The sequence below is a fragment of the Chelmon rostratus genome, chromosome 8 (assembly GCF_017976325.1).
Source record: "Chelmon rostratus isolate fCheRos1 chromosome 8, fCheRos1.pri, whole genome shotgun sequence".
Lineage (NCBI taxonomy): Eukaryota > Metazoa > Chordata > Actinopteri > Chaetodontiformes > Chaetodontidae > Chelmon > Chelmon rostratus.
This window is the reverse complement of record NC_055665.1, coordinates 3,850,090-3,913,939: the sequence shown is the minus strand read 5'-3', so window position 1 is coordinate 3,913,939 and position 63,850 is coordinate 3,850,090. Positions and strand designations below refer to the sequence as shown.

At 41.2% G+C, this 63,850-nt stretch overlaps 4 protein-coding genes across 5 annotated transcripts; 2 read left to right on the top strand and 2 right to left on the bottom strand.

The window, feature by feature from the left end:
- Positions 1-9,426: 9,426 nt before the first annotated feature.
- On the bottom strand, positions 9,427-18,008 carry ankmy2a (ankyrin repeat and MYND domain containing 2a). The gene is made up of 10 exons (XM_041942968.1): positions 17,836-18,008; positions 17,302-17,366; positions 15,999-16,137; positions 15,760-15,858; positions 14,974-15,134; positions 13,122-13,336; positions 11,641-11,776; positions 11,345-11,473; positions 11,084-11,213; positions 9,427-10,389 (listed from the first exon to the last, which is right to left on the bottom strand). Exons 1-10 carry the CDS (start codon positions 17,900-17,902, stop codon positions 10,256-10,258), a joined length of 1,275 nt encoding a protein of 424 aa, XP_041798902.1. The 5' UTR covers positions 17,903-18,008; the 3' UTR covers positions 9,427-10,255.
- Positions 18,009-19,119: 1,111 nt separating this feature from the next.
- pkdc (protein kinase-like domain containing) lies at positions 19,120-23,027 on the top strand. Of its 2 annotated transcripts, XM_041943253.1 has the most exons (4): positions 19,120-19,153; positions 19,250-19,338; positions 20,297-20,679; positions 21,586-23,027. In XM_041943253.1, exons 3-4 carry the CDS (start codon positions 20,309-20,311, stop codon positions 22,175-22,177), a joined length of 963 nt encoding a protein of 320 aa, XP_041799187.1. In that variant the 5' UTR covers positions 19,120-19,153; positions 19,250-19,338; positions 20,297-20,308; the 3' UTR covers positions 22,178-23,027. The 2 variants fall into 2 exon arrangements, with proteins under 2 accessions (XP_041799187.1, XP_041799186.1); XM_041943252.1 differs by having other exon boundaries at positions 19,127-19,338.
- A 666-nt stretch (positions 23,028-23,693) lies between these two features.
- Positions 23,694-33,192, top strand: herpud2 (HERPUD family member 2). Its single transcript, XM_041942693.1, has 9 exons — positions 23,694-23,802; positions 25,191-25,592; positions 27,122-27,199; positions 28,300-28,407; positions 29,824-29,984; positions 30,178-30,303; positions 31,020-31,355; positions 31,568-31,679; positions 32,297-33,192. Exons 2-9 carry the CDS (start codon positions 25,446-25,448, stop codon positions 32,483-32,485), a joined length of 1,257 nt encoding a protein of 418 aa, XP_041798627.1. The 5' UTR covers positions 23,694-23,802; positions 25,191-25,445; the 3' UTR covers positions 32,486-33,192.
- Positions 33,193-44,754: 11,562 nt separating this feature from the next.
- On the bottom strand, positions 44,755-56,774 carry tbx20 (T-box transcription factor 20). Its single transcript, XM_041943207.1, has 8 exons — positions 56,645-56,774; positions 55,333-55,570; positions 53,853-54,017; positions 52,198-52,306; positions 49,446-49,604; positions 47,616-47,692; positions 45,638-45,750; positions 44,755-45,083 (listed from the first exon to the last, which is right to left on the bottom strand). The coding sequence occupies exons 1-8, from the start codon at positions 56,772-56,774 to the stop codon at positions 44,755-44,757; spliced, it is 1,320 nt and encodes a 439-aa protein (XP_041799141.1).
- Positions 56,775-63,850: the final 7,076 nt, after the last annotated feature.

Below are 63,850 nucleotides of genomic sequence, written 5' to 3'. Positions count from 1 at the left end.
TATTGAAAGAACTCCACTTTCCAAAGTCAAGGAGCTCAACTTCAGTTTGCAGCTGCGTCTACATTTTAAATGAGACAGAAAGAGGTTTTTTTGCAGACACAGATAAAATCAGATTGTTGTCTACAGAAAAAAATAGCTTGTAGCCTAAAAAACCTGCTTCTGAATAACCCTCTTTGTTTTACAATAACAACCGAGATCTGGATCTACATTTATGCAGATGTGGCAGGTGAACGCTGGCATCCTACTCTGTCCTAAATCAGATTTTCATAGTTTTTAAAGTACTAGGTTGGAAGTAGTATTTGCTGTTGTTGTGATGCTGAGTTTGGTTTGTGCTGCTGCAGCTTCTAACTCTTCTCATCCTCCGTGGTTTCATATAAAACCCTCAGGAGTCCATCGTGGCAGTAGCTGAGTTGTCAGTGTGGTGTTGTTCAACACACCTGCAGCACTCTGAAAACCAGAAAGAAGGCTGATAAACCTTTTCTACCTGCTGTTTGGGACCCTGATGATCATCATTTTTAATTTCAGAAAGAACTTTGGTATGCCGACCTCTCTGATCACAAGCAACCGAGCGCAAATACCGTGTGGCTAAATATTCAAGTTGTGTGGTGGAGCGTCTCTGTCAGGTGAACACAGTGAACCTCCAGGTTGGTCTTAAGGTGTGTTCTGAACAGATGAACTGTGAGGAAAGAAGGTCAGAAGAAAGGAAGTAGAGAAAGGAAGAAATGAAAAGACAGAAAACGCTCGATTTGCCTCATATGTCTCCATCCATATGCTGTTTCTCAAACAGCAGAGAGCAATAAGTGCTCTGTTTGTCTATAGACAGCTGGACTTTGTAAAGTTTGAACTGCTTATTATGCACGGACATTCTACAAACATGATATGATTAAGACAAATATTGCAAAATTAATGTGGTTTTAACCTTTGCACCTTGAATAATATCATACGCACCGTCTGATTCTCTGCTTTTACGACTCAGTTGTACAGTTTTTAGTTATTGGTTTCCAAATATGTTCTGACAGACACTGAGTGGCCGTCTCCCTTTTGATAGAAGCAGCTAGATTGTGAAAACGCTGCAATAGAAATAGGTCTTTGACGTTACTGCTGTACTTTATTAGACTGTTACTTAGTTTCAATAAACCAAATCAGCCCAGCCAAAAACCAGCTGCAGATCAGCCATCAATTATTGGGCCATTTTTTGCTGACTTTCCTCGGAAACGGTTAAAAGTCTGACGTCTCTCACATCTGTTGTGTTGTCCTGTGTGTCAGACAACTCATAGAAATTATTGCAAACATTATTTGACCCCGATCCAGCCCGCAGCTGCTCATTATTAACCCCCGTCTTCGGCAGGGATGGAGCATTAATCACGCATGTGTACGCAGCTGATGATTTAAGACACCAGCTCATGTTTTACCTTCTGGTTAGTTTCTCGTGCTGGATGTTCTCCGCGTTGCGACTTGCCTCTCTCAGGCACACGTTTAATTCGAGGATGAAAGCTGATATTGTCTGTGTGTAATTTGCTGTCTGTCTGTGCCGTCCTCCCTCTGCCTGCCTCTCAATCCCTGTCAGTGACACGTCTAATGACTGGAGTGCCCAGACTAACTGGAGTCTTTGTGTGTCCGCCGTGCACAACACGGAGAGATATAATTACTTTTGTGGGAACATTCAATCCCGGCTTGTCTTACCGATTTGAAAAGAGGCGTCGTGCAGAGACACTAATTGTTGCTCACGTGAGTGAAAGCTGATACGCAGATCACTTGTTGGTGTGGAGTCGACCTGAGGAGGTGTCCTTCTTCTCCTGAGTGAAAGTTTACCGTTTTCATCAGAGGTGGAGGGAATGCTTAGATATAGCAATATTTCAGTGTTAATAAGAACAATTAAAAATAAGAGTTTAGGGGGAAAAAGTATGCAATCGCAAAAAAATTTATAAAATTGAGTTTTGCAGTCAGTTAAAAATATCATAAACCAATTTTGGTTATTTTCTAGACTTCAGAAGAGGAAGAAAAGAAAAAATAATTTTGGAAATAAGGGAAGAAATAAAGAAAACATGAAGGTAGGAAGAGATAAAGGAGGGATGATTAAAAAGAGAGGAAATAAATAAAGAAAAAAGGAAGATTAATAAAAATATGGAAAGAAGGAAATATAAAGAGGGAAGGTAGAAATAAAGGGCAAAATAAATTTGTGATGCACGATGGCCAAAACTTTGTGGACATCAGCCCATCAACTTACATCGTGTGCATTTAGTTTGGGGCCATTTTTCATGGTTTGGGGCTTTTAGTTTTTGGGAAATCTTAATGCTGCGGCATAAAATGATATTTTAGACAATGGTGTTCAACATTTGTGTTTGGCATCCATTCACAAAGCCAGGTCCTTAAGTACATGGTTCTTCCAGTTCGGTGTGGAAGAACTTGACCACAACCACATCCAGCACCTTTGGGATGAAATGGATCGCCAACGAGAAGTCAGCCAACACCTGTAGGCTGCCCGACCTCGCTAATGCTCTTGTGGCTGAATGGGAGCAAATCCTTGGACTCAGGGTCCACAAGCTTGAAGAAAACCTAGAACTAGAAGAATGGAAGCTGTTAGTGCTGAAATGAGATGTTCAATAATCTCATTCTGGGCTATGTAGCGTACTTTATGAGCTTGTATTGACTGAACAGTAACTGTTAGCTAGCCTACCAGTCTCAGTTATTGTTGCTATGCCGGTCAACCTTTCTGTTCTCACGTGGCACAAATGCATATTAGCATGAAGTATATCTACCACCAGTGATTCATTTTAATTGACATTAATATTATTTTTAATTAATAATTTTGAATAATGTCTTTCGGAGAGAGGTCTGCTTAGAAATTACAGCTCTGTGACTGGCAGATTTCATTGATTATAGCTAGCTACATGTTTAAGCCAACATAAGCTTAATGAGCTGGTTGAAAACATTGTTCCCAGCTGACCTATCTATAAAAAGCATCTTAACTTCATTGAGGCTAAAGCTACAAAAACATTGAGGCTAAAGCTACATATGCTAGCTTCCTTGTTGTTGTACAGCAGGGTAGAGTTAATATGGCAAGGAAAAATCAGACTTGTTTTTTCAAATAGTATGATTTCACTTTTAATGTTATAAAAGGTTAATGAGGATGTGTTTGACAAATATGACGCGAAATACAAGACAGAGCCCCTAAAATTACCCTAAAGTTTAAGCATCAAGCATCCATGACTTCCACTGCCGTAGAAATACAACAATGTTCGTGTGCGCCTCGAAAACATTTTTTTTGTATTATTTAATCATAAACAATTATGATAATTATATAAGTAATTATACTCATAAGTCTAAAAAACTATTGTAGTTATTTAATGACATCTGGCCTGGAAAGTTTGGTTACTGTTAGGATAAGCTAGTTAGCCCAACATGCTAGCAATTGCAGCTCATGCTAAGGTTTGCAAGTTGTTCCAATGTTTTTTTTAATATATATATTTTAGATATTCAAAACTGAAACTTTATAAATGCAGAAAACAGCGACGCACAGTCCAAAGCTGTGAGGCTGCTCTGCCTACGGTTGCTAAGCCATGATTGGACAAGCGCTGTTCAACGGCGGGGTTTAGCACATTATTCTGTTTATGATTCTGGTTTAGTGAAGTAATGAGTAACAACAGTCATCAGGGAAATGTGCAGTAATAGAAATACTCTGTACCAAAGCCTTAAAATTACTCCTCAGCAGGTGAAGCCGGTCTGTCATTAAAGCTCACACTCAGTTTGTGTTATTGTTTCCTCTCTTCTTTGTTCCTCTTCCAACAAGAGCACCAGAGGCTCATTCAGTCCACTTCCGAGAGAGAATAAAGGACAACATGGCCGGCTCTTCTCACAAGACTATTTACACTTCGACGCCCCTGTGAGCGTCTTATGGGACCGGGCTAAGTGAATGCTGCAAAGTGAATATGATAGGCCCCGGCTTTTGTGCTCCCACCATGTAAAGAAACAGAAAGCTGAGAGCTGACTCCCTCTCGCTGCAACGCGGATCAGCGGTGAAACTCGGCGGCAGGAATCCGGCTGCCCCTCACCCTCATGGGAAATGAAAGGTTGCTGGGTTAATAGCGTATTGACAAGCAGCATGGCAGGAGTGTGTGCATGATCAGGAAGCGCCCACATGCAGCAATGGGAGGTGTGGCGAGGGCGACCGGAGGTGAACAACAGGAATGCACAACACCTGGAACAAAGCCAGGAAAGAAAGGTCACCGTGGCAGCAGAGTTTGGCAAAGATCCAAACTAGAGACATACGATGGATGGAGGGATGTGTCTGATTCACTCCAGTTATCCCCTGACATTCATCCTATATGACAATCAATGCTTAGGGGCAATTTAAGGTACTTGTATGATTATATTTTATCGTATTTATTGTTAATGTATCGTACATTTCTCGTCCACTACTTTTCAGAACAGGGTCAGAACAAAATATCATCAACTAATAAAATATAATATATAATGTATTATAGATCAAGATACTGTACAGCAGTATATAAAGTTATTAACATTAACCCCACTGTTTCATCTGCAGCATTAAAGTGATATGCACATTTAATAAATCACAGATTATAATCCAGTACACATTGTTCTGAACTGGCCATTCTACATAATGAGTACTTTTACTTTTATTTTACATTTACATTTACATGATGGGCATACCGACATCCTTACAGCATGTGTGATAAAATAATCTCAACTCAAAGTCCTCTTATGAGCTTTTTCAGGAGCTTTCAGGCAAGCCAAGTTTTCAGGCAACGACCACTTAGTAAAAACTTCCAAAAAGGCCAGTAAGCAGACCCTGAGCTGGGGTTATTTTGGAACAATTGCATGGTCAAGACAAAGTACTGTACCATGCTGGAATAAAGTAGATTTGTATAGAATAGAATACTGTATATTTTATATATTTGAATAAAGGTTTTTAGATGAGGAGAAACTTTTGAATCTAATTTCTAAAAGTCATGTTTTTAAATTTCCTCAGAAGCTGATATTTCAGAAATAAATTTTTGTCGTGATGTGTCATGAGCATTTTGGAAAATACAGCTTATTTGCTCTATTTCTGAGAGTTAGATGAGGAGTGATACGTCTGTGCACTAGGTCTGGAGTGATAGAAGGCTTTCCTGTTCACAAACAGCCATGGCAGGTGAATGTGCTTGCAGCCCGCTCTCCTTTTCAGGGAAGCCCTGATCACTTTCACACGGTTACACATTCACACCTGGAAGCTGCTCGGTCTGACCCGTTGGAGCGGTTGGTGTTAAGGGCTGCTTACTACATGCGACACTCTGATGGACATCTGCTGGTTCTGGCCTGCTAACAGGACACACACAGTGAGAAAAGGCAGTAAGGAGCAGTGACAACACTAACACAGACTACATGAAGTTCGCTCAACAGGTAGTGAAGCATGACCTGTGTGTGACCCAAACCTTCACCTGGAGGCACAGGTTAGAAGCACAGAGCCCCTCTGCAACAAAGTAGCATTAGCATCAAATTCCTGTTGAACGGTGCACAAATTAAGAGCACAGACTCATTCTGGATATTTATTAGGTTAGCATGTGAGTAAATCTTCAGTGTGAAAATATGCCAGAAACTTGATATGTGCCAGATGTGTTTTGTTTTCATATATTAGAGATGGCTGCAGTGTCAACAGGCAAAGATTCAATCACAAGTAACTCAAGTCAATTCAGGATGGAGGCTAATAAATGTTAATTAATTAATTAATTAATGAGGCTTGAATTTTTTTTCCTCTAAAAATTAAAAGTGAAACAAATAACAAAATTTCCTTCCAAAGAGCAAGGAGACAATTAGCCTAGCTTAGCATAAATACTGAAGGCAGAAATATGCTGACCAGCACTTCCAAAGCTTAATCAACACATTGTATTTCCTTCGTAATGTGCACACAAACAGGCATGTAAAAATGTCAATTAGCTGTTTTACAGGGAATCGTGTGCTTCAGCCACAGTTGCTGCACAGATGTGCTGGTGTATGGACAAACTGTGGTTCATCAGGAAATTGTTACAGGACATAACTCCCTCTGAAACCACAAACTGTTATTTTTACATCTCTGTTTGTCTACAGATTTAACAATCACGATACAACATGTTTATTAGTGAAGCGGCTTGTTTGAACGTTGGAAAACGTCATAATAGCTGTGTCGACCTGGTTCCAGGCTCCTTCCCTCCCTGTTCCAGCTCCTTACGTATACAGACGTGGTATCTCCTTATCTCACTGTGGAAAGAATGAAATAATGTTTATTCCCCAAAATGCTGAACTATTTTAATCGGCTATGTACGTAGGTTTAAGTAACTATGGCTGTTACCAATATGTCAGGGTACAAAAAGTAGCCATTTTCCCCCCAAATAAAAGTAGAAACGCCTCAAAATGCTCAAATCGGCAACTCAAGTTACAGAATATACAGTAATTAGTGTGCATCAAGTTACTTTCCACCACTGGAAGCTTCACCAATGTGACACTGACAGAGATCGCTGGTTTGTTCTGGAGGGATTCATTTCAAAGAATCACTGCACCAACTGGTCTCAGGTGTGTGTCAGTGACATCAGCTGTTTGACCTGAGGGCAAAGAGAATTGCTTTTTGGCCTCCAGTGCAACAAGGAATTAAAAATGTGAAGAAAGCTGAAAACTAAAATGAAATTTTGGTGAGATGTTGCCCTCTGCTGGAGACTTGTCTCCACTACAGATGAATGATGCAGCTATTTAATTGCTAATCTGTACCAAATTTAACAGAAAAATACCCTAAATCTAGCACAATCTGAGCATGAAAGAGAAAACAAAATAAAACAGATTTATTTTTTAATACATGAGAAGAATTCTTTTTTGTTTGTTTTTACAGTCTCCTGGCAACAGGTGTGTCTGAACTGAAAATCCACAGGTGACAGAGAATGGAGGTGGCCCAGGTAGACAGCTTTATCTCGAATGCTGACACCTTTAAAAGGTCAGACTGTAAAGACATGTGAATGCCACTTTCATTATCTGGATTTTCTTCTTCTCTCACCTAAAATGCAGCTCATCCAGGACTCTCTTCAGAAGAGTGGAATCAGGAGGGACGTTGATGTTTGCCAGCTCAGCCTTGCCACAAAGTAAGACAAACCTTTTCTTGTATTTAAAACACATTTCTCTGTAGTTCTCACTGCAGCTGCTGGAAGAACTAAGATTCATACTGCTGCATAGTCACAAATTTAGACACAGACTATAATTTTTGCTATTTTGCTGAACAGAAAACTCACCAGCGTCCCCAATTTATCAAGATTTCACTTTCTGAGGGAGCTGTGGCTGAATAACAACAAGGTGAAAGTGTATTTTAGCCACAGGATGATTTTTAAAGTTTGAAATATGTGGGAGAAGAACGCGTTTTTATTTTGAATCTTTCAGGTCAGAGAGCTCAGCTGTCGCTCCCTCAACTGCTGCTTGACTGAACTTTACCTCCACAATAACAACATCAAGTCTATTTCTGGTGATTTCTTTTCAATCTCTCCTCTGAATTATGTGAAAATGTAATGATAAAAGCCAAATAAAAGCCATGCTCCTCTAACCTTGATCATAAGACGCCCTGAAAACAACTATAAAAGGCTTAAAATGTATGAATGAACCTCTGAATTCATCCTGCACGGTCTCTCATGCAGGGGCCCTAAATCATCTGACCTGCCTCCGAATTCTTCTTCTCCACAACAACCAGATCAGAGGGCTGGAGGACACGATGCACGAGCTCAGGAGGATGCAGCAGCTCCAAACGGCAAGTGAGTGATGAAACTCAGGGCACAGCTGCCATATCAACCATGAAGAGCACAGATATTCACACCGTAGATTCAGAATATGTCTGGAATTTGTTGGATTCTCCTGAAAGCGAGGGCTTCTTTGCAGCTTTTTTCCTCAATCCCATCTCCCACGAACCTGGGTACCGCCACTATGTGATCCACTGCCTGCCTTCCGTCCAGGTTTTAGATAGAAAAGGTAAGACACTGAGAAGGACCTGCGAGGCCTCGAGCCTCTCAAACATCATCACAAAATGCCGCTTGTGTGTGGCTTGTACTTTAATTTCAGTGTCCATCTGTTGTCAGAGGTGAAGCCAGCGGAGAGGAGGAGATCCTTCCAGATGTACAGCCAGGAGCGTCATCGTGTCCTGCAGTCTGTGGCCTTCTGCAGGCGGGCAACGTGGTCCACAAGCTGAGAGGATGCTTCTTATTACCTTGGCGAACAGTCCAGTTATTACACAGTTCAAACATGTGCTTGCAGTAATAACTCTGTGGTCGGCTCAAAATGTTTAGAAAGATCAGTCAAAACACATTACAGGAACTTTTACTGTCCCGCCTTCTCAAAGCAGTCCGTATAAAGACGACCTCCAATGATTTTCACACCAAACTCTGTTTACAAGTCTTGAGGAAGTTCAGCTGCAGATGTGGAATAAGTTGTACGAAGCTCCAGAGGGAGCTGCGTAAATCTGATCTGAAGTCTCAAAGTAAAAATTATCTGAGGGTGTGGAGTTTGAAAGAAGTGACACTAGCAGACGTCTGCAGTCGCTGCTCAGCTCTGCTGCAGGCTCTCTTCATATACAACAAGAGAATGTTAGTAAAACTTGCTCATCCAGAGGTTTTCAAACTGAGAGGCACAGGGGGAGACGTGAGGCGAAGATACTGACTGGGGTGAGACAGACAGGTGCATGCTGCTGTTCTAAAAAACAGGCAGTTAGTTACTATAGCCTGGTTCATTTATCTGCATGGAGGTGCAGCAACAGCTGACACACATGCAGCACCTGCAGCATTCATCTTCCTTCTCAGGCATAACTCAAACACGATACACACATCTTTAGATTCTGCATGCATCACGTTTCCCAAAGATATTATTATATCCGATGTCCATCGCCCATAAATCTGCTTAGAAACAGAATTTCCCTGAGAATCATCACAAGTTTTAAAGTTTTATTCAGTATCGAGGTCACCCAGTGATAACTGTCTCGACATCTATGAGCACATTGCAAACAGGAACTGTTAACAGCTACTTCAGCACACTTCAAATGTTGATAATCTGCAAACAAATACTGGCTAACAAAGAGGCCCAATTTGAATTCCACAGATAACTCACTGACTCCATGGCAACATTATACTTCCTGTCTCCTGTATAGATCCAAAACTAAAAGCATAATTACCCCCAAACTGAAGTAAGACAAAGAATAATAATAGGAGTTACACAATCCATTAACATCGGGGAGGACTGAACATTACAGGCTTCACAAAGGAGACTTGTTTCAGGTATCGTGTATTAGGTTGCAATAAATTGTACACGTGTACCTAATAAACAGGTAACTCTGCTGCTTTAGTCACGTCACATCATCACTCTAACTCAGAGAGAATAAAGATTTGAGATATGTTAGAAAAATGAAGAGCCTGAAAACAGAATCAGAAATATGAATGGGCACTTTGATGAAGTTGGTCTTTATTTAACTTGTTCACGCTCAAGTTATCTGACATGTTGGAAATGATCAGGACATCAGGTGTTCAGGACAAACAAAGGCTGGCCGGACCTGCTTGACTTGACGTCTCTGCACAATAAATGAAAGAATAAAAACCAAACTACTTCCATTTTTGTTCTTCTTGTCCTGGTGTTCTTGTGCTGTGTACAACAAAAGATCCTTTCATCTTGTTTCAGCTTTGAAAATCCTGAGCGTTAACATGATCTTTCACGACACACTAAAAATAAACTCACGTTTATGTTGTTTGTATTTAAAAATATACATTTTTGGTCAATATTGTGCAGCCGTGCTTCCCACTCACCATCTGCCATGAGAATATCAGTACAAAACAAACGCCCCAATAACAAACCAAGCATGTGACACACACAAATAACAGCTCTGATTGGCTACACAGTCACTCCTTTCCTGCACAGGTTGCTACAGTTTCTTAAGGCAGAATTACGTTCCATTATTGATGCAAACCATTAGCTCTTCATATATTACCCACAAACACATCAGCAATATTCACATTCACATATGACAATATGAACTGAAAAATTAACATAGAAAAACGACATAAAGATGTCGGCTGTGGCACAAGCCTTCCTCATATGCTTTAGTGTCTCCGTGCCTTTGCGACAGTCTCACGTCGATAATAAATATGGATTCTTATCTCTGGCTGGACCAGTCCTTGTCTGGCTTCAGCCTCACTGCCAGTCTGCTCTCTGTCTGTGGTGTGTGGATGTATTCTGGAGTCGGTGGGCGCTGACTGTTGGACGTCTCTCAGTTGTCAGCAGCTGGGGTGGGAGTGGGGTTCGAGGTTTCCGCGGCAGAGTCTGAGGGGGCCGCCTCACTGTCGGTCTCCACTGAGAGCTGCTGCACGGAGTCTGTGGCCTCCTGCACTGCTTTACTCTCCTCTGAAACACAGAGACAACGAGGTGAAGCCTGATGGGGCTTTAATCCTGAATGGAGACGTCCGAGGCCGAGGTTAACCATCGACGCGCTGAACTCATGAACTTGGACGAGAAGCAGATTTGTATGAAGAAGCTTTCATGTCATTTAAAATTCAGGCTTCAACATCATTCCAATAGATTTTTCAGTTTTTACAAATTTTTCCTAAAAAAACTACGTAATTAAAAAAAGGATTCTAAACAATTTAACTTGGATTTTATGTCCTCATACATCCCACAGTCAGGACGCTGATCAGTGCAGCTTACAGGAAGCTCAGTCCTGTTTACAGTGATAAAAAGTGCATGGACAGATCTGGAGAAAAGGTCAATGAGCTGATGATTAAAACAGGTTTAGCTGCAGTGTTACTGCTGCTATGTTGTATTTCCAACAAAAGACATGCATGTATGTTTGCTTGATGTGCGAGCTCAGAAACTCAACCTGACTCAACCTCTGCAGGACGGTTTCATTCATAAAGGACTGAGTATGTGGTGAAATGAATTTCAGATATTTGCTGGTTAGAATGACTTTTTTGTGGATGCTGCTCATCTTTCTGTGCGTTTTATTATCATGAAGTACTCAACTCTTATCATGAAACATTCTTTAGATGGTAATCTGTGTGTTTTGTTTTATTCTCTGCGATCTCTCAGAGGGATGAAGTACCTTTGCTCTGCTGCATCCTCAGTTTGGCTGATTCTGCCTCCTGCTTCTCTCTCTGCTCTTGGAGAATCTTGCAAACCTTCTTGTGGGTGAACCAGTGCAACTTTTGGCAGGCTTGGCCACAGTAGATCACCTAGTGCCAAAAAGATGACGTTAAGAAGCTGAATAAAAGCCACAAAACAAAAGGAGAGAAGCTAAACCAGCACAGAGAGTTTCAATTGTTCTCTGTGTGAATCATTATGTTGCTGTTGTTTTGACACTCACCATTTTGCAGACGGAGCACCTCTTCTCGGCGCCCTTCTCTCCACAGGAGGTACAAAACTCTGCGTCCATGAAGCCGACCTGACCTGTGATGGCCTGAGTCAGCACGGACAGAGCTGTGGGGTCGTTCCCCTGCGACGGTGGAAAGAAAACAATGTTTAGGCGTCACACACAGTGTGTCTCAAAGAGATGAGTTCTCAGTTCATGTTTAACGACAGCTCCATTTCCATCAAGTCATCAGCGCTCAAAGTCTAAACTGAGAGCTTCCAATCATGTTTTTCTCATTCATGCAGACTCACAATCTCCACAGGAGCGATGCTCCGCACCAGCTGCTGCAGCAGAGTGGCGTCACAGTAAGGAAACTTGCGGATGCACTCCCTGATGAACTTCTCTTGGTACACGGGGAAGCCATCGCTGTCCCGACCCTTCAGCAAACTGCAGAATCAAAGAGGTCAAACATTTATTATGCGAATCACTTCACAACTCTTCATCATTAGAAAAGAAATTTTAGAGCTACCTCAATATGTTTTGAAAGATTAAGCTCAACAGGCAAGAAAAACCAAGAAGTTCCTTGAAAAGTTGCTTAAAAAAAAGGAGAACCTTTTCACCACCAATGATTTAACATAAAAACCTGCAAGACAAAGTGAAATTAAACACCTTCCTCTGAGTTTTGACAGATGTTACACCTCACATTGATAATGATTAGATTATAATATGAATCTCTTCAACCTCACACATCGGAGGGATATTTAGAGTCTGTCACAAATTACCATCAGGGCACAAATTTCAGTGTCACCGCTATATTTTAATGATAATTTACTAAGACTACAGATTTAAGTGAGCCGCAGTTACGCTTCATCTGATTTGCATGAAGTGTCATTAAATAAGATGATGCAGGGCTGTTTGTCTAGAAAGCAATGAAGTGCAATAAAGTCACGTGTTTTTCTGCTGTTGCACTTTAATTACTGGGTGCAGAGAAGACATTTTTTAAACTGCAAGTGTGCATTTATCCAACAAGAAGAAGATTATATGTGAGGAAATGTCAGTCAAACAGATTGATGTCGTCAGTTCAGCAAAAAGATCAGTGAAAAATCAGTGGGAATTTATTTTTAAAACTCATTTTACAACCGTATTTAATAACTATACCTGGCTGCTTCAATCACAAAACACATTAAATTGTACTAATATAAAGTGAGAAGTGGTCTTTTGTCTTTGTTTTTTTGTCTAAAGTCACTTTCTAATGCGTTCTTTAGTTTCAAGATTCAAGATTGCCTTTATTGTCATTGAGCATGGGCATGTCAACGAAATTTGCATTGCAACCCCCCCGTTAGAAACAAAGATAGTAAGAAAGATAATAAAACAAAATAGAGATAATAGAATAAAATAAACTAACATGCAGTAAAAATATGCATAAATGCAATAAAAATATATACCAGAAATAAAAATACACTAAAACAATAAAATATACCAAGAGCAGCTGAGAATATACTAAAATGTATTCGCTGAAATGCAGCTGACAACTTAGGTAGGCGTGTGTGTGCTTAAATGTTAAGAACACAGAAGGTGCAGGTGAAGGTGGAGGTGAAGGTGGACAAAGTGCTTTTCCATTCCACTCTGTCTGTCTGACTCACTTTTTATTATTTTGATTGTGTGTGTTTCATAAAACAGTGCTGCAAATGTTATACCTGCTTTTCTTAAGACTTTCCACCTGCTAAATCAGGTGCAGCAGCTATTTGTATACATAATATATAATATAATATAATATCCCCCACGGCCTCACCTCTTGATGAGGCCGTCCAGCTTGTCCTCGCGGTCCTTGAGGAAGGAGGCACACTTTCCCAGCACGCAGCTGATGTAGTGCATCTTCATGGCCAGCACCTCGTTCATGTCCTGCTGCTTGATGCACTTCTCGCAGATGAGCTCCATCACCCGGCGACATTTATCCAGAGCCTCCCCCTCCGCCAGCAGGGGGTTCTCCTTCACCAGCATCACCATCTACGAAACACAAGAGATACTCAGCAAGTTCCATTCAGAACAAGATCTGCCCTTCCAAAATAAAACACCAACTTTTGTGCATTTGCTGTGTTGTTGTCTTGTTCCCTGATCTAAAATGTTTTCATTTTACGTCATCCAGTTCATAGACTAGCAATTATTTTAAATCATTAATCATTCAGTCACTTTAGTATATGAGATGTCAAACATGAAGGCAAGTGCCCAGCACACATTTCCACAGTGAGAAGTGATGTTTCAAATCGTTACTGAATTGGCAGAAATGGATGAAGCAAATGTCCTCAAGGCTTTATCTTAGCTGCAAAAAACAAAATAAATGTCTTCTTCTTCCTCTGGATGAATAGCAGACTGCAGACAGTGAAGTACAGCCACTTATCTAAGTGTATTCTAAACTATATGGCATTGTCATCATTTCCAGAAATAAAATATTACTGAATATAAAATCTGAACAAAAGAGAAGGCATAGAAATATTCAGTTTTCAGATTTGATGCCAATGAAATTCTACACAAAACAAAACATTTTGTTGAATGTTGAATTTCAGAAGTATTATAGTGCAAATGATTTGATTTGAAGAGACATACTGTGATATTTTGTCTTACAGTTTATACTGAGGTAGGTGCTGGATCTCCTTTACATCTCTGGTTGTATTAGGCCATTGTGGAGTGTTGACTGCTTGGCTGCATTACAATGTTGGACTTACAGGACCTTGATTTTTGAGTTATGTAAAAGATTTAACATTTAACATAAAGCAACTCAACCGGCAAGACTGGAGATTTGGGTGTGTTATGCTGGTTATTGTGACCTCGAGCCGCTAGCCTCAAGCAGACATGAGGAGCAGACTACAGAGATCTGGTTCAGGGTGTCTCAACTGAATTTTTACTATCACAACACCTGAAATGATCAAAACTCCAAGTGCTTAAGATCACAGGATGACTGATGAGACAAGATGACAATGCAAAAGAAACAAAATAAAAATCATCCAATATTTTTTATCCATATCAACAAGAAATGATTGCAGATGTCGACAGCCTTATTGCTTAAGCCAGGCATCTCAAACCGGTTCCATAAAGGGCCGCGTGGCTGCAAGTTTTCATTCCAACCAAGGAGGAGCACACCTGGCTGGAATCAATTAATCAGCTGATCTCAGTCTTCAGCTGACAACTAAGTGATCCCTTGATGTTGATTGGTTGGCCTGATGTGCTCCTCCTGGGTTGGAATGAAAACCTGCAGCCACGCGGCCCTTTATGGAACCGGTTTGAGATGCCTGGCTTAAACCATCCTGAAGAATATGCTTTAAGCTTTCGTGAGGCTCAAGAGCAAGCTGGTCTCCAATCAAACTAATGACAGCAGCAGCTGATCAGTTCTCTGATTGCTTGTCTCTTCGCTGCGTGGGGGAACATAATCAGTGAAATTGGCAGCTGGTGTGTTTGGATGAAGAACCACTCATACTGATGATGAGTATTTGTCTACTGTCAATGTTTCCCAGAAATGTACAAGGAGACATTGGAGATGGCTGGATGACAGAGCTGAAGGATGTTAGGAGATTAATCTAGCGTATCTGAACACATATTTACAAAATAATGACTAAATTGCAGCCTCTTTCTACCCAGCAGTGTCCTACCTTGACAGGGTTCAGGTTGGTGCTCATGATGACCTTGTGAAGGGGTCCTGCCAGTTTGGGCGGCAGCTTGGGTTCTTTCTCCAAACCCTGGGTCCTGGTGTAGTAATCCAGTCTGGCACGGGAGAAGAAGTTATTGATCACGGTGACACAGTCGTGTTGCCCTAAGGAGAGAAAAGAGGAGTCCGTTCATTTTTCAATATGAATGAGTAACAAATTTTAACCAAGCCACTTTGGCTCTTTCATCTTCTCCAGACCAGTTTAAGAGGAACATGAACAGAAAACGCAACAACGGGTCACAGATGAGTCTGCGTGGGAGCCTTTGTAAGAATGATACTGCAGCTATTGTGCATATTTTTCCATTTTTTTAGAGACTTGCAAGGTTCACAACATCAACATGGTTGAATGATTACAGAGGTAGTTGTGTTAGCACTAAAATACTGTGCAATGACAATATAACACAGTGTATTAAATTTATTCACATATATTTTTAAACAGACTATTTATATACATGTCTGGAAGGGGTCTTTAATTTTAACTTAGAGAGAGATAACCTAAAGTTTGGTTTTACCTAATAATGTCTCTTCAAAAAACACTAATGAAGTAAATGTAAATTGTAATCTTTTCTACAATTGGACCAACATAAGTAAAAGCATGTATTTGGTAACATTGTTAAGGATCAAAATGTTCCTGACAGAAAAGTGGCACGTGATCCTTCGTCTTTGATGATACAAGGCTTAAGAACACTCGACTGTTGCGTGAATGAGCATATGTCACATCCAGACGCACCAACAAAGGCGGCCATCTGTGCGGCAGTCCTTCCGACAGAGTTGACCACGTCTGTTTCCGCCCCCGCATCCAACATCATCCACGTGATGTCAGTCTTACCTAAGACACAAAAGAAGAGGAGTCACAGCACATACAGGGAGAGACTTTCCAAAATAAACAGACATGAAATCTTTACTGATATTGCTGTGAAGATCAACTCCAACAATTTCAGTACTTCACCTGCTACATTAATAGCATACCTGACAGGCCAGCGAACATCAGCGCTGTGTATCCATGCTCGTGCTCATTGCAGTTCACATCTGCTCCGTGTTGCAGCAGCAACCTGCACATGTCTGCTTTTCCTTTGTAAGCAGCGTGCATGAGGGGGGTCATCCCATACTGTGGATGAAACAAAAAAGCCATAGCACAATTTACATGGACAATTTCACTTTCAGGTAAGCAAAGCCTCACACAGCTTCTATTACATAATGGAACATGTGTTTCAAACACCTGACTTTGACAGGCGGACAAAAAGAATGACAGATGGAAGGACATGAAGGACCTTCTCCAAAGCCTTTCAGTGTAGTGACTCACAAGTCCTCTTATCCCACACATGTCACTGAACAAAGGAAGAGCTTTTCTAGAAGATCTGAGTAGGTTTTCTCTTCTACAAGACTCGCAAACTGTAGTGCTGAAATGCACCTACACATACTTTTTAGGACAAGCTGCAGTTAGTGCCTCTGATTTGTTCATCATTTTATCATTTGACACTTTTGCATTGATGATTACATTCAAGTCAGAGCTGCAAGCTAGTGTTTTTCCCCAAGGATTAGTACAAGGCACATTTTGTAAAACCTGCAAGGTCCTTTGATGCAGGAAAACGTATCAATACAACACAATTCATCAATATAGGTAAATGAGTCTGATAGTAAGTCTATAAGCTTTAGTGACACATTGCTGCTATAGGACGAACCAGGAGATACGTCACTCCTAGCTACCATCTTTACTTGGTTTACCGAGTACAGTCCAACCTTATAAAACACATAAAAAAATCTACCCTGTAGCAGACAAAAGACTTTTGATACTGGCTGTATACAAGAGTCTGACAAAATGCCTTAAAATACATGGCAGGTTAAGAACTGTCTATAAATTAAGTTTAAAATTATTTTATTTACGTGTGTCCAAACTTCTAAACCCACTGGGGGTTTTGTCTCACCAGCACAATTCTTTCGATCCTTTAATTATTTTTTGCAGTGTGTGGTTACCTGAGCAAATAAATGAACTAAAACTTAATGATGTGCCCTTGAGCAAGGGACTTAACCCCCTAATATGTTCCCCGGGCGCTTGATTGCAGCCCACTGCTCTTGTGTGTGGTTCACTGCATGTTGCATGTGTGTGTGTTTCTTTAACAGTGATGGGTGAAATGAGAGTAATTTCCCCAGTCGTGGGATTAATAAAGTTTTAAAAAAAAGTTATCTGTAATGAGTTCAACGCATCATAACAGGTGAGTAATTAAAGTGTCATCCTGCTTTGAGATTTGACTCCTGTCAGAAAAGCTGTTACCTCATCCAAACAGTTGACTCGAACATCTTTACAGCCCAGCAGCCTCGAAGCCTCTTGAACATTTCCTGCGTGCATAAAATTCAACATTACTGCAGTACAAATACAACACCAAGCTTTACCAGCAACTTATGCAGCTCTACTAAGTAAAGTTACCCCTTTTTTCTGACATTATGATTGTCACCAAGCAATTTGTTATAATGCAATTACACACAATATGTACTCCTCTGAATCTAACATGCAAACGTTAAAAATTTTATTCCATATTCGACAGCAAGTCATCAGAAGTAAAACACTCGTGTACACATTATTAGCTGTCAGCTAACGTTAGCGATTACCTTTCCTAGCACGCAAACTCAGATTTAAATGAATTGCTATGATTTAACAAGGTAGTCACCGAGCAGCAAAAATGTTAGGCTGGCATTATTTCGTAATAACTGTAAAATAACTGATCACATTACCAATAAATCAACTTATAACAAGAGCTAACCCCTGTGTGGGGTTCTACAGGGATTAGCGTTAGCCGAAGAGGCTTACCTGCCGTAATAACCTCAAACAATTCCTTTTCACTTGAAGACAAGTCTCCCTTCTTAGGAGCAGACATGTTGGTGACTAATCGCTTAAAAATAGACTATAACGGCACAAATAAATGGCGAAGTTCTTGATTAACTTGCTTTCAGCGGTTCTGACAGTCTGCTGATGCTCGGGCATGAAGGCTAGCTAAAGTCAAGCTGATGTTTGGAATGTACCACTACGTAATATTAAAGGGGGCGTAATATTTTACAGCCAGAAACTACTTCAAGATTTACTCCAGCGGCTCGAATACATTTTCCTAAATAATTGATTTAGAATATTCTGACAAACACATACAGAATTTAGCACAGTAAAATTACGGCCAAATACAAAACATTTGCATGATCACAATGGATCTCGACCCCTGTTCTTTCACCGAAATAATCAGTTCCACGGAAGTCTAGAAAGTTCATGCTTTAAAGTGAAGCACGCGTTGTCTTGCAGTGTCGTCTGGAGAGCCCAGCCCTCATGCGCACTCATGTCCGGCGGGATAAACAGTTTTCCTGCGTGTCACAACAAAGACATGACAGAGTCAAATTTCTAATAACACTTTAATAAACAATGGATGGGAAGGATTAACGTATAAGACAAGTGGTGGAAAGTAAATGATTACATTACATTTACATAGACTTGTGCCGAAGCACAATTTTGAGATAATTGTGTGTTGTCAGTCCATCAGATGAGAAGATTTTACCTCAAGTGTTTGCAGGATAAACACCCACTACCTTTAGACCATTGAAGAAGAAGAAAAACTCTTAAAAACCCTTCAAAGGGGAAAAATGAAATAAAATAAAAATGTGATTGTATTAGATCCACCGAGCAAATGCTCTGTTTCACGTGCTATAGAGTCAGTCAGATGTGGGCTGCAACTTGAGTCCCAATTTTAAGCCTATATCTGTTTACATTTAGTCAAAGTAGCACCGTTAGCAGTTGTTGTTTGCAGTGTACCCATTATTTAGTTCTCAGGCAAGCTCTGGAGTTGTAAGGAGCATCTTTTTTGTTTGTTCACAGAGAACACGGCGGAGCACGAATTGTGAAGCAATTTGTAGCAATAGCCAAGAGAAGTGCTTTAATTGCCTCCTTCAGCTGCATGTTACCACAGCAACTGACATCCAGATGTTCTATTCACCTACGCATCTTTTGAGCAGCTGCCCTCCTGTCCAGCAGGTGGCAGTAGTGACCATCTGGCTTTCCTTATTTCAAGTCTGTAGCTTTAAGGTTGCAGTGAATACTTCCTCCTCTCTGGCTGTTGAGAAGCATTTGACATGAAGCTGAAGACAAAGTAAAGCAAATGTGTTCTGTTCAAAGTGTTTTAGCGTATGTGACACACTCATCGTTAAATCCTTACAGTGTGTGTTTTAATTTGTACATGTCATAGTGGCGTCCTCTGAGTGTGAGAAAGAAACAGGCAGAAATAAAGCCTGTTTTTGGTGTCTGGATTCACAAGCTTGATCATTTGTGAGTGAGGTAGGTGACATATTATATATCAGTGACCAACAACAACAAGATGATCTATATGCCAGAGATATAAATTTATTTTGTTGTTCACGGTGGCGGAAGAAGTATTCAAATCCTTTGTTTTAGTAAAAGTACTAATACCATACTTTGGAGATACAACAAGTAAAAGTCCTGCATTTAAAACTTTTCTCAAGTAAAGGTATGTAAGCATTATGAGTAAAGTTTATTAAATGTATGAAAAGTAAAAGTACGCATTGTGCAGTAAAATGTTACCTGTCAGTGTTTTCTTTTATTATTAATCTGATGTTTGTTGATTAATATTACAGCTGCATTCATGTGTATGTGTCATTTTACTGCTGTAGATGTTTAAGGTCGAGCTCATGTTTGTATACTGTTGGCTAGTTTAATCCACAGCAATGCATCATATTCTATAAGATCATCATATGTTTGTAGCCTCGCTGTCCTGTGAGAACCTCCTATCTCTAAATAGTGAATTTCTCCATTGTGAGATTAATAAAGTCTTGTCTGAACTTAAAATGTTTCATGAGCTCAGAAAAACAGCCTGTTAATCAACTGATCAACGAGGCTTTTTAAATAGTTTGTTTATCTGAAGAAGTAGGAAAATTTTCTCAACCCATGAAGAAAAAATTTAATCCTTCAATGTATCACAAACATTAAAATCACCTCTCTGGAGATACGTGGTTTTCACTGGACAGGAAGTGTATGAAAAACTGTAATATGAAATGTAACTGGTAGCTAAAGACAAGTGTAGTGGAGCAAGAAGTACAATATTTACCTCTGAGATCTAATGGAGTAGAAGTAGTTGGGTAAAATTGAAATACTTTAGTGAAGTAAAACTGCTTTGAATGTATACTGAAGTATAGTGCTTGAGTGAATGTGTCATTCTGCTGGTTGCTCCTATGTTTAAAGATGCTAAAACATTTACTGTACTTCTTCTGTGGTTCAGCTCTGACCGGAGATGAAACAGGAGTACCAGGATCTTGTCCTGCAGGCGTGTGGTGCTTCATCTCTCCGTGTTGGTGCAAAGATCCAGACTCTGTGGAGCGGTTATGGTGAGATAGTCAGGCTGCACCTGGAGGGCTGCGACCGGGCCTCTGTGGTCGTCAAACATGTCAAGTTTCCAGAAGAGGCCGAGCATCCTGGTGGCTGGAACACGGATCGCTCACACGCACGTAAAGTGAGATCCTACCAGGTGGAGACGCACTGGTACCAGAACTATTCCACCAATCAGAGCTGTCGGATCCCTGCCTGCCTGGCTGCCTGTTCCCATGGAGACGAGATGCTGATTGTGCTGGAGGATCTGGATGGAGTTGGTTATGATCAGAGAAGGTATGAAGTACTGGGTAATCTGTAGCTCTGCGAATTTGAGGCAATTAAATGAATGCAATTTAACATTTAGTAGGAAATGAACAAAGACATTCTTTAAATTTTTGTGTCTGTAAAACAGCCAGATTGGGTAAACAGCTGGGCTGCAGCAATGATGTTAGAAATACTGAGGTCACAGGTCCAGATTCTCCTTACAATTCGGATGGAGAATACTAAAAACCTTTATAGTGTTTTTACTTACAACAATGTAATGTAAAGATGACTAAAACTTATCAAATGCACCATATTTTGATATGTGTAATATGTGTAATAAATCTCAGTGAGCTGTTGACTCTGTAAAATGTAAATAAAAACAGAATGCAGTCATTTTCAAATGAACTTTGTTTACCAACAATAGATCTACAAAGTGTCCCCAAGCACATGTAGTAATATTAGTATATTATATTAGTGTTGTATATTCAGCTAACATTTGCTAATTAGCACTAAACACAAAGTGCAGCCAAGGCTGATGGGAATTCTGTGCCAGTCCGCCCAGTGGATGTTGACAAATTTAAAAGGATAAGTGACAGTTGTCACCTGCTGGTGGGGTCATAGAAAAACTCAGGGAGTCACCAAAGTCACTGGGATCAATCCTTTGGGAAACATGAATGTTAGTATGAAATATCATGGCAATCCATCCAATAGTTGCTGAGATATTTGTATGGTGAACTGTGAGTCAAAGTCAAAATTAATTCAAAACTCAGCAGTTCCACCTCACAGACATTTTGACATTTCAAATCAATGTGCTGGAGGACAGAATCAAAGTAAAAACAGCAACATTTAGAAGGTGGAGGTGTGGCAGCACCTCAGCTCTCTGTTGTGACTTTTCATTTTTATGTGCTTTTTAAATAAGCTTGTTTTTTGTTGTAGGACCAGCGTGAAGGACAGAGAAATAAAGGCTTGCCTCAGCTGGCTTGCCCACTTCCATGCTGTCTTCATGGGTGTGGCACCAGAGGGCCTGTGGCCTGTTGGCACCTACTGGCACCTGGAGACCCGGCCAGATGAGTTGGAGGCCATGGACGACGCCGAGGTCAAAGCAGCCGCAGGAAACATTGACAGGACACTTAACGAATGTCACTTCAAGACCATCGTTCACGGAGACGCCAAGCTAGCCAACTTCTGTTTCTCCCAGACTGGACAGGATGTGGCAGCGGTGGACTTTCAGTATGTTGGTGGCGGCTGTGGGATGAAAGATGTTGTGTATTTTTTAGGCAGCTGCATGGAGGAGAGGGAGTGTGAAAAGAGGGTACCAGGCCTGCTGGACTTCTATTTCACAGAATTAAAGCTGTCTGTGAAAAAAGAGGTGGACTTTGCTGCCCTAGAGGAAGAGTGGAGGGAGATGTTTGCATTTGCCTGGACGGATTTTCATCGTTTTCTGCTGGGATGGATGCCTGGACACTGGAAGATCAACCGCTACAGTAAACAGTTGACCAAAGAGGTCCTGCGCAAACTGAAACTGTAACCGAAAACTTTTGACCTCAGACCACCAGAGAACTGAGGGTTCTGGAAATCCTGGAAAACTGTCCTATGACTTCAATAGCTGAACCTTCTGATGGGAAAGTAATTCAAATCAATTTCTTGATTTCTTCTTATAATAACCTTTAGTGTTCAGACAATCAGTTGATTGACAACAATTAACTGTTTCAGTCATTTATAAAGCTCATCCTTCTCTAATCAGATGATTTACCATTTCCTCTTCTTTCCCAGTGTATTAAATATCTTTGGGTTTTTGACTGTTGGTCGGATTAATAAACATTTTATAGTCTGAACATGTATTGAGAAATCAAAAAACAAAACAAATCAGCAGATGACGCAACAGTGGCTGTTACGGTTGGTTGCAATCCTATTTTGCTTTACAGTGCAATAAAATACCTTTTTGTTTTTGCCAGTAGCATAGATCAGTCCAGGTATTACACTGAATTATCTGACTCATTAGATTCTGTGTCCTGATTAGGACCGTCAGCTTTAACTTATTACTGCATTCTATATGTTTATCACTTTTAATCACAAACTGGATTTTGCTGAATCAAAAAAGTGGCCCCGCAGTACTTGGATAGTGTCACAGATGTTTGTGACTGTAAAAAAAATCTGTGACCCGACAGAATGGGCTGCATTTGTTGATAACTGCATATATGAGAAATGTAAAGGAACAAAAGTCTGACCCTGGAGAAGCTCACAAATTTTGATAACTGCTTAATAATAATAATAATAACAATAATGATGATGAAAGAAGAGACATAGAATGAACAACATAGAATGAACAACACAGAACATAGAATGCATAAATCAAGTAAAATACAACAATTGAAAAGAAACACAGACGTGCATAAGTGTGAGGCAAAACACAAAAGTTTTACAAGAGAAACTTTGTGTTTCTCTTATAAAACTCTTATAAAACTATAGATAAAAAAATGGGCCACTTATTTTAATAACAGTAATTTAAATAAAATGTCATCTGGTAAATACAGAATGAGTCAGACATTTTGACTTAAAGGCTCACAATTTTTGAAAACTAACAAAAAAAAAAAAAATCTGAATCAGCTTTGCTGGCCAAGTATGTGTTCACAACCAAGGAATTTTGGCCCAAGAGAAGCAGAAACAGCGACTCCATATAAATAGATGGAGGCACCATTTTACATTGAAACAGTTTGTAAATTAAATACAACATGCTGAACATTACAACAACAAATTATAATAAAAACGTTTACGGTGGCTGACAAGCTTGAAGTTCCTAGTCGGATCACTGAACCTGGTGCGCCACCTGTCCTCAGTTCCAGGAACTACAAAATGAATCGCACATATTGACACTCAGCGGTGTTGGGGTCCTGTCTCCGAACAACCACGTCGCCAAAAATCAGTTAGCCATATAGCTGGCTAAACAGTAATAGTAATTGTAGTATTTCTATGTTATCGTTTACAAATTAAAGCACCGCATCCTGTTTGTCTCTGTGCTTATCGGCTTTTTTCCTGATCAGCTGTGGCTGAGAGGATGATGACGTGTTTCCGGTCTCACACCCGACATTACAACAACAAGGCAGGGCGAAAAGAGCTTGGACGGAGAGACGACTGTAGCACGGGAGTGAACAGGTAGGAGAGGAAAGCCCTCTGAATCGATACGACGACTTCGGTCCACAGAGTTAGGCGATTACACGTGTTGTCATAGCGGGTACGGTTTGTCAGGCTAACCGCGTTTTAGCAGCGGAGCTAACGTTAGCCAGCAAGCTAACCCTGTTACCTAGGCTTCATGACAAGGGTCAAAATATAAGCAGAGCTCGGTTGGACTTGCCTCGTAAAGCTAGATTCGTGAGTGTGTTTGTTGGTTTGTGAACATGAGAGTTACCGGCGTATTTAGCTAAGTTAGCCACGAATCCTCTTAGCTTAGCTTGACTCAGGGTTTATAGTTAGTTGGTTGTTTATACAGTTTTCCTGTGAAGATGACGCAACATGGCAGGTGTGAGGAAGTGTGAACTACTGGTTAGTTTCTGTATGATACTTGATGTGATACTGATGAGTTTTATGAGCTAGTTAACTTCTATGCACTATGTTTGCGCTCCCCTGCCTGGTGATATTCTTTACTTTACTTAACTTATTGTCAACATCCCATGTTAAGACCAAAACCAAAAGTGAACTGATCTTAATAACAGTTACTGTGTGTGAAGCCATTGCTGATACTGGATTCCTCTGTGCCACAGAGCTTTTTGAAAATGAAAGTATTCATTCAGGGCTGCAAGTAAAGATTATTTTATTGTTGATGATTTTCTTGATTAATTGACTTGAGCTGCAATGATTAATCGTTACATCTCTATACATTCCTGACCTGTTTTAATGTCTTCAGGGTTGATGGTTTCCATCTTTTTTTTTTACCAGTAATGCAGAATATCACCTGCTTATCTTTTAAATTTGTAGAATCCATGCAGAAATTGTCATCCTGAAACCTCCACCAGCTTTAAAAGGCAAAACTCATATATCTAGAGTAGGAGCACAACATCAGCCAAGAGCCATATATTGATCGTTTGTAATTGGAAAATTAGTTTACTGGTCATTCAGTGTCTAAGTTAACCATCAGCTCCCAGTTTCGTAGATACACCTGGCCAAATGTGATCCGGTCTGAAACATGAAGGTTGTAATCAGTTTTAGAGAGGGCTTGATTGACTTTATGGTCGTTTTGGAAGCTGTGGTTTGTGGTGCTTTTGAAGTTGAATAGTTTACACTGAGAATTGACCCTTGTACTGTATTATTTATTTGTATTGCAGTATAATTACAACTGAATATATGCTTATTTATCATTAAAAAAAAATGACAAAACCCAGAACAGAACATAAAACATTTTAAATGTATGGGTGTTCAGATAATAGTAATAGCGACTCAGACAGATTTAATGTGATTTGATGGGATAAAGGGCTGCCAGGCTCTACAGTGTCTGAAAAACTTCCTCCCCAGCAAAGACTCAGACTCTTCCTCTTTTCCCCCACCAGAAATACCCAAACTGTCACCACAAAAGGATTCCCATCAATACCGTTGGAATCCACCAACTTCTCCCACAGATGAGGCAGATGTTATAGAGGGGGAGCCACACTCCCCACCCACAGCAGGGACTGTCTAAGGTGTGTTGCTGAGCCCAGGATGGGGAGGATTTGAGGGAACTTTCTCCTCAGATGAATCCTGAGTTGTGACACTAAACTCTCCTGAGCTCAGATTCTTCAGAGCCCACCCTGCTAGTAATATGAGCCATGGACTCTGGAGCACTTGATAGTCCTGTAACCCTGGTCATTAAGGCCCCCAACCAGAAGTATGAAGACCAGACCATTAACTGCTTCCTCAACTGGACCGTGGAGAGGCTGAAGAGTCACATCTCCAACGTGTACCCCAGCAAGCCGGTAAGCAGCTCTCGCAGTCGATGGTTTTATTTTTCCTGTTCAGTTCTGGTTCTACTTGGTGTCTGAGGGGATTTAAATGCACTTGAAAAAGACTTTAAACTGGCTCATGGACCAGGAGGGATTCCTGAAAGCTAATGAGGGTGTTTAGGTGGACACAGAACTAGATGCATTTTAGCTTTTGTCTATAATATACAAATAAGACAAATATAGCAATTAACAGTTAAACCGATGTCTTCAAATGGCTTCTTTTTTGCCAAAGATATTCAATTTAATATAATATAAGACAAGAACAAGAATAATTTTCTCAATTTTGAGAGGCTGAAACTAACAAATTACTGTTTAATTAATCATCAAAATAGTTGTTGATTAATTTCCATCAATCCACTAAGCAACTATTCATATCAGCTGTAGATAAATGCTTATTTATAGCTGAGCTAGTGAATAGAAATAAACATTACTGATATTATATCAGATAAAGTAAATATAATATCTTGCCAAATGATTCACTTATTCATTAATCATTTTGTTGAGCACGAGTGGAGTAACCGAGGATAAGCACTCATCTCCTGTCGGTTTGAAAGGTGACTTGTCTTTATCTCGTCTGCTCACCGTGTTCAGGTAGTGAACAGGCGCGTTGTCTTGGTTTGTGTGCAGCAGAGCAGCCGCCCTCTGTTCACACATGTAGTGAGAAATAATCTCTTAATGTCAGATCACTTTTAGAGAAAGGAGGGCTGTCATAACAGAGGTAGCTGAGAGCGTTTCCTGAAAACGCCTTTGTTAATGAATTTCAGTGTTCATGTTTGACCCTCGAAACAGCGGAAAACGGTCTCACCACAAGATCCTGTGCTTCTGATCTTATCTCGTGATCTTCATCAGCATGCTGCTGTTTACTCAGGTGTTCGAATTGTCGTTGTTCCTGTTTTTCCTCAGCACTTCTCTTCTTGGTTGGCTTAAAAACCTAGGTTAAAAGTTTATTCTCGACCTTGGAAGCGCTTGAAACGTTTGTGATGTTTGAGGTTAATTTTAGCTCTGAGACCCAGATCTGCTCTCGGGCCCTTCGCAGTATCAGTGTCACCCAGTGTTGCAGTTCATGTCTGAGGAAGAGCCACAAGATCTCAGATCAAATTTGAAATGTTTTATGAAGAGACAGCATTTTTATCATGTATTTTCTGTAAGGACAGCCATATTGCTCCTATTGCTGTTAGCATGTTTTAATAAAACACTGCTGTGGCCTAGAGGTTGGAGAAGCGACTTGTGACCGGAGGGTCGCCGGTTTGATTCCCCCAACCGGACTGGCAGAGAAATTTGGGTGTGGTGGAGTATCCCCTCCCATTCCATTAGCCGGCTGATGTGCCCTTGAGCAAGGCACTTAACCAAAACCTAAAGCGGGAGCCCACTGCTCCTGTGTGTTCACTGCATGTTGCATGTGTGTGTTTACAGTGATGGGTGAAATGCAGAGAACAATTTCCCAGTTTGGGATCAGTAATAAAATAAAATTAAATTCACACTTTGCCCTGTTTGTGTCGTAGCTGTCCAAAGACCAGCGGCTGGTGTACTCAGGAATGCTCCTTCAAGACCACCTACAGCTCAGAGACGTGCTTAGAAAGGTAAGAGCTGCTGGTTTTTTGTGTTTACATCTTCATTTAGTGGCACATTTATGAATTATTAGATATCTTGTGAATTCATTGCTGTTTTGCAGTCAGTTCTTGATGCTCAGCGCTGTGTGCATCATCCCCAACCTGTGGGAAACAAAACACGTGTGAATGATGTTTATTCTCACGAATGCTCTTTCGTTAGTCATCTATAGTCTGTCAGAACTCAGCTGCCTGACTCCTTTGAATGTATTTGCTGTGTGAGTTCTGCACTGGCGTTTCTCATTTAATCTAATTTTAACACTCTGGCGTAACTCGAAAACAGTCAAGCGCTTAAAGTGTGAGTGATCCACAACACTGTAATTTCGTGCCCACAATGTAGCACATAATGTTGGTCAAACAGCTCATTTTAAGCATCGAAGCACTGAAAACTAAACAAGTACTGTGGCAAAGTTTGAAATAAACATCAAGCAAACCCAAGTGACGGTCCACGAAGCACCGATAAATACTACATTGTTATACTGAACCTTTTTTGTGATTGAATAACAAAAATACTGTTGATGTGATGACACATAATTTGTCAAAAAAGAGCTTTGTTGATTTTATAAATAAAAAAATAATTTACATTTGGATGAAATAGGATTAATGATGATGTGAGTGCATCAATATAAAGTCTGCAAGCCTCGTTAGTTTGTTGTTAATCAGGAATAAATCTTTGTTGATTCTTTGAAAGACTTGTTCAGTCTGTGTGTGTGTGTGTGTGTGTGTGTGTGTGTGTGTGTGTGTGTGTGTGTGTGTGTGTGTGTGTGTGTGTGTGTGTGTGTGTGTGTGTGTGAGGGAAGTGAAACAGGCTGTGTGGGGAACAAAAGCTCATCTGATGTGATTTCCTAACAAAGAGTGAGCATTGTGTCTGAATTCTGGCTGCTTCCACTCTAATCCTCTCTCCCTCTCTCTCCCTCTCTCTCTCTCTCTCTCTCTCTCTCTCTCTCTCTCTCTCTCTCTCTCTGTGTCTTGTTTTGTCTCTCTGCTCTGTCACCATCTTCACCACCTCCTCCTTTTCTTCTTTCTCTTCCTCCCACATCCTCGGCTCGTGCCCTGAACTTTCCGACCCACAGCAGGATGAATACCACATGATGCATCTAGTGTGTGCCTCTCACAGCCCCCCAGCCTCGCCCATGCCTCGGAGCCCATCCACAGCCAACTCTTCTGCTTCTGACTCCAGCGTGAGTAGACCGACACTCTCGCCGCCTCCTCCTGTAGTCCTCAAACGGTTGGTGTGTGTGACAGCGTTGTGGTTAGGACACACTAAAGCCGGAAAACACACACTGAAATTTAAGTTTATTGTTAGTCAAACATTCATGAGCGCTGTTGAACCGCGACGAGTTCCACTTGTTTCATTATGCTTTCAACCCTGTGCTAGCAGCTAATGTACACAGCTAAATCCTAGTGATGACCCACTGCAGAGTCAAGATGTTGGGGTCTGTGTTTGACGTGGTTTTGTTAGTCGGTAGAACGCTGCACTGTCGCGGATTTACTCCCACCAGACAGGGGTGGCCAGTATGGCCGTCACACGATATATGATGTTATATGACAGAAATGGTATTGCCAATTCTCTACCAGCTGACACATTTCTACTAGTATTAGTGGTGGTGCTACTACAAGTACATTTTGACTGTTTGAGTGTTTTTCTTCTCCACAAACAGCCATTGAAACAACTATACAGATTATCTGTATTATCTATACAGATAATAAACTGTATTTGTGTAGCACCGTTCATACAGGAATTGCAGCTCAAAGTGCTAACAAAGAAATCACCTGCACCAAGTGAGTGATTAACGTAGAAAAGACAGAATGGACGTAAAACAGGAATTAAGGAAGTTAATAAATAAATAAGATAGAGAATAAAACCCACTTGAAAATGATAATTAAAGTAAGATAGAATGAGGATGAAAATTAAAACACATGAGAATAACATGAGATGGAAAATAAAACCACAGAATACAATAATAATAATAATAAATATATATATATATATAGAATGCATAAAATTAAGTAAAATGCAATAATTTAATAGAAGTATCGCAATGCATAAACGCGAGGCAAAGCACAGAAGTGTCAGACCTGTACCAGGAAGTCAGAGCTCGTTGAAAGCTACAGTGAAGATAAGTTTTAGCTTTCTAGCTGTATGGATGCACCATTTAGGTTGATATTGTTGCCTTAAGTGGGTCAGGTACTGGCCATGATGTGACTGATCAACATTTAATACAGTTTCTTTGTCAGCATCATGATAAAATTCAGTGTTTCTGCTATCGGTAGCATTTCCTTCAGTCACGCTGGGATGGCGGCTCAGTTATTTGTGCCACAGCTGTTCCGGACTCCATGTTGCTCCTCACTTAAAAATGATCGGTATCAGGAGCGAAAGTGTTGCATCCCTTGTTAGCTGCAACAGTTAGCTTGGTAGCAACACTGGCTGCCTGTGTGATTTTGACTCTGTATGTGTGTGACCACTCAGATTCCTGACCGATCTCAAAACTGACGCTTCTCCTTTTCCCTCTGGTCTCCATACATTCGTGAAGTCATAAAGCTTTAAAATGAGAAAAGATGTTTTTTTTCATCATCATTTTCATCTCGTCTCTCAGAGTTCAGACGGTGCCGGCTCCACCTCCCCTGCCAGCACACCCAATCAGGACGGTCCTCCAGCCTCTTCCTCCTCGTCTGTCCCAGGAAGTTATGATGGCCTGAGGTACCGCGGCAGCTTCCCCCAGTACGACCCTCAGAGCGCCTCTGGTGTCCCTCAGTGGTAAGCAAGTATAACTGATATACAACTCATGTTCACCGTAGAATAAGTTTAAGGTCTGTGATTTTTTTAAGCACCCAGAAGGTAAAACAATGTCAGGCTCTTAAAGAACATTTCCAATATGGAAAACTAAGAAAGCCAGACAGAAGCTGGTGTTCACGAGGCGTTCAATGACAAACGTGACTTTCTTCCACAGGCCAGATGGAGCCCAGGTCCCCTTACAAGGAGGCCTCCCTGCCAACATGCCCCCCCATCCTATGTACATGCCAATGCAGATGCTGTGGTGGCAGCAGATGTATGCACGTCACTACTACATGCAATAGTAAGTTAAAGTAAATGGACAAGTCTGTTATACACTGATTTGGTGGATCTGGGCTTTGTCTAATTGCTGCCGTATCACAACTACAGGGAATTTTCTGTTTGACTGCATTGAATGTACTGATTACAACTACTTGGAAGGAGTAAATTTGAAGTTTGAAAATTATTTACAACCCTGATTCCAAAACAGTTGTAAAACATTATTGAAAGAGAATGTGATAACTTGCTAATCCTTTCTGACATATACTCAATTCAGGGCAGTGCAAAGACAATAAATGTAATGTTTGACCTCATCAGCTTCATTGATTTTTGTAAATATCTGCTTATTCTGACTCTGATGCAGCAGCATGTTTCAAACAAGTTGGAACAGGAGCAACTAAAGACTGCGAAAGTTGTCAAATACTCCAAAAAACCCCTGTTTGGAACATTCCACAGGTGAACGGGTTGATTGGTAACAGGTGATAGTATCATGATTGGAAAGGCTCAGTGGTTCATAAGCGAGGATTCTTGCAAGGATTCCTGTAAGCCAGGCCAGAACAGTGGCAGCTGTTCCAGACAAAAACGAGGGTCCAGCTCCGTATTAATGTCCGTGGTTTTAGAACGGGCTGTCAGACAAGCTCATATAGGTGTGACGGTCAGGTGTCCACTGACTTTTGGCCACATCGTGTATATGACTCCTCCTTTCTGTCTCCTTTTCCTCCTTTCACCTCCTCATATCAGTCAAGCGGCAGTAGCTGCTTCTCAGCCTCCCAGTACCTCCCCTCCTTCCTCTCCCTCCCCCTCACCCCATCAACCCGCCCAGCCCAACGAAGCCGTGCAGCCCCCGCTGGGGCCCAACCCGGACCCCAACCCTTTACCAGAGAACCAGCCGGCCAACCCCAACATCCAGATGAACGCGCAGGGCGGGGCGGTGTTAAACGAAGACGAGCTGAACCGCGATTGGCTGGACTGGTTGTACACGGTGTCTCGCGCCGGCGTCCTGCTCAGCATCGTTTACTTCTACTCCTCCTTCAGCCGCTTCGTCATGGTGGTCGGCGCCATGCTGCTCGTCTACCTGTGAGTCAGAGCTGCGCAACGCTGAAAAAAAATCTGTTTTACAGATACAGACTTTGCATTCCTCACACGTGCTTTCATTTTGTTTGGTGCAGGTTGCTGAACGTGTGTTTATGGCAAAGTCAGTTTTTGAGCTAAAACCATTTGTCTGGATTGTAAAGATAAAACTTTTAAAGCCAAGAGTGTGCTTATGTTTGTATTTGTCTTTGTCCCAGGCATCAGGCTGGTTGGTTTCCCTTCAGGCCGGAGCAGCAGAACCTTCGAGGAGGCGAAAGGCCCAGGGCTCCTCAGGAGGAAGCGGAGAGACACCAGGACATGCAGGAAATGGTCAGTGGGAGGATGTTTCTCAGCCTCCTTTACATAAAATCGCTTTATGGTGCAGGTTCACAGTTGCACCTGCATGTTTCCTGAGGCAGGTGCAAGAACCACGCAACAGTTGTACTACAGTCTGCATGGACTTAAAGCTGCATCGTGCCAAATACATGCCGAATGAAACTAAACAAAAAAGCTGAGACCTGAGCTCGTGCACCAGTCTCTGTGCTCTGTTGTCTCTTCTTCTAGGACTCTGCCATCTAGTTTTTTAGCTGTGCTATGATACAATAGAGGTTATGCAGAACTCTGAATTAGTTTTAGGTCTCGTTCTGAGCTTCTGAGCTGCGTCTTTACGGGTCAGCCATGCTCGGCTGTTGAACATCTGTATTTGTGAATGTTTGAATGTGCTGAAAAGTCCAATCAAACAGTGTTAAGAGGCGGTGGAAAGAATAACTGGATCCATAATTAGATGCAGATCCATCAAATTTGATTAAAATCCGATTTTGGAGATTTCCTGCTGAGAAACAAACCAAAGCATAATGGTCGAGGACAACGGTGATGATCAGATTATTGTCTGAATAAATCATCATGGTCTCTGTAACCATCACTGTCTCCTCACATCTGTGTCCCAGGAACGTCTGATGGATGAAGGGATGGAGGACGAAGAAAGCGGTGAGGAAGGAGGCGGGGGCCCCGAGGACCAGGACCAGGCTGCTGCCGCTGCTCTCCCTGAGCCAAGCTTCCTTACCACCGCGTGGTCCTTCATCAGCACCTTCTTCACCTCGCTCATCCCAGAGGGACGGCCCCACCCGGCAAACTAGGCAGCCCCCACCCCTCTGCCCTACCTCTCCTCCTCCTGCCAGCAGGTACCGCTCAACGGAAGTATCACAATTCCCACCTTCATCGTTACTGTCCCAAATACCCCATTTAGCCCCAGACCATCTTCAGATACCCCCACAAACACCTTTTGACCCTCGACCACCTGGTGCAACCTCAGCCAGTCGACTCTAAACCTGCCGCCAACAAACACTTAAAACAGGCTCGTCTGAAGTTAAAGAGCAGAGTCCTGCAGGCGGAGAGAACAAATGGACATTTAGAAAGTAAAGTAACGTTGTGTTGATGGAGTAAATGCTTCAGCAGTGGAAGTTTTTCTTTTTTTTTTCTTTCATTGACCGTGAATTCATTGAGATGGTGAGAGACCCTGGAGGGAGCTGTCTTCCATTTTAAGCAGAGAGAAGGTCATGCCTTTGAAACATTCAGTGACGGATGTGACCCAGACTACGAAACAAAAAAAGAGAAAGAAAACAGGAATCTCCCTAAAACCATGGGAGATGTGTGTCCTTAACTAACCATGAAAAACCACATCCCCAAAGACATTTTCATGTATGCACATTGTGCATAACGACATTGCAGCTACTGAAGCACATTGTTTTCCCACTTTGTGTATTTGAACATTATTTACACATGTAAGTATATGCATCTTTAATTCCTGAATATATGCTTTTTTTGAATAAAAATCTTGCTTCGGTTCGACTCGTCTGCCTTGTTTTCTTGTTATTTATTCTGTAGTTCTTCAAATGTCCAGCAGGTGGCGGTATACACTCACAGATGTTAAACTGGCCTGAGGTTGAGCTGATTGTGTAGACTGTATGTAAATTGTTGTCATTTAGCATTTATTTGCACATTTTGATAATCTAAAATTTAATAAGTGTACACTTCATTTCTGCTTGTACATTAAGCCCAAAGTATTTGCAACATTTTCTTAATTTCCTATTTTTTATGTCCTTTTTTTGTCTTTTTCATATCATTTCCAGCACTCAGACAGTGACAGTGAGACTTTCTGATTACTTAAAATGTTTCTTGTCATATTAGTGTAATTATATAAATAATAAAGATCCTTATTTGTAGAATAATTCACAAAATGCAACGGAAAGCTTCACATAAGCCAACAAATTAAGAATAATCAGAGCAAATGGTAAACAAAAATTGTAAGAAAAGGCAAACTGGACCAGACAAAAACACATTCAGGTAAAAAAGAAGATCAGTAAAATAAAATAAATATAAAAGAAACATGGGGATAAGCCTTTTGATAAAGATTTGCCCAAAGAGGAGATTTAAAAGATGATACTGATCGTTGTTTTAACTTCTGTCATGCATAATTATGCATTATGGTTTGTTCAAACCCCTAAAACTTTTTGTAATGCGAGTAGAGTTTCCAGAGGAAGCAAATCTGTCTGCCTCACAGGAACGTGTCCGAAACTGCAGACATAAAAGCATGGCTTCCAGGAGACCAGCACCTTCACTGTTTCAGATTGTGTGAGGTTATTTAGCATTGCTCTCGGGATGGATGAATCCTGATGACTCGGTCAAATGTTTAACTTGTCCAATACGTTGATGTATGACCAAACATCTGCAAAACTACATTCCCATCAGCCAGAGGCATTAAGGTGGTGAACATGGTAAACGTTACCTGCTAAGCCTCAGCATACTGATGTCTCATTGTGATCATGGTAGCATGCTGGCGTTAGCATTTAGCTCAAAGCCCCTCTGGGTCTGATCCTTGAACAGCTTTGTTAGAAATTAAGTGCTGTGTCATGATTAACACTGTCAGGCTCCGGTGCAGAAAATCAGAAATTCATTGCTGAAGGGCAGCTGGGTGGTGGAGAGTGTGGGAGGGAGGGAGGGAGGGAGTGCGATTGGCTTCACCTGCTGAGATGTCTGGATGTATAGATTTGTGGTGACCTTCAGCAAAACAATCGGCTGCGACTCTGATGCACATACTTTAAGGAGTAGTTATAACACCAGATTGTCCTTGAGTTTTAAAAGACCCTTCATGAAAGTCTGAATTTGGTCCCTGCTGGATGCCAAACATGTGCAGGCTAACGCCGCTCTGACACTTCCCTCACAGACAGAGAAAGGTGAGCAGGGAAGCAGCTCAGACAGCGATGCACTTCAGAGAGTCCTCCAAAACCCCCTAATCAAATGACCATGGATTTTTGTGTAGTTGGTCGTAGAAGGCCCAATTAATTATGCATGACAGCGGCTTGACGGCCATTTGATTTGGTTACGCGCCCCCTCCGAGCCGCCGATCCAATCAGGTTAGGATCCCCCCTCTCTCTCCCCGCAGCTCCGGGGTTTGACTCCCCTTATCGGAGGCAGAGATTTCTTTAAAAGGGTGTTTGGGGTCTTGTAGGACATTTCATCATCATAATAAGTCCTTGTTATGCAGCCGGCTCTCTCCTGTTTCCCTGCTATCAGGCCTCGTTGTCTTTGGAGAGGCAGCAGTTGGGCTGGACACATGCCACAGAGACAGACTGAGTTTATTAGGTAAACAGAGGAAAGATGGGGGTGAGAGATGGAGTGTGTGACACCTGTGAGGACGGGACGGTGATGCACTGTAGCACCTGCTTTCAGTTTAAGTGCCCCGACCGAGCACGTGCAGTAAAAGTTTCTGTTTAAACCAGAAGAGCTAAATGTCAGGCGCTATTACAACCACAGAAGAAGAGGGTGAGACAAGGCGACGTAATTAAAGGAGCCCAAATCTAAAGCCATGTAGAAAACATGATGGGAATACGACAGAAAATTAACCTTCAGCTGTTATATCGATTTTTCAAGCAAAAGCACCTTCAGCTTCTCAAATATGAGGATTTCATGCTTTTCTTTATATGGTAATTTACTAAATAACTGTGTTTTTACCTGATAAAAACTGGAAATACATACAATTTGAATACATAATCATTTAAATTTGGCACTTTTCATTGTTCTCTCTAATTTTATAGACTAAACAAGGAATTGATTGAAGTTTATTTTTCAACTTTAATAACTTCCAGGTCTTCGAGCCAGAATGAGCTGGGTTGGGATTGAGGTAGAACCGAAAAATGAATGATAATTTAAACCCCCCAAATAAATGCAGAAATCATATATATTTGTATCAGCCTGAGGATGGGTCAGTGTGGCTCTGGTGCAGACTCCAGCATGTGTCAGAGGCGATATTCTATCACATGTTATTATTTCCTTGGCTGTGTCTGACACTGAAAGCCAAGCTGCTGCTGGCATCTTTTGGCCAGCGTAATCCTCCGACTCACTTCTGTCAAGAACGCATACGAGATCTGCTGTGATTAACACGATTATCTTGTGATTCAATTGATTCCCAAACTGCGTCCATGTCAAAGCAACCCAGTAATGCTAATGCAAAGCATTAGTTCAGAGTTGTAGTGTGCAGACTTTGTAGCTGGACAGTTTTACCCGTTTCCACAAAAGTTGGGACGCTGTAAGATGTAAATAGAAACAGGATGTGATGATGCAAAACACTGAAAGCTCATGTTTAATTGAAAATAGCACAAAGGCGACATGTGAAGTGTTGAAATTTGTATAATTTGTTGGCAGCAACATGTTTCAGTTTGGTCAGTGGCAACAAAAGGCTGGAAAAGCTGTGAAATACTGAAAGAAAACAGCTGGTGGAACATTTCAGTTAATCAGGTTAACTGGCGACAGGTGAGTCACATGATTGGGTATAAAAAGAGCCTCCCAGAGAGGCCGAGTGTGTCGGAAGTGAAGATGTGGAGGGGTTCACTGCTTTGTGACAGACTAGACAAGTTAAGATTAATGTCTCTCAATATGAAACTGTGAAGAATTTGGGGATTTCATTGTCTAGAGACTCTTTCAGAATGAGAACAGTTAATCTCCTAAATTTCCAAACACTTCCAGAGCGTTGTTAAAAGAAAGGTGAAGCAGCAGAGAGCTAAACATGAGCCTGATCCAACTTTCTACAAACATGCTGCCGTCAAATTAAATTCTGCGTCAGCTGGTCAAGGCGGAGCTGTTTTTTTCAACTTTCTGTACTTGTTTGCACCATTTGCTGTTCCAGTGTTTCTCCTATTCTCAAGAAATAAACCAAAAATGTTTCACACAAACAACAAGCCACGTCACAGAAACTGTGCTTCTCACTCACGCAGCAGCAAACGCCTGAAGCCGACTGAGCTTCAGCTGCCTGACGGTTGGAGGTGTGCACAGAAATCATACAAATGTGTCTCCTGCACAGGTGGGCATCATATCACCTGACCTGATGCTTCGTATGTTAAAGGTGGGGTGAGTCACTCTGGAGAAAGGCTGTTGATCTTGATCATCTCTCCTTCTTTACAATGCAATTACACGTTAGAGCCGCCTTTAAGTTGATATCTGCAAAGTACCTCCAGCTGTTAGATAAATGCACTCGCATAAAATGTTCAAGATTTCCTTCTAAAATGGAATAAAAAAAAAGAAATACTCAAGTCTCTCAAAATTGTGCAATACGGTACTTACAGTCATCTCATAATGGCGTCAACTAAAAACCATTTTAGGGCCTCATAAATCAGAAGTAATTGAGAAACGGCTGCAGCAGCCTTGATTACATCAGAAACCTTCACTCCAACCGTTTGTGCTCAGGAAGTGAAATGAGTCCGAGCTCTGACAGGAAGTCCTGTCGTCTCTGTTTGTCCTCACGCAACTTTGCTTTCAAGGTGTATTTCCTCTAAAACGATCCTCCATTGTTTGGCAACAGGTTTCACATTTCACCACAAACTCCTCCGTGTGTTTGTGTCCTTTGTCCTCCCTGAAGCACTTTGTGGCCTGTTTGTTAAAAGCACTTTATCGCTAAATTTGACTTGGCACGTCTTGTCAGGGGAGATTGCAGCTGATGAGACTCTTGACCTGCAGATAAAACATCCATTAAGTGGTTTGTCTGGGCCGATTCTGTGCTCTTACCCTATTAGCATATTGTTAGCCATTTGCAAGACGGTGCAGCGACGGATACACGCTGCCGCTCTGCAGCCAGTCACCACGCCATAAAGAACCACCTCTCACTCTGCTGCAGTGCTAAATGTCGTCTCAGACATTGTAATGCTCGCCGGCTGTCCTCCGCCAGACGATTCAAATGACCGCTAAAAGCCAGAGGGACGGAAAAAAGGGCCAAAATGCACAATTGATGGAAATGACATTAGATTCAGCTCATGCTCCTCACTGTGTAAATTATGCCCCAAAATGGACTCTCTGGCCCGACTGTTAGCTCCAATTTGTTAGGCCATACCTCATGATGACTCGTCTTGCCCTTCCCCTCTTCCTTTAATCCAATCAGAGCCACACTGGATGTTATTTATGTGTTTATTTATTTATTTTCGAAGGATGTAACCGATTCTTATCAGGGTAGAAGTGAGGCCTTCTTCCTGGTGAAACAGTGACTAACGTCCAGCCATCGATCCGTCAGTTCGTCTGCGGTGGCGGGGGATGGTTCTGGTGATAGACTGAGTGTGTGTGTTTGTGTGTGTGTACTGGAGTTAATAGTACAGATTTGAGTATGTTTTTCAGTCCACGGATTGCGATGAAACATGAACACTAACCAGGCTAAAACAAACATTGCTTTGAGCTGATTTCATTTCTGACGTTGTTTTGTCTTATTTTTTTAGTAATGAATGAGCATTTTTTGACTCATTCAAACATCTACATCAAGTGCTACAGCTCGCCTGCAATGTTTACGCTGATATTCTTCTGTTACGCTCATAAAAGCATCGGCAAAATGCCTGAAATGTAAATCTACAACATTTCCGTCCCCCTATTTAAAGTCCCAGGTCTATTAGCTTTACAGAACATTATGATAAATGACAGAATTGAATAATTTAACAGCAGCTCAGGCTCTCTGAGTGCATATTTTTGGTCTCATTTAGTCCATCATTCATTTGGTCACTTTTGACAAGATCACAGACTCTTTCATTTAACCTTCTCATACTTTTTTTGCTTCAGTTAAACAAGAATAAGGCTGGTGCTTGTCTTTATTTTTATTATTATGCAATTATCTCGTCACCTTGAAACAAAATAACAATAACAAAACAATTAACTCATGGTCTCGACTGAACTCTAATTTATCTCAGTTTCCTGAAACAGCTGGGCACTGTCGTTTTTTAGCAATCTTTACTGTAACAGGAGGAGGAAGTGTGTTTGTGGGGGACTATTTCTAGCGGTGGATTAATACATCTGTAAACTGCAGTAAGCAAAAAGTCAGACACTGTTAAACCTGACCATGTCTTTGTTAAAATCTGATTTTTTGTCTATCTGCACGTATAAAATATTATCTTTGATCTCTAATGACTCCAATGATTTAACAGTCCGAGGGATGCTTCACAACCTGGCAACCCAAAGGTTCACTGCAATGATCCAGCAGCAGATGATCACAGTGTTCTTGAAGGTGAACAGTGAACAAGGGAGTTAGCGATGTAGCTTGGTCCCAGTCCATTAATGATTTGAGGCGGAGGAATTTAGACTACAACTGTCTAACTGGATTAATCTGCTCTCTCCTCTCAGTTCTGGTTCATTTCTGGGCTGCAGAGTTTTGAATGAGCTGAAGGCTCTCAGGGGTATTTTTCGGGAGGCCAGTAAATAATACCTTACAGTAACTGAGTCGGCTTGAAATAAAGGCATGAATCAGTTTTTCAGCATCTTTTTCGTCATCCTGTTGATGTGGGACTTGAATCTTAGATCTGAGTCTAGGCGAACACCAAGACTGTAACCTCAGATTTAATCCAGGGGGTTAATTCCCCCAGATTGTGAAACAGATCTCCTCTTTTTGTTTTAGGGCTGAGTTCAATAAATTATTGCTCATCCATTTATTTATTACCAACAGACAGTTAGTGGTAGAGTCAACAGCTGCAGCATCATGTGGATCAGCAGAGATGTACAGTTGTGTGTCGTCTGCGTAACAATGGAAACACACGCTGTGCTCTCCAACGATGTCACCAAGTGGCAGCATGGACCAAAGCAGCTTCCTGAAACCCCAACACAGATGTCATGTTTCTCAGACACATGATCCCCAAGACTGTCGTCAAACTTTGTCCCTTTGATGCTTGAAACCAGTTTAACACACAGTCAGAGAGACCAACCGACTGTTCAAGACCATTGATTATGGTCAATCGTATCGAACGCTGCACTGAGGTCTAACAGGACAAGAACTGAGAGACAGAATTTAGTCTGAGGTCGCTGATTATTCTAGTCAGAGCAGCTTCAGTGCTGTGGTCTGTTATAAAACCTGACTGAAATTCCTCCAGAAGGAGTTCATTTGCACTGAAACGATCGTTTCCAGTATCTTACTGGCGAATGGAAGGTTGGATATCGGCCTATAGTTGGTGAGTGCACTTCCATCTAGGTTGGATTTCTTTAGGAAGAGCTTTACAACAGCTGTTTATAATCAGCAGGACATGACTTGAAACACTGACACACCTGCTTTAAAATGCTGCAGGTGCAGGACCAACACATGAGGTGGACCAGTTACACTCAGTGTCTCTTGCAGAGTTTGGTTACTGTAATACTGGATAATTTTCCCATGGTTCCATCTTTTTTCCAGGGTTTGCTCAGGTCAAAATACTCAATTTTGTACTTCAATACAGTATCTGAGTGACAGCTCACATCATCCTGCACTGCATTACTGTTACTCATGACTTGTCTTGTGTAAATAATTGACGCCTCTCAGTCTGGTGGGCCTGTTGGCTGTGAGGGGTTTCTGTGCTGGATGATGATGTTATTCTCTGTGACATCACCTCTGTGATATGACCAATGAGCTCATCAGTTCAGGTCTTACTAATAATTTGTGTCCCAGGAAGTCATGACAGTGTGAACAACACCAGGAGCCTGAAACTGAAGCAGCTAAATGGAATTCAGCCATGATCATTTCCATTATTTGCACCTGTGCTTCTTTTTCTTTCCATTAAAAAAAAAGGTTTTTGATGTTTGAACTGGTTTGAACTGTTTGTGAGGCTGCTGCTTCTGCTGCAGACGAGGAGGCTTTTTGTTTTTTTAGCGCTGATGGAAGCACTTTCTCTCTTTAATGCTGTTTTTTTTTCACGTGATCGTTGTCCTAACATGCACTTGCTGTCGTCATTTAAGAATGACTGGGATTCATAAACATGCTCACGTGAACATGATGGAAACCAGGTCATAATCTGTTGATCACTTGTTGGACCAGGAGTATTAGTTTGACTGAGAGATGATTGAGAGGGACTATTTTCCCAGGTTAGACTCAGTAAATGTGTGTGGTTGCAAGAAATAGTTAAACAGATTGGTGGTGAGCTTTCATTTGAGTGTTTAAGGGAAAAGCCTGTAAAAGTACATTCTTCTTATTATCTCACAGACTCACAGTGCATCTGTTTTCAGATCAATAGTCCTGCTAACCTGATCGACCTGAGAACATCTGGAAGCTTAATGTGTAAAATACGTCTGTAAAATATGCAGAAACTGGCCAACACAGCCGCGTGCAATTTGAAAGCAGTGACCACCAGGTGGCGTTCTAGGATATGTTTGTGATGTAAAATCATAATGAAGCTGTAGAAACAGAAGAAAATTGTTTCTGTCTTCCTCAGTGACATTGAACAGCTGATTTCTGTTTTGGCCTCTTAACATTGAATGTTTCATCCCATAATCTTCAAACTAGAAGAAAAAGAATTCTTTGTGCAGCCTCAGGAATTGTTGCATGAAAAATAATAAAGAAACTGGAGAGATGTTACTCAGAAAAAGGTCTGAATATGTGCTTTGGCTCACTGAATTCTCAGGTGTTACAGAAACCTAAATAAAATTCAGTTTCAGCTGTGGTTTTTAAATGATTTCATGATTGAATTTATTTCTGACAATCTGTGATTCATTGAGAGAGAAAAGTGTACATAATGTCAGCCAGTGAAAAAAAGAGTTTGGGTGGCGATATATATTTTTCAAGGTTTACAAATAACTATTTTTAAATGCGGCATAGTACATTACACATTATTTCCAGAGAGCAAAATAAATATATTGCACTTAAAAATCATCAAAACACAATCTCGTTTGGTGTCGTATTCATATTATGGCATACAAAAGCAAACATTTTTCAAAAAGAGATTATTTTCGGTGGTAAGTCGGGACTGTGCGTATGGTCGAAAAGGAAAGAAGTGTTTTACATTTACACCGATGGAAACCAGCGGTCAGTTCATTTGTCGACACCTTTCAAACAAACATTTGACTTCCAAAGCAAAGAAACAAGGTCAAAGTACAAGATTTCATGACTGTCCTCAACAAACAGATGAGATCAGATGAACTGCTTGCATGTTCATGATATGCAAGGCGTCAGAACACAACATGTACATCCATATTCCACTGCAACAGGCTTCAAACTGGGACATTTACAGTGTTTGTGTGAGCAGCTTCTCTTCATTTGAAATCTGCCTCCACAGAGCAGCGCTAAAAGTGTCTTCGTCAGCTGTTACACACACCTGAAACACGATGCTTCATTGCTGATGCATCCAAACTCATGATGCAAGAAGCTGGAATATTCAACTGTTGCTTTGGATTCATGCATAAAACGTGACAGCCCCTCTGTAAAAAATCTCCATCATTTTGTCAGTTATTGTGTCCTGTGAAAGTCGTATTTTCCCTTCAATTTGGATTAAAGATGGGAAAGATGTGAAATTGTTGTTGCAGTCATTTTCAGACAGAAATGCACAGATCGCTGCACAAGCATCAAGAAAACGACACCTGAATTGAGACTTTGGCTGATTTGTGTTGGAAACAGGTTGAATAAATCACACTGTGGTCGTTGACTTGAAGAGCCTGATCAATCAATTTACAGAAAATCATTAAGAAGGTACTCTGATAGATGACATATTGTGTCAGTGAGTGAACATTAACTACTTTTCAAATGTCAGGATTTTATGCTTTTCATTGTGACATATGACACTAAACTCAATATTTTTATATTCTGTATTTCCTCACATATTATAAACAAAAACTAATTGATAATAATTGTTTGTTGCAGCACCAAAACAATTTCACAGATGAAAAATAAATTTCTGTCAAACTTTGCAACAGAGACACTGTTTCTGAATGACCAACATATTTTGGGTATTTCTGTACCGCAGCGTGTTGTCGCTGATCGCCCGACATACACAGATACAGATATTTAAGTTATTTAATGAGCTGATATCGTCTGATAAATCAGTCTCGTTCTGGTTTTTAGGACTCAATTACAAAACAGTTACTTGAGAAGATGGAGAGTTTTCCTGTGAAGCTCCTGGACTGAAAATGTATCTTCATAATAAAATGTATTCCTAAAAACAGCATAAACTGACACTCCAGGTAGGACTATCTCACCCGTGTGGCCTGCATTTCTTAATATTTTTCAAATAAATGGACGACTTCTCCACCAGTGAGCTGCCATTTTTATGCATCTGAGCGGTTACTGGATCGACTGCAGCAGCTTCCAGCTTCTTCCTCCCCGCCTGCTTCACACGAGGCAGCAGAGAGCCATTACTTCCAGGTGTGGACGCCCTGTCGACACGCTCTGCTGCAGCCATGAATCAGCTCGCTAACACCTGCTAACGACCGACCGCTAACAGCCTGCAGTCAACAGACGGCACTGAAAACACTGTGGAGACAAATTCTGCTGTGTTTACAATGAAAAACATGAAGTTGCACCGCTGCTTCAAATGTTTCTGCGTGTCAAGACATAAAAGCTTCTTTCCTTCAGACCAGTGGGAGAGATTTGGCAGGGTTTACATTTACGTCCAGTTTCACACAGTGAATGAAAACATGACAAAAACTGATGAAATCAACACATTTTGTGGTTGAATCTCTTTGAGTTTAGGCTCAGTCACACCAGAAAGTAACAGTGAAATTCATCCACGTCTTCACCAAAGTGTTAGCGGCTCTGTGACTTAAGGACTACTCCCAGGGATAGTTGAAGAACTACTATAGCTGGTGAGCTGACGGCTAACATGTTATAGCGCTAGGTAGTCACAAGAACCCTCAGAGATTATTAGTATTTTCTCTGTGCTGGGCAGTTTATTCCCCACTGGCAGTGTGTTATCAGGATTTTATATCATTTCATTGAAAAAGGGAGGCCAAAAAGCTCTCTGAGCTCACTAGCATGCTAACAGTTAGCATCACATTAGCGAGATTGCAAACAAGACAGAAAGTTCACATAGTTTATTCAAAACTATCTGTCACTTCCTGTCTCAGAACCATCTGAAATCCATTCCTCTGTCTGTGGAGCAGTTTACACTCTAACAGAGGAGGTGAAGTAGAAGTAATAAAATAGCTTCCTCCTTCTTGGACTCTCCGGTTCTCCGTCCCCTCAAAGGTCAGCATGGTCTCGACAGGTCAGTTTTGCATGTGAAAGTTCACCAAAGTGTAACCGCAGATCAAATTATTTATTTCACTGCTGTGAGTGAATCCACAGACTCCTTTGAAATGAACTGATTTCACCGCTGTAAATGCTGGTGTGACCGGGCCTTTACAGTCTGCGTAAAGCCTTCAGCCCTGTCGCAGCGCAGTCCCATATTATACCGTATCTGTCTACTGCGCTCAGCATGCGTCCTAGGTTTTTTTTTTTGCACTCTACAGTGAGAATTTTCCTATGAGTAAATGTTGCTTTTTCATCTTTGTACAACGTATCTTAACATTTGTTTTCACGTTATTTTCAACAGAGCCTGAAGTGTGAAGTCTGAACTGTACATATGGCTGACTTTCTGGGAAACCGAGGAGAGCTGCGGTGGCTCGCCCCGCCATTCTGATTCAGACTGAGCCTCAGTGTCCAGCATACTGCAGCATCAGGTGAGTCTCTCCAGAAATCATCGTCACTGGGCAACCTGCCGTCTTTAAAGCCTCGGTGGAGACCCTGTAGCCAGTAGGGACAGGGAGACAGGGTCTTCTAAATACTATTAAAATGAGTTGAGGATTTCAGGATCCACTTTCTGTTCTTCAAGGGCCAAGACCAAACATGCTCCTTTTATCGTCTTGCATTTTATAGTTTGTATTGAGGTTGTAAGTGTTTGTACAATGTCACTAAAGCGTTCATAGAGACCACAGGACCTGCTGATGTGTCTGTAGGTCCCCTGGAGGCACCACAGTCCTTCTTTTCTGGATTTTCTGCATCAGTATGCCGCATCCTCTTCACCCCACTCTGCAGGTGAACTATTTACAAAGACCAGGAGGAGAGATACAAACGGGATGAGGAGTGATGAGCCGGAGAGGAGAAATAACTGCTTGTGGTGGATTGAGGATGAGCATCAGAGCGAGGATCGGCCGTCTCCTCCCCAGGACCGAGTCATACAAAAGGCGTCATGACCGTGGAGGAGTGGCGGAGTCCCTGGATGGCGGCATAGGGCCCCTGCTGGAAGTAGTGGTGGTAGCGGGGCATGTGGAAGGAAGGGAAGGACGGCCCGCTGCCCTGCATGGTTCCTGCCAGAGCGGTGGGGGTCAGCGGCATGCCCAGTCGGCTGTAGGGAGGCAGGGAGCCCTGGATGGGGTGGGGCAGGGAGGCGGTGCTCGTGCCCATGGCCGACAGGGACTGCGGGTGCTGGAAGCCCGAGAAGCCGGAGGTGGTGGTGACCCAGGAGCTCAGGGAGAGGTTGTCAGAGGCGGTGAACGCTGAGCCTGCAGGAGACACGGGGTAGACGTAAACATCGGGCTGATGCGAAGCTGCCAGTATTCTTTATTTTTCTTGGTGTCAACAAATCAAATGAAAAGACCAAAACCAACGTCTTCCTCCTCTGTGCAACAGAGCTCCATTGTTGTCCGAAAACACAGACGCTGTGGTTTATTTTGAGTCGGTCCCACACACACCGACCTGCTGCCAGAAATACTCAGCACACCACCAAATGTGTGTTCATCCGCAGATGAAAATGATTCCCAACAAAAACACCATTTCCTTCTGTTTGAGAGCAGGCTGCTAAAAACTGCACCGCTCAGTTGTTTCAGGAAATTACTGAACATTTTGTACAATGGAAGATTTATGTCTTCAACATAAAGCTACAGGCTTAGTGCTGTAGTACTGAGCGATGGACAAACACGTCGTTGGTTTGGTCTTTTCATTCACGTTTGTTGACAGTAAGAACACTAAAGAGCACCAGCCATATCTCATGTTCAGTTTTGTTCTTTTTGTTGGATCGCTGTCTGTGCTGATCTGCTGCGGGTTGGCGGCCGCTCACCTCTGGTGTGTGCAGAGTGTCCGTCCTCGCTCAGGTTCTCCTCGTCGCCGGCGTAGGTTCGGATCGGCGACCGGGCGTACGAGTGCTTGTGAATCAGATTCTCAACACTTTCCCTGCAGCAAAAGCCGAAGAGAGAGCCCCAACGTAAATCTCTTTTTTTCACGTTAGACGTGGATTTTGTGGCGTTTCACACTTTTCGTAACAGTTAAATTGTGAAGTATGAAAACATTTTTTCAAGAACTCCACATGAATATAATTGACTTTCATATATTGTACTAATGATTTTTTTTTCTTGCAACCAAAACAAACACTAAACACTTTACAGTAAAAGTGAAAAATGATTTTCTTTTGGTGTTGAAATCTGGAATTTGTGACGCGTCAAATTCTGTGACTTTCAGCTTTTTTTCCTCCTTTGTTATCCATGAAAGCCTCATTGAGATTAAAAGTCGTTTAAGACTGTCCAGGCCAAGATACAGGCAGCAGTGACGACTGACAACATAACGCAAAATATCTATATGTCCCAAGATCAAAATCAAGCAAATAAAAACAATAAAATAAACTTTCCCCCCTGTGGTCCCACATTTTAGTAGCTGTAACTAAACTTGTGCCTCCATTTTTTTTTAAATCTATACTCTGATCTATAATTCTTAACACATTTTCATCATTTATACTTTCAAAAACAAGTTTAAAATATTAAAATTTTCATCTTAAACACATCAGTTTGGCTCAAGTTTTCACAGAATCAGTTAAAACTTCAGTGTCACAAATCTGATGGGTCACAGCTTTCAGTATTTTGCTGTTTATTAACTAACTGTAGGATTTTTTTTTTTTTTACATGCGTGTGTCCACTGTGCGTGTGTGTGTGTGTGTGTGTGTAGTTGTCCTCTTGTTTATGTAGACTGTGCATGCAGATTTTGGCATGTGTGTGTGTGTGTGTGCGTGTGTGTGTGTTCACTATCCCACAAAGTGCATTAGCTCATTTGAGTCTTGTCAGATAGCACTTCTCAAACACAGTGACACAAATTGTTGTGTTTTGTGTGTGTGTGTGTGTGTGTGTGTGTGTGTGTGTGTGGGTGGGTTGGTGGGTGGGTGGACAGGCAAGTGGTCTGCATCATGAGAGCCATGAGTCCACATTAGCAGCCCCCCCCTCCACAGCCCCTGCCCCTCCAATTAGGTTAGGAAAGTGCAATATCTGTCAGCAGAGGAGTACAAATGTGTGTGTTTTTATCAGCGTTGGGCCCCTCCGGCACAGAGGCCACTACAAACTCCCACAATGCACGGCAGGGCAGGAGGGAGGCGAGGGGGGCGGGGCATGCTGGTTTCAATCAGTCACTGCAGCCAATTGAATTACAGTGTGTTTTAGTGCAGTGGCCGACTCCAGACTAATGTGATTTCTGCAGCTCCCTGAAGATCAATTGATCAGGTCTAATTCACAGCCCTCAAAAAGAGAGAGACAGAGAAGAAGAAGGAGAAGGAGAAAGAGGAGGGGGAGGAGGGAGGGGGTGTCTGGCTGTCTTTCGGCCATCTCTGGTTTGGGATGTTTGATTGAGGGAAATGGGCAGATGGTTTGATTTTGTCAGCTGATTTTGGCCGTAGTGCCGGAATCAGGAATTACGAGAAGTGTGTGTTTTGGCAGCGTCCCTAAAAATCCTTTGGATGGTTGGAGTTACTGTAAATGTGTGTGTGTGTGAGTGAGCACTGAGCATATAATAGAGAATAAAACTGCACTGTATGAGAAAAGAAAGAAAGAACGGAAGGAAGAAAGAATTAGAAAAGAAGGGAAAATAAGAAGTAGGAAAGATAAAAGAAATAAACAATTCACTGAAAGTAAAAACTAAAAATTGAAAGAGAGAGAGATTAAAGACGAGAAATACAAGAAAACGAGAAAGAAAAGAACTAAAGAAAACAGGAAAGACAACAAAGCGAGAAGCTCAGACAGACGGCAAACAAACAGTGCAGGACCCAGAATCCCCTGTACCTCTCCATGTCCGTCAGCCGCGACGAGTCCCGGAAACCTTTGGCGAACGGGTTGCTGTCGATCTTCAGTTTGGTGATCTGGGAAACAGCAGCAGAGTGAGGAGTGTAAACACTCATCCTTTTCATTTCTGTCTATATCTGTTATTGTCTCTTCTCCCTCATCCAGTCAGTCTCAACATGCTGCTTCCTGCAGCCTGGCTCTCAGTAATGTTACTACATGCACAGAGCTCAGATAGCTTTAAAGCTGCTTATTAATAAGGATGTCCCGATCAATGCGAGTCCTTTGACATCAGGTTTCTGCTGCTGCAGAGTCGGATCCCAAACTGTGTTGAAACAACAGCTTTAGCCTACAAAATCAGACACACCTTAAAGGTCCTGACTCAAAGCTGTTGAGTTTAAAAGCTTAAATTGTTGAGACATGAATGAAAGTTTATGTGGGAGAATAAACTCTTGTGACATGAAGCGATCCACTAGAGAGAAGACTTCTCACTCTGTTGCATTTTTAGAACTACAGAAACCCTCCGTACTTGAGCCGTTGTAACGTTACAGAGTGGAGCTTCTTCCCTCACAGAGGATTTCTGGCTGAACAGTGACACATCAGGATCAGCTCAGATCATCTCTATTTAATACATTTGCCAAGGAGGTCATGCTTTCGGTTCTGTGTGTTTGTCAGCAGGATTAAAGGAAATCCACCGGCCTGATTTTCATGAAACTTGGTGGAAGGGTGTAGCGTGGGCCAAGGAAGAACGTGTTACATTTTGTAGTGGATCTGAATCACAGGGTGGACACACAAATTATTTTTCATTTTTGTTAACAGTGCGAGACAGGACATTTAGTGGCCTTAGTGGAATTAATGTTGAACATCTTAAAATCCAGTAGATGGCAGTAAAGTTACTTATTTAGTCATGAAAATTGAAAGTTTGAAAGGGCTATACACTGGTGAGCACAGATAATAAAGCAAACTTAGATACATTTAGACTCATTAGAGACAGTTTTTCAGTTTAATGTATTCTATGATCTTCTCAGATTTAAGTTATTGTGAAACTTCTTGGTCTCAAGAAGCTTCTACAGCAATCAAAGACTAGCTTCCTTGTATAGGAAGCCAGTAAGATCCCACCACTGCAATATTCTCAAGAAAATGAAATATGCTACATTTTAATAATTTTATTCAAATTTATTGATTATAAACTCATCCATGAATCTCTAAATAACACACAGTGCTCAGTGACATGGTGGACCCTCTCAGGGCTTTGATCTCAGTAGCACGGGGTCTACTTGCTGTCCAGGTGGTCAGTATGTGGAACTCCTTTCACACAGAGCTCGATCATTTTAACCTCAAGCTGGAACAGTCTCAGAGAGGGATCAGTCATGAATGATCTGGTTCTTGTCATTAAGTTTTATGGTGATTTATGGTGAAAACGTCATTGTTTTGTTGTTGGTGTTTTGTCTTGTTGTGCGTATTCTGTTCAGTATCAAATGTAATTTCATGTTTTGTAGCCGTTCTGCAGCTTTCACATTTTCCTCAGGTCAAGAATTTACTTTCAGTCTAAACATTTAAGCTGAAGTGGAGGAGAAGTCACAAAGTGCTTTGGAACAAACAATGAAAGTTTTAACTATGAACTATGGATCCACATATCCGTCAACTGGGCAAACTCCTCCTACTGATGAAGATTGTGTGATACTATTAACAGCTTGGAGCTTGAAGCTATTTCAATATATTAAAAAAACTTTGCAGGAGACAACGGGTGTTTAGCAGTTTTTCCAAAGAAGAAGGAGAGGAGACAAGTAGCCTATAATGTCCATTGGCTTGTGTTAGCCATCAGTCACTCACCAGCTGGTTCTGATAGGCCGTGACGGCGGTGAAGACGGTCTCAATGAAGACAAAGGTGCGGAACTCCTCAGACTTGAGGTTGAGCAGCGAGGCGGTGTGGTCTTTCTTCTTGATGATGTGGACCCGTGGCTGGTATTTGTGCATGGAGTTGAGAATGATCTGCAGAGCCAGAATCAGTGACAGTCAATGAGACGGATTAATGTACAGGTTCAACAGTCTGACTGTCAAGGACAAACAACAGACTGAAATGACACACAGTCTAAATCAGGCATGTCAAACTCATTCCATAAAGGGCCGTGTGGCTGCAGGTTTTAGTTCCAGCCAAGGAGGAGCACACCTGGCTGGAATCGATTAATCAGCTGATCTCAGTCTTCAGCTGATAACTAAGTGATCCCTTGATGTTGATTGGTTGGCCTGGTGTGCTCCTCCTTGGCTGGAACAAAAACCTGCAGCCACACGGCCCTTTATGGAATGAGTTTGACATGCCTGGTCTAAATGGATCAGGATCAGGGTCAGGTCTGGTCTGCTGGAATAATTTCCATTGCTGCAAAAAAGATGGCAGAAAAGGTGACAAACCAAATGTGTTTTAATCTGCAGCTGAAAAAAGTGGATGAATGAATGTATGAAAATACATTAAAAAAAGGAAAACATCTGCCTTAGCCTTTAAGGTAAAATGAACAAGAAGTCCTACAAGTGTTCCAAAATGAAGGTAATTTGAATATCTGCAATTCAATAATAAATGGGCAAACGTCATTTAAGCCAAGCGGAGGAGAAGTCATAAAGTGCTCTGGAAAAAAAAAAAAAAAAAAAAAAAAAAAGGAAATTTGAACAATGAACTATGGATCCACATATCTGTCAACTGGGCAAACTCCTACTGATGACGATTGTGTGATACTATCAAAAGCTTGGAATAATAAAATTAAAATAAACAAACCATAAAATAAATGTTGAAATAAACCTACAACAGGGTTATAGAAACATTTGTGAAATAACAAATCGGAGACCTTTTACACTGAACACGGCTATAATGGCTCATTTCTTCATTGCTCCTGACTCTGTGCAGCTTTGCATATATTTTGATATGAAAATATCCAAACAAATATCCAACAATTCCAACTGGTCGGATTGAAAAGGGAAGGAAAGGACAACAAAGAAGGGGAAAAAAAGAAGAGATGAAGAAAAAACACTGAGTTAGCGAAATAACAGAGATAAAAATGGATACAGTGCAGATTACTAAATGACAGAGGAATAAAGACTCAGAGAGAAACAGGGTGAATATGAGACAAGTGTGACGAGATAAAGTTGTTAACACTGCAGCAGCTCCAGGTGAGAGTTTTCCTCCACAATTGTTCCTGTCTGGCTGCAGCCCAGGAAACACTTTCTATTTATCTTCCTCCTCGACTGACTCAGGACGCTAAATATCAGGTAAAATACAGATGTGCAGAATTTAGTTTCCTGCTCATGGGGCTGATTACTTCAGTTAATAAAGTACATTTTAAAACACTGTTTTGACTCTATAAATAGCAATATTGTTTTTAATATTAAGGAGAGAGTCTCCTCATTATCTTTATCAAAGAATCCATCCACACAACTGCTTGTTTTTCTGAATGGTATTCTACAATTTAGGATATTTTGGGTACATTTATTTTGGATATTATAATTCCTTATTTTGTACTGCTTTTGGGTTGCCTCTGTTTTAAAATGTGCAGCTATGGAGTGCAAATTTATTTCATTAAAGTTTTTCATTCATTCATTAATTTATATAGTCATGACATGATCTCTTTTTAGTGTTAAATACCTTATTTCTCCCTAAAACAAGCAGCTTCAGTATCATTTTAACCTCATAAATAATTTTAAAAACATTTCCAGAACCTGCAACATGTCTTTTTATTATACTACTGTATAATTAGGAAATACTATCAATCAATCAGTAAATTAAATAATATATATCAGTAAAAGTAAAATAAAAAAAAGGATATACAGCCTTTTTGGTTTTACATAGCGTACCCATACTGTATATCCATATAAGTAGCGTCAGGAAGCTATTTTTGGAAATGCAACACACACACACACACACACACACACACACACACACACACACCCTTCAAGCTAATAATTACCTTGTTTCCCAGGCTGTGTCTTACTGTTGGCTAATCAATGGATAAACGTTGAATGTTTCTTTCGGTTGTGAAATATTTTTGTGTTCTCTGCTTGTGCTTGCATGAAGCCTTCAGTGCACGAAAGGAGGATTTAATGAATAATTTGCTCTTGTCAGGCGACCTTTTATTGTCACACCTGCCTTTAAACCCTGACAAGCAGAATTTTTAAACATACTTCTATACAATCAACTTTTTAAATGATTTACATGCAATTTAGTCCATATCCAGGTTTAAAATATTTGAAATTAAATTACTAATCACGCTAACCCAGAAACTCAAACCAGATACAAATATACAAATTTAGAATCTTGCTTGAAATTTTATATAATATATTTATTAAAAAAATGAGAGCAGGTAAAAGCTAATTGTCTTTGGTATACCTAAGGAAAGACTACTTTTATATAACTTATGACATAAACTTTGCTTTGAGTCTGTTTTTTGCCTGAAATGCAGCTAGCTTAACGAAACGTTAGCCTATTTTCACAGTGTCTCCGAACATTAAAGCCTCAATAAGCATTTATGATAACGTGGGTTAAAACGTGATGTTTTTTTTATTGAAAGAAAAGAAGAATAAATAAAATAACTGGGCTCACATGTCCGTGTTGGTCCAGTTCGTTGTTTGTCAGTTTGACTTTCTCGAAGGAAACCATTTGCTTCATCAGCTGCTCTCCAGTGAACGGAGAGTCCGGGTGGACATACAACCTGCAGGAGAAGAAGAACATCTTTAGCTGTGATTGGCTGAGAGGCGTCCGAAGCGAAATTTCGATATCCAATCAACGCACAGCTGAAAGCGCTAACTGGAAAATCACAGGTCGCCTAGCGACCGCGGTCCATCTCCCTGTAAGGCAGGCATGTCAAACTGATTCCATAAAGGGCCGTGTGGCTGCAGGTTTTCGTTCCAACCAAGGAGGAGCACACCTGGCTGGAATCAATTAATCAGCTGATCTCAGTCTTCAGCTGATAACTAAGTGATCCCTTGATGTTGATTGGTTGGCCTGGTGTGCTCCTCCTTGGTTGGAACAAAAACCTGCAGCCACACGGCCCTTTATGGAATCAGTTTGACATGCCTGCTGTAAGGTAACGGGTAAATATTGAAGAGTGACAAAGGTTCCTCCACGCGTTTTAAAGGATGTTTCAACATAAGGAAGCGAGACGAGAATGAGGAAAAATATAAACAATATATGAATATAAAAATAATAATAAAGAAAGAAAAAACTGAGACAAATCTATTTGAAAGCAAACCATTTTCTCAATCTCAAACTACAATCATACATTAATTAAATCTGTATCACTGAGCATTTAACCAAAAAAGGCTCAAACACAATTTGATTTACGTATTGTTACTCCTCAATCTTTGTTCTCCTTTCTTTCGAGAAATATGTTCAGTTTCATCAGGTCTAAGCATCCTTGAAGCTTTATGCTGGGAACTGATGCACGTGCATGGAGGATCCGAAAGCCAGGATTTTGGTCAAATTGCGGTCGTGAGTCCAAGTCCTTTAATATAACCCCACCAGACCCAAAAAGCGAGTCTTTGTCTTTTAAATTTCTTTTCTTTTCAATTCTGTACATTATGCCAGAAATAATATTTTGGTGGAGAAATAGTGACTCCTTCAATTATTTACGTATTTTTGTTGGGCTGAAAGTGGCCAAATTTGGGTTTATTTATTCAAAAAATATTGGAATCAGAACATAAAACACCCATCGTGTGTAACTTTATTATTGTGGAATGTAAACCTCCCACAGGTAGCTCAAACCCACTAATTCTCAGGAAAAAAGGGACATAACCCGACCGTCATTGCCTGGATGCATAAACTGGCCTCCAGACGCTCTGTTGCTTGAACTGACATCTTCATGACATCAGTCAGCATGGCATTAATGTTCCCAGATGCTTCCTGGTAAAGATTATGTTGTTTCATCGGTCTCAGTTAAGGTGGTGACCTCGCGCAGTTCTTTGGAAGTTTTTCTTCAGATGTTATTGATGGCATTTAGCAAAAAGATTCACAATAAATAAATAGAATAAATAAAAAAATCTCCTCATTTGAATTTTGATTTTGATGTTTTCTTGCTTTCTGCTTCCAATTAAAGTGAGGTTAAAAAAAAAAAAAACTTTTTCACAACTAAAACCTGTAAGGTGACACATAAAGACGGTCCACATGACCTTTGTTAACTTTTCAGTCTCTCATTGAGGGTTTATTGTGTTCAGGTGGGCTCTGACAGGTGAGCAGGTGAGCAGGGTGAGTCTCTGTACCTGGCGGGCAGAGGAGGGTCGGCCTTGCCGGCCACCAGCCAGGAGGAGCGGTGATAGGCGTACCGGTACCGCTTATTATCCACCGGGACGATGTCCATCAGCACGATGTACTTGGAGTCCTGGTCCACTCCGGAGAAAGAGACCCGGATGGTGGGGAACATCCTCCTGACAGAGGAGAGTGACAGGTTACATTTATTCTCATTATTGTTGTTGTCATCTTGTACACACACACACACACACACACACACACACACACACACACACACACAATAATCCAAATAAAATAAAGACAATGGGCGGTTTACCTTCCAGATAATCATCAAATGTGTTGTTTTATGGCAGAATCGAATCAAATCTCTTTAAGGTTACAATTATTTGCAGTAGTGTGTGTATATGAATTATTTTGAGCAAACTCCTGGTGTGAAAACACATCTGTATTTGGCGAAACAACACACAGAATCCTAATATACATTACGCCTGTGCTGTCTTTAAATCAGCCGTCCACTATCACGCAGAGCTGCAACTTATAAACACTGAGGTGATGTCGCACCTCTGCTCTCTCAGAAAATCATGAGCAGACACCAAAAAGAAAGTCTCTACATATTTATTTTTCTTATTCTGGTATTGAATTATTTGTATTTCATTCTCTAAATGGTATTTCAAAGCCTCGCGGGTTTAACATTACGGCAGGGAATAGCTATTTATCTATTTATTTTTATTGCGTTGGTTTTAAATTCGTCACTTTACTAAAGTCTAAAGTACTGGATGGAGCCAATTAAATACGCATCATGTATATACAGTATATTTAAACACCCTCCAGGTTGCTAAAACAGCTTGACCTGAGTGTCCTCAGTGCTGGCTGCACACTGGAAATAGGCCACGTTGTAAAGAAACATAATCTTATATATCCTAAATTTACAAAAGATTAATCACAGTACACTTACAAATAATAATCTAGTCCTGGCTGTATGATTTTATTTCAGGACATATGGATATATTATTTGTCAGTGATTTATTTATTTGAAGTGCAATCCAGCCGCTGCGGCCCGTGTGGCCTGAATGGCCTCAACCTACAGTTTGCTGTTTATTCTCAGGGCTGGAGGATGAGCAGAGCATGTGCTTTCACACGTTTATGTGGATCCTTCTGTAGGTTCATTTTTGCATCGCTGCTCAGTCTGAGGAAAATCCACAGAGAGCTGCAGAGGAGCTGAAGGCTTAATGTCCTCCGTTTTTACGACGCAAACAAAGACCCTGAACACCACAATAAGACAATACATGGTTTCCTTCTTTGTTTTTCCCTTTTGTGATTACAGACACTCTTTAACTGAAAACAACCACACATTATCATCCAATAATCCTACTTTAGCATTTAATGTATTATTATTATTATTATTATTGCTGCTACAAGTCACCTTGTTCACAAAAGAAAAAAAGAAGAAAAAGAACAATTGAAATAAAATGAAGCCAGTCGACCGTTTACCTTCCAGACTTGGTGATGATCATCTCGGTGCCCAGCTCGTGAAACTTGTCCCACAGCTCTTTGGTCTCCAAGCTGCACGAGATCTTCGCCATCTCCTCGCTGGGGATGCCGGGATTGGTGGGGATGAGCGGCTCCGTGCACACCGAGGGCGCGCTCCCGCTGAAGTCCCCGTGCCCGTCCAGGGAGGACAGGTCCGCCAGAGCCTGCTGGTTGCAGGAGGACTTCTCCACAAATTGTTCTTTTAGTTTGTTTGTTTTTATGCATGCAGAGAGAGAAAGAAACGGAAGTGTGAGGATGATTTTCAATTTATTTTCAGTTTCTGTCATCAGTGACCGCAGCAGCTCGAGGAATAAACAAAAAAACAGTTTGGTCAGTAAAGTCAGTGAACCTGCATGTAGTTTAGAGTGTAACACATTTATTTTTATTAGTAACATTATTATTATTATTATTATTATTACTAGATTATGAGTTAAAATTGAATATAAAACGTACATAACATTTGAGCTCTACATTTTATATTTTATATTTAAGATTATAAAACGCGTTTATCGTCCCAGGGTAAGAAACACATTTTACAGTTTTACTCAAATCATTTAAATAAAAACAAAATTAACAAAAAAAGAAACTGACTCTTCTTCCACTGTTTTATTTTCCAAGCGTATAAACTAAAGTTGGCGCAGGAACCCATGTTGTGTGCATTTGTGTTGAAAATGACACATAAGTTCCATATAAGACAGAAAATAAAATAAAATAACCGTTTACAGAGCTCCAAAATCCAGTGTCACCATTAATTTTGTATAAAATTTAGATGATCAATTTTCTTAAACTCACATGTGTCACATATTCTCCCTCTCGAATTACCAAACATTTGCGTTTCGTGTTTTAAATCATAATTAAAAGCTTGAAAAATATTAATGGCTCAATCTTTAAACTATCACATACTGATAACTCATGTAAATATAAGGTATTATTTTTTTTAACTCTATTTGTGGAACTAGGAGGATGTTTTCCAGTCACATTATTTATAATAAGAGATAGAATAAAGCCTTGATGTTCGCCTTTTACCTCCCAGCCATCAGAAACTTCATCATACTTCATTTATTGGCCTATTTTTGTTTCCTCCAGTTGTTTCTGTTTTCCTCTCTGCTGCTCCAGCTCAGCTGTCTCCTCACCGGGAGGCTGCACCTCACTTTAATCCCTCATTAACTCTCAGGACTTCTGCGTAAAACAACTTTAACATCTATAATCTTTTGATTCAGCTGGATTAAACATGAATTAAGTTTTCTGTTTTCCGGCCCTCTTCCATCCTTACCGAGAGGCTTGATGGTGTTCTCCTCCGTCTCTTTGTCCTTATTGGGTTTCCCACTGGACATCAGGGCGGCTATGGAGAAAGCATTTGCCCGGGATGAGAGCTGCGGTTTCGGGGACGACGTGTACTCCATGTCGGTGAGAAGACTTGGAACAAAATATTCCCCTTTAAATAATAGTAATAAAAAAAATCCTCCCGAAACTCCGCCTGTTGTTTTTTTTTCTTTTTTTTTTTGCTCCCAGCGGAGGAAAGAAAAACGCGCAGGAAAAACACGCACAGTTCGTCTCCGATTTCGCTCTTTGCGCACAATCTGCTCTCGCCGCTTTGGAAACACTTGTCACAGCCGGGTTGTAAGTCTTGCTGGATACATGTTGATGGCAGCAGGAGGACTGACTTCACGGACTTGTGCGCGTCCTGCGGTGCCAGATCTGAGGCCGGCTGCTCTTTGGGAAGCTTCAGTCCGATTCACCCTCCCCTTATAATTCCAGTCTGCCCTCCAATCACTGCCTCTGCTTCCACGTCACACTCCCACTGTCCCACAGCAACTCTGATACCGAGCAGCCAATTAAAAAACCTGGAGCTGTCAGGGCTTTTTCATGCCAAAGACCCCGGAGAGAGTGTGTGCTTAAACAGGAATAATATGTGAGATTTTTATGACTTCATTCGGTCTATATGGAGGTGATGACAGTGGGAAATGACTAACATATGGCTGGAAAAATGTAATTCTTTAGTTTCATTGCACAATGTTAAGGAGGAGTGAAATAAAAAGTGAAATTCGCTTTATGTTTGAGGGCCTCTGGTGGACCCCTGGAGGGCCCCCAGACCACATGTTGGGAGTCACAAACCCAAAATGTCAACAGTGGAGACGTTTGCCCAAGATGGTGCTATTTGATAATTAATGGCAGCAGTAAAGGTGATGATTGCTTTTGATTTGGTCCCACATAGACATAAGATTCAGGATCTCAAAGCCATAAATCCCTCCTGTTACTGTCATCAAGTCATGTGGAAGAAATTCAGAGCTGATCGAACACATTCTCTGTTACTGCAGAAGATGTTTGTGTCCCAGAATATAAAAAAATAAACCCAGTGTGCAGATAAATATTCATGCATAACAACATTAACGTTATATTTTCTGCAATAAATACTATGCAGAAGCTGCTTCTATTGTTTGCATCCTGTAAAAAAGATGCAGCTTTGTCATTTCTGATGCAGTTTGTGGTGTTGTAGCTTTATATTGAGAGTTATACTGATCGCTTTTATACACGTCAGGAGAAGTTTAGGGTTCAGTGTCTTTGACGCATAGTGAGAAGCATCAACAGCAAACCTGTTGCACCTGTTGTTTGGTTAAATGTTGTTGTTTTGTTATGTGAAACAGTGTACATCCTGGGATGCAACACAAACAGGCCCCTCTGATTGGCCGCTTTTCCCAGGTGAGGGCCTGTAGCTTGTACATGGTGCTGTTTGTTCATATCCCTAATGTGTGCTTTTGTGGTCTGTCCTCTTTGGTGGAGCGACGGTCAGGTGAGTCAGTGACACCTGAAGTTGCTCAACATCCGGCAGGGTCTATATTCTTCATCTATGTTCACAAACTAACAATCTAACTTTTTCATCCTGACTGTTCATGCTGTGATTTTAGTATGTTGGTTTATTCCTGAACTCTATTTTTTTCCTGTTTGTAGAGTTTTTCTTTATCTGCTGTGTGCTGTACAGACTGTAAAGCCCATTAAGATACATTTGTGATGTACTTGACTTTAATAAAGTGAGAACATTGTTTGCAGGATTCTTGTTCTTGCTTCCCAAAAATTGTAAAATTATACTGACACCAACAACTCATTAGCGCTGGCGCTAGTCACAGTTTCCACCTTCATTCTGCCTACATTAACTGAACGTCTGCAGAGAAAGGCTTTGGCCTGTACGACCTGCAGGATAAAGAAGGATGGGGCACGATGACAGTGACCAGGCGGGCTGATACCCATCAGGGGTCATCTGCTCTGGGCTTGTTTTACATGAACAGACTGAAACTGAACACACTGGGCGACTCTCTGCTGATTCTCATTTTTGCCCTCATTACATGATGTGAGGTGTGTGAGACCCTCAGCAACTGTGAGAAATGCCTTTACAACACACACTCACACACACAGGAACCTTATTGAGTGCAGGAGCAGCAGTCTTGGGTTAATCCGTTCTGTGACACACACCAGTGAGCGCCTAATCTTTCACACACACATGCACGCGCACACACACACACACACACACACACACACACACACACAGCTGTCATGTGACAACAGGAAATGCACTTTATTTTTATGAGGGCTTCAAGTAACAGTAATAGTAGCTCTTAACAGTAGCAGCCTAGTAGATTTCAATGGTGACAACAGGCCGGCCTGCAGTCTATAGGTTTTCCAGACTCACGCTTCCTACTGTTATCATCTTATTACTGTCTTTAGTCACTCATTCAATGTTATATCAAAGGAGAAAGCTTTCAGGACTGATTACAGAAGGCTTTTTTTATTTCCCTGGCTTTTAACAAGACAGGGACTGAATCCGGTCTAGACGTCACCTAAGGCAGAGTCTTTATGAAGACAGAATGTTTTTTCTTCCTGAATCCGACTGATAGGCCCTGCTTTGTTTACAACAGCCAATCAGACGGTCCACTTCCACTACAGACCTCCTCATGTTAGATTTCTCTTTTCAGATCAAAATATTTGATGCCGAGAAAGAAGCTGAAGCTTACGAGCAGCACTTAAAGGCACCACGTTTCAAAACGCTGACTTCAGGTTTTTTTTTCCCAAGGTGTGTGTGTGTGTGTGTGTGTGGAGAGAGCAGGATCACCTCTCATCCTCAATGTCACTCTCTCTCTCTGAGATGGAGGCTCACATAAACACCGAGCCAGAGGCCGGCGGAGCAGCTAAACCCATTAGGAGACTCCTGAATGCAAATCCGCCGCAGCAGATATTTAATAAGAGACCTGCGCTGGCAAATTAGATTACCTTGCAATTGCCAGTGGATAATGTGCTAAAAGCTTTCCCACTTAAGCGTTACTCCTTACTGAATATTATTCACACTTTGAGGGGCCGGTGCAGCCTTAAAGACACAGCCGGCCTGAAAGTGAACTGAGGAAAACAGATGGTGTTTAGTGTTGGTGCCTTTCACAGCTGAACACAGGATGAGTCACAGATAAAACCAGCAAAGTGAGGAGTAACAGTTGACTAATCATCGATGGTTCAAAGCCAACTGACTCCAAAAAGGCCACTGGATTAACTTTTTCTTTATGTCTTTATAGTATTAGAGTCCAAACCTGCTATTTTGATGGTGTCAGTTTTCCAGAATGAATGAAGAAGACTTCTAATGACATTTAACCCTCTGGAGCTTCACCATGGTTCATCTCTGACTTTCTACGCTTGCATTTCTTCATGGTTAAATGCATGGGGTCCTTTCTTCAGCACATACTCAGCTATGAGTCTGATTTATCATTTTGTCAGTTTAAAACAGGGTAAAGCTGCCAGGAACCCAAAATACAGGATGAATTTCACAGGCACCTTTAAAAAAGAACAACTCTTTAGGGACAATAATTAAAAACACCGTTAGAGAAAATAGAAAAATGTAAGAAATAAACCTATAATACAGTGTATGTACATGTCAAGTGATTTTATCACAACTTGTTCTTTTCATTCAAAGTCTATTTTTATCTGTTAATCTGAAAATGATTAACATATTTAAAAATAATCTGTCTGCACATAAACAGTAGAAATAAAACACGCTCAATCTATTCAGCAACAAACAGACATTTCAGATAATGTTGATATTTAACATCTTAATTTCTTTGTCTTTAACGATAATAGTGAGAACAAATAATAAAGTTACAATAATAGTTTTGTTCGACACACGTTTTCCAGTTTTCTGAGTGGCTCTTAAAGATGACAGCAGGGTGGAGGAGTGGATGAGAGATGTACACCGTAAAACTCCATCCCTCTGTTTATTGTGTCTTTAGACTCAGTGCTGGTGGAGTTTATCAGCCTGAAGACAGCTTAAGTCAAAGACACTGACTGACATGACAGAAACACACTTTCACCAAATAGTACGTTCAGAAGAACGGCGCAATAAACTCAGCTGGAAAGTGAGTTTTAACGTTTTCTTAGAATAAAACAATTTTCTATTTGTATATCAGGAGTGGAGACACAAAAATGAATGAGCAATTTAAAATTAAAGGAGCAAAAAAAGAAAAGGGTGAGCTGTAATAAAAGTTCCAAACATACCTTCAAATGCCTGTTAGCATTTGTTAAGTCTGTTTAATATATCAAATATGAGGATTTTGCACTCTAGAAAAAAGACTGAAGAAAACCTCTGAAAAATCAGCAAGTGGAACAGTCTCTTCTGTTTTGCTTGTTTACAGAAAAACGAAACTATTTTGAATGTGAGAGGATTAAAGGACTCCTTACAGCAGCACTGTGTTTTGCAGTGTGTGTGCATGTGTGTGTGTGCTGCTCTTCCTGCCACACAGCAGTATTTCTCAGCAGTGGGAGATAACAGGATATGCGACGGCCCGCCACACCGAGAGCCTACGAGCTGCAGCACTCAGGGATATGACCACGAAACCATCTGAACAATTATTCCTCGGGATAAATGGCTGCAGCGTGAAAAGGTCAGCAACCAACGACGGCCAATTCCCCGCAGAGTGGAATCTGAGGAAAAATAATCGCCCCGTGATTGAATTGAATCCTGGGACATTTGAGCCACGGTAATGAAATGGCTGTTGTTGTGACCCGAACCTTTCACCTCCCTGACGATTTTTTACCAGATTACAGAGCAGGCGGCAGGGGCGACTATTTGCCTACAGGAATACATTTAATATATGTGCATAGGTTTGTTTTGTCAATGTAAATCCCCATTATCACAGATACTTCTGCATATTACATGTCAGCGTTCACCTGCGGGGCCGACGGGGCCACACAGGGGTGTTATCTGAGAGGAGGGATTTAGGACTGCAGTTATAATCGCAGCTTAATGGCTCTTTAACTCTTTAAAACAAGTTTGTAGCCACACTAGCAGCTAACGTCTGCAACAGAAAGGCCGTACTGTCAAGCATCGTCCACCACTGTGACCACACAGAAATATCCCAACAACTCTCACATGGATGACCATGAAATTTTGTACAAACGTTTATGGGTCCCAGAGAAAGAGTGCTAACATGCTACGCTAAGATAATGAACATGGTTGTACCTGCTAAACATCACCATGCAAGCAGGTGTTTCACATTAAAAGCCTGCCAATAATGGAAAGGCTGGAGTACCTTTAATGAGAAATTTATAATTCATAAATACAGATTAGTAACAAATCTTAGATATCATTTTACTGTATTATAATTATTAATGCATTAATGTGTTCATTACTTTAATGTTGCAGCTCGTATGGGTGGAGCTCATTTTAAGTATCTATTTACTGCTGGTAACTTAATCTATGATAATACATCATCATTTTCAGTTGATTTATGTTTTGCATTATTATTCTAATTCTTATTTGTAAAATAACAAGTAACTAAATGTAGTTCAGTAAAGGTACAATACTTCCTGTGAGATGTGATGGAGCAGAGGGATCAAGTTTACCTTGTGAGATCACACGAGATCAAGTGAGCTGAGAAGTTTTCCAGGCTTCTAGTTATGTGTTTTTGGCCAAAAATCAGCATCCAATGAGGTGTAGGTGTGATGACTGCGAGAATGGCGACTATTCATGGCGTCTCCTAAAGAGCGTCAATGCTGCAGCAGCATCAGTTATATTTCTTCATTGAAAGAAGAGCAAAGAACAGCACTGCTGTTCTCCATGGAACCATGTTTTTGCTCTTCTCCTGACTGGCTTCGACAAGCGTTTCACTCTTCTACTACATCATATGGCTTGTTGATCTGATTGGTTGTAATTAGCTCGTGATAGATGGTGATAGACAGATGGTTCATCCAATCACCTGCCAAGTATTTTTTGAATGTACCTGCTCTTTTACAAACAGCTTCTGTTGACGACTTTTCAGATGGTTCTCTGTAACGTACCATCTGTCGCTTCAGGTCAGTAATACAAGAACGTTTTCACACAAAATACTAGTTCGGTGTTTTACATCTTTTTATCCGTTGTTGCATAAATCAAACGTTAGAATTGCACATTATTGTTAATGGAATAAGCTACAGGATCAATGTGTGAGAATAATAAAAAAAAAAAAAACAGACGTGCAGAGAAGCAGTGGGGATGTTTTCCTCCTGTTCTAGAAACAGATCATATCAGATCACACATGAGCTGACATAACAGAGCTTTGATCTGAAGCATGTCCTCACCAACGTGGACTCTTATTCACCTGCTGTTGGCTGCAGTGTATCAGCCCTCAGCACACACACACACAGACACACACACACACACACACACACACACCCTCCCACCCCTCCAGAGCTTGAGGCATGCAGCGGTTGGTCTGTTGCCTCCGTTCATATGACTAATTAGACCAGCTTCACACTGCGCCGTTCCTTTTGATGCTGATCCCTGGTGCTAATTGCTGCGTCAGTCCCGGGCCACAGCCAGGTTAAGTTCAAATGCAGGACCGACGTCTCCACTAGCCTCCCCCAGACGCCCGTCCACCTCCACTCATCTCCCCCATGAAGAGCTTTAACAAACAGGTTTGTCACAAAATGCTTTACAGAGCTCCTGATTGTCAAGTAGAAGGATCTGATCCCTATTTTCTTTGTTTCTTTTGGTTATCGTGTGTTTTTATTCACGTTTTGCTCATTTTCACTCACATTTTGCTGAACTCTAAGGACATAGCGACGTCACTTCAGTGGGTCAAGCAAGACTTCCCGCATTCAGACCAGATTCAGCCCTGCGTGGAAAAAACAACCCTGTCTCCTGAAAAGACGTTTCTACTCAGCTAGTTTGCATTCATTCACAGCTCCTTGTTTGCCATCAAAGACAGTGAAACACACAGCTGTAGCTGCAGGATCCCGTCTGTGACTTTCGGATTATAGAGCAGGTTTCCTTAACGTCCCCGCCCCACCCCCTCCCCCCCCTCACCTCTCCTTCCCCCTTAAACTCTGTTTTGCCCGAACTCAATGGGATTACACTGGGCCCTGGTGAAGGATAGGTCAAATGAAAAAGAAAGAGGGGGGATGAGGATGTGATGGATCAGGCGACTGATGAGCCACAAACACTGCGATACTGTGAGATGGAGGTTTG

Coding starts and splice junctions, on each gene's coding strand:
- ankmy2a (XM_041942968.1), bottom strand. CDS start 17,902: ATGTCTGCTCCTAAGAAGGGAGACTTGTCTTCAAGTGAAAAGGAATTG. Junction 17,367..17,835: donor GTTTGAGGTTATTACGGCAG/GTAAGCCTCTTC, acceptor TTATGCACGCAG/GAAATGTTCAAGAGGCTTCG. Junction 11,214..11,344: donor GGTGCTCCGTCTGCAAAATG/GTGAGTGTCAAA, acceptor TTTTGGCACTAG/GTGATCTACTGTGGCCAAGC.
- pkdc (XM_041943253.1), top strand. CDS start 20,309: ATGAAACAGGAGTACCAGGATCTTGTCCTGCAGGCGTGTGGTGCTTCA. Junction 20,680..21,585: donor GTTGGTTATGATCAGAGAAG/GTATGAAGTACT, acceptor TTTTTGTTGTAG/GACCAGCGTGAAGGACAGAG.
- herpud2 (XM_041942693.1), top strand. CDS start 25,446: ATGGACTCTGGAGCACTTGATAGTCCTGTAACCCTGGTCATTAAGGCC. Junction 25,593..27,121: donor ACGTGTACCCCAGCAAGCCG/GTAAGCAGCTCT, acceptor TTTGTGTCGTAG/CTGTCCAAAGACCAGCGGCT. Junction 31,356..31,567: donor GCCATGCTGCTCGTCTACCT/GTGAGTCAGAGC, acceptor TCTTTGTCCCAG/GCATCAGGCTGGTTGGTTTC.
- tbx20 (XM_041943207.1), bottom strand. CDS start 56,774: ATGGAGTACACGTCGTCCCCGAAACCGCAGCTCTCATCCCGGGCAAAT. Junction 55,571..56,644: donor GAACACCATCAAGCCTCTCG/GTAAGGATGGAA, acceptor ACAAACTAAAAG/AACAATTTGTGGAGAAGTCC. Junction 49,605..52,197: donor AACTGGACCAACACGGACAT/GTGAGCCCAGTT, acceptor CTGGCTCTGCAG/ATCATTCTCAACTCCATGCA.